This window comes from Cyclopterus lumpus, chromosome 8, assembly GCF_009769545.1.
Source record: "Cyclopterus lumpus isolate fCycLum1 chromosome 8, fCycLum1.pri, whole genome shotgun sequence".
Lineage (NCBI taxonomy): Eukaryota > Metazoa > Chordata > Actinopteri > Perciformes > Cyclopteridae > Cyclopterus > Cyclopterus lumpus.
The window spans coordinates 16,604,892-16,666,149 of record NC_046973.1 but is presented as its reverse complement, the minus strand read 5'-3'; the positions used below and the strand labels follow the sequence as shown (position 1 = coordinate 16,666,149).

Sequence of the window (61,258 nt, the reverse complement as noted above, 5' to 3'; positions counted from 1 at the left end):
TATTAGTGTGTGAATGAATGAATATATATATTATAATAATGCATTAGTTTTTGCAATCACTGCATGTATGAAGTATGAAACACATGGTGTGGTTTGTACAGCCATACGATTTGGGGATATGACAACAAGTATGTGTGGTTCTGGAGGAGCATCATCAAGGTCACCTCTAGTTTGGGCTTACAAACTATACATTGTGAAGAACAGTCTGCGTTTCATCGTTGGGTTGTGAAGTTTAGAAGACGTCGACGTTTACCAGCTATTGAGTGGCAATAAGGAAAATATGGGATTGATCATTTTTGGAGGTTAATCCAATCTAGGGACTAAAAGTCAGGATAACTTTGCTTTAGTGCAAAACTGAATCCCTTTATTATCTTTGGTTGTACCAGGCCGTCGTTGCATATGATAGTCGTTTAATCAACAACAAATAAACTGTTTTGATAATCAATAAATCCATGTAGTTAACGTTTCAAGCAAAAATGGCAACCTAATTCATTGTCATAAGAGGAAGATAGAATATCGTTGGTATCTTTTGATCAAAGGAGGTGTTTCTCATCTCCATTTTTACGAGACGTTTTATAGGCAAAATGATTAAAAGAATAACAGGCAGGTTTTGTTTATAATAAAACTAATCATGAGTTCATCTATATAATTTACAGGATTTTTGGATCAGTGTAATGAAGTTGATTTTTCAGGCGTGTGATGCCTTCAATTAAAAACATCCGTACCTGGTTATTGTATCTAGAAAGAGTTTCTCAATTGTATTTCCACTAAATCCAAACATATATATTTAATATGATTACTCACTATATAAATGCCCGATACAGCGACAGAAGACTTTCCCTTATCACCCACCACTGGGACAACCGAGAACGTCTAATAATAATAATAATAATAATAATAATAATAATAATAATGCATTGAATTTATATAGCGCTTTTCATGATACTCAAAGACACTTCACATAATTATAACATCCTAAAAGCTAAAAATAAATAAATAAGAATAACTAAAATACAGGTACAACAAATGAAGAAAAAGCAGCATGCCAGTTAACACCCTCTTGCACTGACTGCTTACGAGCGGGAGCATCGTGACATTTGGCGTCTTTTCTGCAGGTTATGAGTTGAGGATTGTTTAGTCTTCACTTTCTATTGCTTCATTGTGTTCTGGCCGCCTCACCAGGATTCACTCGATTTTGTTATCTTCTTCCCTCCTTTTCCTCCTTCCTTACCCCCTCCTTCTCCGTCTCTCACATTCCAGTGCAATCCCGGCTGTTCGTAAACCCAGAGAGGCTGATTGGAGCGAGACCCAGGGCAGCGTTCAGCCTTCTGCAAACAGCCTTATCACCGGGGGCCTCTTTGCAAAAAAAATGTAAACACGGTGAGAACGCGACGCAAAAATGTGCACATTTGATATCGGGATGTGAGAAAGACAAAATAAGATGCCGGATTTGATCATCTGAGTGCAGATCGGTTGAACAGCGGCCCCGGCTTAACCCCCGTGGGACCTGCCGCACACAGTGACAGGGGTTCCCTCCTGCCTCTTTAGCCTATTTACTGGGGGACAAGTGTGTGACGAAGGGGGCCCCTCACCTCTGAACCTTGACCCTGATCCAAACCCGGTCTCGCTGCCTTCAGGCTGACCCTGCAGACAGACACAGACGGAGACAAGTCTGCATTCAGAACAAGACCTGGCCTGTTCTTCATACCTCTGATGTAATGAGCATCACCTCAACATGAAGCCCCTCATGTACACTGCTGTATCTTATTGTTCTGCACAGGAACACACTGAGACACACACAACACACACACACAAACACACACACAAACACACAGGGTCCCTGCAGGCGCGCATACAAAGAGGCACTGACGCAGGCCAGACCATAACAGGCTGAAATTAGGCTGTTTCTGAGAGAGGCTTTGTTTCCCAACAAACCTCCCAGTGCCTGTGAGTCCGACGCCACATGAAATATATCCAGCTGGGACGCAAGAAAGAAGACGTGTGCTGCCTGTTCGGGGAGAAGATGATTGGACAGGTAAACTTTGTGTACAGAATGCTGAACTCGAGGGAAAACAGAGAAATAAGAGCAAATACGAGTATAAAAGGGAGCCCCTTAGGATGCAAGTCAAGTAAGGGAACACCAATCTCCGGCCCGAACTTACTTTCCTTAAAATGCTCCCAATTAGTCCTATGAGCTGAAATAGAAAACAGTGGTATCAGGTGAGTATGTGAGTGAGGTTGGATCGCTGCGGTTTACATCAGAGAAATCAATCCTCGTGAACTCCTCTGAGATGATAACATTGGAAAACACAATATACTTCTGAACTCAGCCGGCATCATTTCTTCTTTAATCAACCACATGTTTGAGCCCTTCCAGAGCACGACGCATCTGATTACGTGCACATTCCCAGTAACCCAAACAAAAACGAATTAACCTCTTCAACCGGCCAAACCCACCACCGGGTCAGTCATGCTGTGTAGCCAAGCTTTGATCAAGCTCCAGTGGGGAGCCCAACGCTTCAAAAGATACCAAATAAACCGGACTGAATCTGAAAAAAGGAGTTAAAATGATCTAGACTTTTTTTTCTCTTTCTATTTGATGAAATGGTGCAGCCCTAAAAAACAAACATTGAGTCTCCAATTAGGAGTTGAAAACAAGCAGATACACAATATATTCAATATTGCAGGTCAATGTGGAATACAATGATTTGAAGGTGTGGTAATTACTGAACTTTTAAATAAGTGAGTAATAATAATACACACAATCATGTTAATTATTACACTCACAGACATGTCTAATCATTTGATTCGCACAGAGACCACCTGACTGATGGCAGGGGGATCAATAAAGATCCATTAGCAACAGAAACACGCCTGCTTTGCAGAGCTGCACTACAGCAGCCGCTCCCCTCTCACCACAGTAAACAAGGTCAATGGTGCCCGATGTCCTTCGCCCACCTATACACTCACACACGATGTTTGTACAGCATCAAGGACTTCCTCATGCAAACATCAGGGGAAAAGGGCAAATCAGACGCTCCAAGGAATCAGATCTTCAAAACAGAAAGCATACAATGTGTGTGTTTGCGTGTGTGTGTGTGTGTGTGTGTTACATGCACCTGCGCACAAATTATGATTTGATTGTGTTTAACTCTGACCGTTAAAGTGTGATGTAAACATGCTGGAGAGTCTATATTTGTGATTAACACACACACACTCTCCAGGTTAATGATTGTGGGTGGGAGGTGTGAGCGGCGGTGCAGCTGTTGTCTCGAGGCCCGCAGTTGCGGAATGCAGCGGGGGTGACGGTGTCGAGGTGTAAAGGTGCGAGAGATGTTTTAATGGCGTGAACGGCCTGCTGCAGGGCCCTCTGTAGCACTTCACTGCCATGCTCTCTGCGTGCCCACTGTGGATGACATACCTGTCGTGCTTCGGGAATGTCGCATGTTCCGCTTAGATAAATGAAAGAATTGCATGTTGAATTGTTGTCACATGACCTCTTCATCCCTTTCTGTCTGGACAAAAAGGAAATAATACAGTATTGTATTATACACTAACAAAGTATGAGGAAATGTAAAATGTGTATTGTGTATTTACATTATTAGTGTACTTCAAGAGAGACTTTTTCCTTCTCAGACGGGTGTTCTGCTTTTTCTGTCCTGCAAATCGCATCACAACTACTCACATTCATCTTGCGACCCCCTCAGGTGGTGGCCCCAGGTTAGAAACCACCATTATACAGCATTGAACTAGCATACTCTGTACAAAGAATCTCATAAATGCACAGCATTGCAGTATTGTCTTTGCTATGTGCTTACGACGAGATGAAACCATCTGCAAATGATCACAGAAATGCTTTCATCTGCAGCATCATACAGCTGCTTTCAGTTAACATTGCCTTAGACCAGGAGCCGATCCTGGACCTGCTGACTGGAGGGGCCTCTGTGGTCTGAGGTCTTGTGATCAGCTGGTGCTCACTAAAAGACTAAAAGACTGCCTGTGGATGAGCCAAAGCCTCTGTCTGAATCCTGGGCATGACTGTTGGGAAGCTGTTATGTAAAGACAGTTCTCAGATCAGGGGAGAAAGAGCAACGATCACGGGTCAGCAAAAAAGATAAAAATCAAATGATAGCACGCAAGTCATGTCTGGACACACTCGGGAGACTGCAGGATCATGCTGCGTTAAGTCTGCGGCGTACCATGAGGAAAACTGGAAAACACGTGCCGCCGGGACAAAAGTGGGGCTTTAACATCGACCGGCTCAACATTTTCATAAAAGCACTCTCGTGTTTCCCATTATCAATACACTCAAGCATCACGTGGCACAATGCAGCATTAGACATCATGCTCGTCCCGCCCTCTGCCCCGCCCTGTTGTCTAGTGCCTCTATTGATCTCGCCACACACCCTGCACTGCTACATGAGAGCAGGCCTGCTAACAGCATTGAACCCATTGGACGTCATCATCACTGCTCAACACGCCCCGCGGCTTCCTCTCTCCTCGCTCGGATGCTGAACCAACTCGCAAAGCCTCATTTAGTCAAATGAATCATTTAAAAACAGATTACAGTGTAATTGTACATCTCCGTGTTGGTCGCCTCGTACTGCATGGATCAGCATTCAATCACAAGCCAACGCTGTTTACTTTGAGGTATTCAGTTTCACATCAAGAAGACAATTAGTGCTTCTGTACAATAAAACCGCCATCGTGAAGATAAACTCCTCTCGCCAGAGAAGTGAGATAACATGCAGAGAGAGAAAGAGAGAGGCCTGGCTGAATGAGAGCTGGGTGTTGGCTGAGACATGCAGGGTCAAAGGTCAGGTATGAAAGAGGTCGGGGACTGAGATTAGAGGAGTTGAGGATCGGCATTGGAGCTTATGTAAAAACAGTTCAGAGAGAGACATGCTGTGGGACATCACTTTGAATGTAGTTTTGTTACTTTATTGAGGCGACAGTTTTGTGGGCACACCTGTAGTTATACTACAAAGTGTTTTACTATAAAACTATACGAAACAAGCATTTGAAAATGAAACATGAAAAAGATAAATCAATGTGTTTGAAGGACCACTCGCAGCTCTGTTATATCCACATACAACCAGGGAGGTTCAATTAAAGCATGACCACAGGTGGGGAAACGTTATGCCTTTGCTAGAGGGGATAAACTCAACCACAACAGAAAACAAGGGAGTGAAGGTAGGTGGAAAGTGAATGGGGGGGGGGGGGAGAGAAACCACAATTTTCTGAGACTGGGCACACAGAGTGACAGCAAAGGATGATGAGGAGCGATAATGCAACACACAGGAGAGACTCAGGTAAATATAATCTCATAACACACACACACACACACACAGACACACACACACACACACACACACACACACACACACACACACACACACACACAGCACACGCACACACACACACACACACACACACACAGACACAAGCGTTACACTAGATTCAGCAGCAGACCAAGCAACTCCCCGAGACAACCACATCACACATGCCTCTTGGGTTAAATCAAAGCAGATACACACACACACACACACACACTACCAGAGTATACCAAAGCGTATGCCTCCTTTCGAGAAGCAGACCACCGCCCAGGATGACATGTCATACCTCATGACTTCACTATGACACATCAGTGCTCCAAAACACATTCCTGAAATCAGAGCAGGACTAATTTCATATACTTTAACAAAGTCACAAGAAGTCGGTTTATCTCGCTGCTCTGCAGAATATAAACAGTGGGATGGGATGTATCCTTCTAAAAACCCAATAGGCATCCAACTATGGTTGTATGACACGGTTATGACAGTTTCTTCCTACTGGTGGCTGTGAAGTCTTGCGATGCTCACACGTTTCCCACCTTTCCATTTACTGTTATTTCCCCACTTAAGAAACTTCCACCGTAGTGTGTGTGTGGCACTATTTGATGGCCTGCTTGTGTGGGTAAAAAACAGCAACAGGGATGGAAGTCCAGTCTATATAAAAAAAACAAATTCCTTGATTAATTTGCCTAATTAATAGCAGAAGAAAAAAAATCAACAGAAGAAGGAGAAGAAGTAACTCTCCAAACACCCATCTCTGTGTGGGACGTCCCGTCTTCCAACTGACAGCCTGCCCGCCTCCTGGTGCGGCGAGAGGCGGACAAAAGACTGGAGCGACCCGGGCGGTTGAAGGGGACCGCGGATCACTTCGGTGCAGCGGCCCACACGTTCACTCGGCTGCGCACCGTTTGCCGTCAACAACAGAGAACAAAAGCTGCAGGACAACACTGATCAAACATTTGCTTTCTGTACAGTATGTCGCCGAGTGTGCGTGCGTGCGCGTGTGTGTGTGTACACACACAGTGGCTATGCAAACTAGTGTTAATCCTCTTAGGAAATCACGCTCTCTGACCAGGAGCAGCAAACACAATAACCAACGTCCAGGTACCAGTGTATTGTAGATGAATACGCAGCGTCCGCGTACTTACGTGGTTCTCCGAGTAGGGGGGTATTCCAACAAGGCAAAAAGCAACTCCATTCATTGGACAGCAGAAACTGTTGGGCTCCAACAAGGAGAGGCAGATTTGTTGCTGCACAAGCGGCAACAAGGAGAGGCAGCTCTGAGAGGAACAATGCTCCGGTCAGACACAAACTTATATGTTCAACACTTATCCAGCTTCCTTCCTCCCGGGGGGAAAAAAAGCCCCTTCTCTGTTCCCGTTGTTTCGGGCCGTTCAATGCGCTCACCCCCTCCTCATCCTCTTCTTCTTCTTCTTCTTCTTCTTCTTCTTCCGCCCGACCGCAGTCAGTTGTACATAACTAAATCCCTCTGTGCTCAGCCCTGCCTGGAAACTCTCTGCAGCGCCGAGAAAACACACGGAGGGACACCGGAAGTCAGGGGACTCTGCCTTCAAAGTAAAGTCCTGAGAGGGCACGTGTCCACATTTCAACTAAAGTGGTGGAACGTAACACGTAACGTTTACTCAAGTACTTTACAAGTAGGCCTATTTAAGGAGAACAATGTTGAGGTACATTTCGATGTTATGCTACTACTCCATGACATTTCGGAAGCCAATATTGTACTTTTTACGCCACTAATTACATTAGTTAGCCTCCTTGTAACGTTGCAGATTAAAAATATAAACACAAAATAGGAATCAACAAATAAATTGTGATTTATTAATAGGCTGGAGAATAAGCTACCCAGCAGTATATTTACTAGTCAAAATTAGCCCCATCTTTACCAAGTAGTGTATGTATTAATGCATAATACATCACACATTAATAAAATAATATATTTGAAATGGATAAGAGCGTTTCATTATTGTGCAATAATTATATTGTATAGGCTTTTTTGTGATTTTACCTGTGTAAGTGTAATACAGGAAATGTTTACTTTTAGTTACTTAAGTAAATTATCTGAGTACTTCTTTCATCCCTGTTGAATACTCATGGGAGTCATGAATGTGGATTAAGCCTTATTTAGTGATTAATTGACTAAAAGTTCATTCCTGATCTTCGTACAGGAAGTCTACGCTTTTATGGTTGATATTTTTACCGGAAATACTACAATTGTATTGTGTTTAACTTGACACTGTGGGAAGAGAAGGCAGTCAAATTAGAGGAGGTGCGTTGGGTAATTCTGTGCGCTCCGCCCTGCAAACCCACAGCGTGCGGGCTCCCTCTGGCTGTGCCCAACACATGTGTGTGCAGGACGGGAGGGGTCAGTGATGCCAACGAGTCAGAGCACGGATCAGAAACACAACACATTTAGAAAGCGTATGCACATTCTGAAAATAACTATACAGGTTTAGTTATTAACAATATAGTAATGTAGGACAGATTAATCAAGTTTAAATGAACACGCAAATCAGCCGAACGATGATCTGTTAGTCGGTCATTGCTGCAGTGTGACAATACTAAGTCAAAGTTCTGCATTCAAAATGTATTATCTGTAGGCCTAATGCTTTAAGTATCAGTTTACTTTGCTCATTATAGGTTTGTTTAATGTGAAAAGTAACTGTAGCTATAAAACAGATGTAGTGATGTAAACAAGACAATCTTTTTTATTTGAAATGAAGTATAAAAATGCATAAAATGGAAAGACTCATTCAAAGTTTGTTGAATCTCACGCTGTAAAAAAAGAAAGTTAATTGATTAATTGTTTGGTCTATAAATCAAACATCCTGACTGACATGGAGGAACAAATATTCCCATTTGAGAATGTCTTGCCTCTTTTCTTAAAAAAATGACTTGATTAACTGGCAGCTCTTATATGGTGACACGGAGAAGCTTCCTCATACCACAAACCTATGAAATGGTTTGCTTTAGATGTGAAACATCTCACAGCCTTACCTCATTGAGAGATGTCAGAAACCCAGACAGACTGGACCACACATTCTCGGAAAACTTGTATTTTTAGCCCCCCTTTTGTCTGCGGATACGCTGCCCATGTGAATCAATAGAGGGCCCGTACAGGCAGGGGAAGGTTACTCATCAAGAGCAGGAACTTCAGTCTGCTCCCAAGAAGTCACACTACTTCACACTATACTGTATACATGCTCTATGATAACTGAGGCATTGATTATATGTCGGAGGTGTAAATATTAGTTGAAGTCCAGATGAAGGAAAACGGTTAAAGAAGATGATGAAATGTGGTGCTGGCTGACAAGTGGAGGCCCATGTGGCTGCTATTACTCTTAGGGGTGCAAGTATCAGGGAGCCTCGTCAAAAGCCTGCCTGCCTATAGGGAAACAGACTGGAGTCATATAGGAGGGGGCTTCTGGGAGGCTTCCCACGTCAAGAGCTGCAGCTGCCAACTCAGCCTCCATCTCAACATGTCTCCTCTGCTCGCTCTCTCTCTGCATCTGGCCCGCTCTGAGACACACAATACCCCAGCCAGAGGCTTAAAGAGGACACTCTACCAAAGTCCTAGCCATGACCTTCACTCATCTCCCATTTGAGACAGATAATTACCACATGTGATCCAAACTCTCCCCTCCAGGTTACTCGCATGAGGCCAAAAGTAGTTTTTTAGAGCACACGGCCGGTTGGAAATCCACCGTGGCAGAGTGAGAGCCCAGAGAAGCTTAGCAGCAGTATGCTGGTCTTAAGGTGTGAGAGCAGGGCAGATGGCCTCTGAGAAATATTGAGGGTCGTGGTGCTTGCTTGTGTGTGTGTGTGTGGGGGGGGGGGTGGTGGGTCAAGACCTATCACAGCTGGACCTTTTTCCACATCTTCTCTGACCTTGGATCTGGATCTATCTCGGCAGCCTCTGTCCGACGCCCATGTGTTATCTATTATACTATAAATCAGTCTGTGCCCCAACACTTTTCTGTGGGAAGAATGATCCGATGATAGTCAACCCCTCCTGTGCTGAGGTTTGTCCACATCTTGTCCCAGATGGCATGCATATAAATGCTCACGCTACACATCAATTTGCCTGTCAGGCCGAGAAAAGAGCTTTCTATTATAGATGTTCTGAGACTGAGAGGTTCAGCGAGAAGGAAGGAGGGAGATTTGGGTGTATGAGGGGTTGTGTGTCATATCTGAGCAGGTGGGTAAGCATATTTCAAAATGCTGAGTATGAAATGCGGGGGAAGAGCTGTAATTCTATCCACTTCTAGCCAAAAGACGTGGCTTTTATCTGCATTTATGTCACTCCTGTCCTTGTGCTGTGTCTCTGGGTCAGCCTTAGTCACTGACACAGAGCCCCAGGCCTCGGGTATGGCCCCCCCCCCCCCCCCCCCCCCCCCTCCCCGTGATCGACTGGGTAAGCCTCGGTCTAACGGTGATGTGGTTCGACTCGCCACGATCCCTTTCCCTTCAGGGCCGGCTCGAGACGAGCAGGGAGCACCCAGTCTCCCCTCGACCATTACATAATCACACACACACACACACACACGCACACACACTCGGCCTTGCGCCTTGTCGGACAAACCCATAAACAACCATCATCCTATTTACTCGCTTGACCGCGCCCTCCTTCGCCCGACTCCCACCTCCCATCTCCCACCTCCCCATCCGCAGGCTTGTCCTCCATTCCCCCGCTCACTCGGCTGCTGAGACCGTGGGATGCAAGGAGTGGTGGGTGGGCATCCCCCGCCATGCTCCATCCACCATTCTAGGCCACTTCACAGAGTGTCTGCACTGGTATGCTACAATCAATTGTGGTCACTCCATTTATTCCAACTTTACCCCCCTCTGCGCCTCTTTCTGCACCCCCCCCCCACCATTCTTTGATATCTCCTCAGTTTCAGTCTGTCCTTCCAGTCAGCGTCCGTCACCCCGCTCTGCACACACACACACTTTCAGGCTGAGGAGTGTCTGTCGCCAGATCTTTTCAACATCATTTACTTTTAGCCTTTCTGGAGTGTATAACACATGGCCACACTATCCCTTTACCGGATACAGTTGCGTTTAATGAAGAGTGCTTAGGGTTTCCTGCTGCTGAGAGCCAAAATTACACAATGTGCAAGTCCTTTCTCTTTATCTTTCTATCTCTTTGGCTCAGCTGATTTAATAAAGAGTAACATTTTATCTGTCCATGTCTCAAATGCAATAAGAAGATTATCGCTGTCTGGGCTTTAAATGTGTCCGGTGAGTGCTCGGTCAGAGTCGGGAGTCAGAGAAATGTGGACTATGAGCTTGCATGGGCTCAAGCTTAACATGTAATGTTCAGCTGCTTATTGCCAAGCATGTATGATATGACAGACATGACTGTAGGCGTGTGATTGAAACCTGGATGTGCGATGGCGAGTGAGGTAGAGCTGTAAATGTGATCTAGACATGTGAGTGAATCTGCTGTGAGTCTCACACTCCGTCTCTGGCTGCCTGTTGACACAGAGGCTCCTGTGGCACTCCTTTGAAGGGGTTTTGGGAAGGTTGAGTGTGTGTGTGTGTGTGTGTGTGTAGGGTTAGAGCCGTAAATTCCCCCTTTCTCCGCGACCGGAGGAGTCCTCTTTGTCTGGCCGGACAACTGGCACGAGGGGAGGAAACAGCTGACCGGGCAGCACAGACAGGCTTTGTCACTCTACTGCACAGGCATTTTGATACCGGATCGAAATGTTTAGATGTTCACGTAAATGAGTGAAGAGTCCAAAGTGCAACAGTTACACATAAACCCATTATAATTGCTCCCTTGTCTTGTTTGAACCAATAATAGAAAAGAGTTTGGTGTTTTTAACACTTTCAATTCTATTTATTTGTCAGGTGTGGGAAAAGCATGTGCACTTCTTATTTCATGTGACCATGTTCCAATGTGTGCTGTAATTCAATTCAATTCAGTTTATTTTGTATAGCCCAATATCACTAATTACAAATTTGCCTCATAGGGCTTTACAATCTGTACACATACGACATCCCTGTCCCAAGACCTCACATCGGATCAGGAAAAACTCCCCAAAAATAACCTTTCACAGGAAAAAAAGGGAAGAAACCTTCAGGAGAGCAACAGAGGAGGATCCCTCTCCCCGGATGGACAGATGCAATAGATGTCATGTATACAGTTTAGATTTTGGAGGTTTCATTTCCTGCCCTTGTGGGTCGCCATTGGTTGCTGTTTATTTTCCTGCGATATGAAAAGTAATCTGGAAGTTGTGTAATCCATCACATTCTGCGTTGGTTGTCATTAATGCTGAGCAGCTTAAATAAAAACAAAGCGTCTGCACGGCATAGCACTAATGTAACATTGACGAAAACTGCAATAAGTTACTCGACTCCAGCAGGCTTTAAGGTTCATAAAGAAACCAGTTGAGGTCTGAAACACAGACGCATAGGTTGAAAAATGACACGCTAAAATGTAATGTATATAGGATATACATATATATATATATATATATATATATATATATATATATATATATATATATATAGTCAAAAACAATCAAAGATCCACCGTCTGATCGGTGCAAGAAATTAAAGACAATAAAAACTTCAACTTCAACCTATTTATTTAAACCATGGTCATGAAGGAACCTTCATCGTATTGTCTAAAGAGGACAGTTTTAGATTTTCAGTAAACGGTCAACATCTCCGTCTTATCCCTGTCTTGTGTGTTCCTCTGCTGACCCGCTGACCCGTCTTCTCTCACCCGCCTCGCCCCACGCTACATTTGGTTTTAATCCCCCTTCCTTCTCTCTTGCAGCTGCCTCGCTCATTCTTCTGCAGGCCGCAGTAATTCAGACAGAATACAACATTGAGCCTGTGGACACGACAGCTTGTATACGGTAGCAGAGAGACAGGTCTAAGCTGGGGCCTCGGCTATCGGAAAGGACGTTCTGCTGGGTAGGATGCTGGAGAGAATGACTCATTGAGGCTGGGAACGCAGAAACACACACATGTACTGTACATGCAAGCCAAGGACCACCGCCAGCCATTGCTGCTGTCTGGACATGCACCAGAGCTTTCTCAACCTTCATTTGAGCCCTTTTTACACTGGTTTCCCCCCACTGACACACGCATTAGTATCAACACATACTCACTGTTAACATTTCACTGGGTTTTATGTATGTAAGCTTATCGGCAAAAAAGGTTCCAAGGCAGTTTAAGTCCTATCTTCCAGCACAAGCTGATACACCCCGCACCGAACATGAAAAGCTGAGCTTCCACTTTTTTTGGGGGGGGGCCTGAACATGGCGAGAGCTTATTAGAACAGCCACGTGGGAGCGTTTGAGATAGAGGAACAAAGAGAAGGAAATACGGTGAGTCTGAGGAGGAGAGTAGTGGAAGTTCAGGTGTCACCGTTTGCACAAATGACCTCCGGTTCAACTCTCCCAAGTCGCCCGTCCGTCTCGCTCGATTGCTCAAAGTTCCAGACAACAAAAAGTGAATCACACAGGGTATTCCAGTGTTTCTATAAACGTTAGCTGTTACTATAAATGCTTGGCACGCATTCATCTCAGGACATCCCTGTAGTAGCCCCTCCCCCCGATACCCCACACACCTTTTCTTCTCCCCTCAACCTCTTCTGAGAGACAGAGAGGGAAAATAAACAGGAGTTCCAGTAGCAGCACTGCAAGCTTCCTTCCTGCTGCCCGTCACTTCATAGAGGCCGAATGTGTTTGCGGCCTCTTTACCTTTCACAGCTCCACTTCCTGCCTCTAGCATCACTTCCTGCGACACAGTGGGAGTGACAATGGAAAAGAGCTCTAAGGATAAAACATGTCTCCATCAAGTCACATTCGGGAACCAGTGAATCTGATACGATCAAAACTGTTTACATCAGATTTGACTGCTGGTCACTGATGAGTCAGGGACGTCCGAAAATAAATTGCGTAAAATTAGAATGATATATTATGAGAGTAGGCGGCATTTTCCCTGAATACACATCGGACAATGGACAACTGAATGATTTGTGAATTGGAAAAACCCTGTGACTTGATAACGAATCCTAAAAATGTTTCCAGGAGGTTATTTTGCCTAAATTCCGTTCAATTGGGAATTTTGAATGCATTTTGCTTTCATTCTGGCAGTTACCTGAAGCTTTTCGGCAGTCGTGTTTACCATGACAAGCAGCAGAATTGAGACTTAAACTAATCTCCTGCCCTTAAGAAAGCATTGTTGATAGAATGTGTATTTATATTTTGTATTGAATATGATTCATGGTGCCTTCTTGGCCAAGTCTCTGTAAAATAATGAGAGAGATTTTAATCTAAATAAGACTTTTACCTTTTTGAATAAAAACTTAATTAAACTAATTACGCCCATCCAAAAAAGCACAAAAAAGCAGTTACAGCTGATCATTTTCATAATGGAGCACACCTTTCTACTCTACACCTCATTTGAATACTCATGCATCGTCACATAAAAAGATTGCAGATTGATATAAAATACTCGACGGCCAACGACAGATCTTGAGAGCATTTGTAGTACAACAAAAACTTCAAGCAAAAACCTCTTACAGAAATACAGTAAACAGTATAATCCTGTATTATTGTGGGGGATCATATCCTAATCCCAGCGTTTCCACGCCTTACAACTCAGAGATAAGTTTGTCTAGACATGGCCTTAAAGCTCCTTTTAGAGGACAGAATACTTTGACGGATTATTTACCTTCAGAAAGGTCCCTGTGTTCATCCAACCATCAGTGCAGACACATTTGTTTCCCACATCCTAAATGCTCTTGTCAGTCTCATGGAATTGTAATGCTGGTGTTAGACTTCATGCTTGAGTCTAAATCACAGAGATAAGAACATTGGCATTGCTCACCTCTAAAACATTTACAAAATAGACACCCAGAGAGATACTGAATTTAAAAGAACACTCACAGAAACATGTTTTTAACAAACATAATGCTGATAAAGACAGATTAGTATAGAACTTCAAGAATAAGTATATATATATATATATATATATATATATATATATATATATGTATCCATGAATCAATATATTGATCTTAATGAGTAGACAAACATTAATAACACAAAAATGCTGCACATTTCCTATACTGTGATCAATGCGGGTGAGAGGTCAACAAGAGGGGATGATCATATATTTCCCATGTGGAATTAACATAAATGTGCACTGTCATCATCAGCAAAACATTTTTTTTAATTCTGGGTTGAATTATGTAAAAAGACCACCATCTGTTCATTTGCCGACATTTCCCTAAATAGATAATCCTTAAACCCCTCTGCAAAGATAGAATATGAGCCGCAGTTGCGTTTGGAGGCCACAAGAGGGCTCAGTACAGTGGTTGCAGGATGAGGTGGGGTAAGGGTGGAGAATGCAAAACGAAGGCTACCTCAGATGAGGCGAGTTTTTCATTTTATCCCCATCAGTAGGATCTAACAGGATTTATGGCGATGATACTCATGCAGCCATGCTGCCTGAAATATGGCCAAAGAAATGTGCCATAGCCCAAGCAACATTTAAGGGAACAGTCTGTTCTGTTCTGAATGTGTGAGACACAAAATACAACAAGAGTGCCTGAATATGATATCTGATGCATACTCAGGGTCAGTGTGGTGAAACAGGGGAACGGGATGATGTCCGACTCAGATGTAGTTTAGATAGACAATTTAATTGTCTTATCTTCAGTCGTTTGGAAAATAGGCCAAGAGGCCGGCGGTTTATTAAGCCAGCGTTTCATTACTGATATGCAGCTGTGGTGCCCCCTAACAGTAGGGCATCTATGGGGCTTGTTTAATTATCAAAGTAGTGAAACAGCAGCCATCAGCCGCACAGCTGTTCATTCCAGACTGACATCAAGTTATGGATGTAAAAGATGGAGGATACCAAGAGATCGAAAAAACAGACTGCCAAACAGACCCATCAGCTTAAACTGGACCAAGTCAGTAGCAAACAGACTCATAATTGGAAGCTACTGATAAAACTAATCTCTCTGTTTTGTTCCATTTACCCCTGCTCATCCTGTGCCACCAGCCCGCAGATCCCCGACATGGGCTGGACTGATGCAAAGTGCTGCTGACAGGAAGGGCTTTAACCACACAGGTTAACCTTTGACCCCTGCTGGCGAACCCCCATCGCCCCTGCCATCTGCAGTCATTCATTAGTCGCCACTCGAGTGCATTGAGGTTGAGGTCCAAAGTAGTCGTCCTGAGCTGAACAGGAGCTGTTTACCTCCTAGAGATGGGTGTCCTAGTTTTCTTTCACAGGACCATTTGCCCATTGTCTGCCTGCAGGCATCTACCATTTGGTTATCCCCCGCCTGGGAAATCCAATAGAGCCTGAATTAAGAACATGAACCCTGTACTCACATCCTTCAAATGCAAAAGCATCCTCATCTTACACTTGACATAATTTACTAAAGCAAAAAAAAATCATAACATGTTGTCAGCTACAGTTTGAAAAATCCTAAATAGCATACCAATATATGTAAATTTGCACCAAATTAGTTTGATATACATTCAGACCGCATGCTTCATCTGCTACAGAGACTTTGTAATCGCTGCCAGGGACAATCCACAACTCCCATAGCTCCATGTCCCACACATGTCCCAGAAAATGCTCTGCATGTTTTGCTCACCACACGCAAAACCAGTATTAAAAACTCAACTCTCCTCCCATAGCGTGCGTGTTAATTTTCATTGTGATACCCCGCTTCGCTGCATGGCAAAACTGACAGAAATGCCCACGAAGTTGCCGCAGCTCTCTGCATGGGTGAGAAGATCAATATACATGCTTATATACGTGCGTTTAATTTCAATTTAGATGCAAATACGCATACAAAGTTCATTCTTTGAGAGTCTTTCAGTCTCTACCGCTCAGGACAATAGCACAAGAAATTCCTGAGAGTCCAAAGATTGAAGAGCTGTAGGCAGGGAGCTTCGGGGTGCAATGGGTGGGGCTTCAGATTAGACCACCTGTTCCACCATGAGGCTTTTCCTTTATCCTTCCCTCTCCCACACTTGTTGTCTTTCACGTTCCCTCTCACTATCTCGTTTGTAACGTAATAAGACCCTTTCTTCTCTCTCACACACACATACACGCGCACACACTTTCACTCTCATAAAATATCTCCCTCCACGGCTGCTTCGCTCTGAGTTCATTTTGACGGCAATCCACTTCAGTCACATCTATGGGAAACAGACAAAACAATTGCAAGATAACTCTGGCTGGGAACCACAGGACTCACACACACACTCGCACACACACACACACACACACACACACACACACACACACACACACACACACACACACCACACACATCGTACAGTCAGACATATCGTCGTGTCACCCCCGTCCACACCACTGAGGCTCATCCAGAAGGATCAGGCATCCCCTACATTGTGAAACACTCGTCAACGTGCAGCAGTCAGGAGTTTGTTCAATAAGTTTGTAACATTATCACTAAAAGTTGCTCTTTGCTATAGCTCTGTCTGTCATCTCACACTAACTTTTCTCCTTGGCTTGCAGGCTGTTCCAGCAAAGAGAAGCACTTGTTTCTGTGTGATGCATGAGGTCAGGGTACCTCAAACCCAGAAGGCAGCAGCAGTCACCACAGCCCTGCTCAGGTCCATTAACGACTATTGATCGGAAAGCACTAATGACCCAAACTGATTTACAACGGGCCTGGCATTTTATTCGTCCTTGCGCAAGTGTTTTTTTGTTTTTTGTTGTTGTTGCAATGAGAAACGTCCCCCGGTGTCAGTCTGTGTGTTTTACAGACGTATACAAGTAGACACCTCCACCGAGGATGAGTTACATCAAGTGCAGAGCGTGGACAGCGGCATCACTCTGAGAGAAAGAGGTGTCCCACCGCTGCCCTTAAATCCCTCTCACAGACACTTTATGTAACCGGCCTTTTTTTTTCTTGTTCCTCCCTGAGCCACTGACCTCCTTATCGCCGTGCTTCTGAACATGTGTGTGTCTGTCCTTGCGCAGAACGGAAAAAAACGAGGACAAAAGAGAAACTGTCGTGTGAAACTTGCAGCCTCTCCACGACTATAGTAAGAGTATATGCCCTTTGTTTACTTTCGCACAGCATGTTTACGCTGCTACATGTAAGGAGGTCGCTGGGCGCTTCTCAGGCATGTACAGTGTATCCAGAATCATCTTGAAACAGCAGGCTGGCAGAGGCACGCAGCAGGAAACACAAGCCGAGATAAAGCTTCACAAAACGACAATGAGACACAATCACGTGATGAGCAGGAAGTGCTATAATCAAATTTGGCCATGACATCACAATATGGTCCATCTATTCGAATGACACAGACCCAGCCTTAGCGCTGCACCAAGGACACGCTGTGTCAGCATTTCTCTGCACTGCACAGTCTTATAAATAGTTTTTGTTTCCTGTGAGGTAAATTGTGCTGTAAGCGACACCGTTCTTGTTTTTTTTCTTTTTTTTGGGTGCAGAAATCTCAACTGATACTGAAAGTGTGTGTGTGTGTTTTGTGTGTGCGTGTGTGTGTGCGTGCGTGCGTGTGTATATAACACTGAGGCCATGACCCATGGACTCAGACATACTGTGTTATGGCCTGAGGCTTCCAATTTGGGGAAATAAGGTTAAGAAACGAAAACACATAAACGTGAATAAAGTGAAAAAACACACACACACACACACACACACACACACACACACACACACACAGTCTGGCCAGCAGCAGTGATGAGATCATCCCTGCTATTACTGGGGGACTAACGTCACCCCGACCTGAGTGAGCGGACACAGACAGGAGATGTTCCCCTTATGGACCACATGCATTATTCAGCCACACGAAGGGTTGGGCCTGGGTGTCTCACCCATGCACCCCTGCTTCTCTCTCTCCCTCTTCCTCATCCTCCTCCTCCTCCTCCTTAATAGCAAACCTGATGCTCACAACATTTCCACCTCAGGAGGAAAGGAAGCAAAGGAAAAGCAAAGGAAAGAGGGAGGGAAGGGGGGGATGAGGTAATCAGTAACTAGGACTTACACTGGCAGTGCGTTCAGTGCAACGTAGGGGAGATATGAGGAGGGCGTGTGCGCTCTCTCCTCCTCTACAACCATTAGTCACACGCTCAACTACAAGCAGCTGGTTGCCTGGCTCCAACCTGGATACAGCACCTGCTAACAGCAGCAGCAATCCGCCCTCACACAGAGGCTGTAAAACTCTCCAAATATTAACAAAAAAGTGTCTCTGAAGATGTTGAGGGTGAAAGTGGCAAAATTCACAAGCGTCAGCAGCTCTCGCAGTAAACAAGCTGAAGGGCGGTCAAGGCGAGTGATACAAGCACAGCTCATGGACGCTCATCTGAGCCTCTTTTGAATGAATGAACGTGGATGCAGACGGCTCTGGATGGGAACCCTGTTGCATGCCATCCCGTCTCCCGCCTCCATCCTGACTCCAGGCAAGGGTGCCAATTTCTGCATGACATGTTAAGACCAAACTGAGCCACACCCCTCTTTTTATGTTTCTCTCTCTGTCCACTCCCAGAGTGTCGATCTTATGCCCAGTTTTCAGAGCTAAAAGATGGTGATGTGTTCAGCTGTGTCATCTCTCCAGAGGCCTGGCACTTGCCGGTGGCAGCACCTCTGCTGGCCCCCTCCCCCAGAATGAAACCTAGCTCGTCTGGGGAGGGAGCTGCAAACACATCGCAGGGTAAGCAGCGTGCTGCGCTGTTTGTTTTTGCCTTGAGGGGATGGAAAAGGGGGATGATGGATGTTATGAATGCTGCCGCTGCTCTGTTTGTTTTGTGTCAGCAAGGTGTGAATGTGAAGAACACTAAAGCTGGCGGTCCCCTTCACTTCCCCTTCAGTCCCTCCCTTCCTCTCCTCCTCTCCATCCTCACCTGGTCCATGATTTCAGCGAGCCTCCTCCTTCCTCCTGTTAACTGTCATGGCACGAGATAGCCGGCTGTCTGCCTTGTTTCTTCTTCTTGTTCTTGTTCTTGCTCTTCTTTTCCTTGCTCAGTATTCCCAACAGCAATCCAATCCTGCTCACACAGGCGAGGCAGCCTGGCCACCGATGGCTGCGCCTCCCCACAGAGGCATGATTCTGACTGTCCTTGTGTCTCTGAGTGTGTCAAAGCAAACACTCCTGACTTTTCTCCGTCTCCTCTTCTTCTGCTGCTGCTCAGGGTGGAGGTTGGAGGGCAAACCGGCTGTGTGCGGGATCCTCACCTCTCTCCTTGATAGCCACACAGAGGGAAGAGTCCCGCTCTCCGTTTTTTCGTTCTGAAGCTCCTTCACTCGTTCCCTGTGTGAGCTGGCCCCTCGCCTCGTCTCCCCTCCCTCCCTCCCTCTCTGTATCCACTTCCCTCCTCTCTTTCCATCTCCCCTCCCCCTCCTGCTGCACCCAAAGAGAGCCAGAGTGAGCAAATGAGAGAGAAGGAGTGAGGGAGAGAGGAGGGCGGAGGGCTGAGATTGGTTACCGGGGGATCATGTGACTCCCGGTAGAGGACTGAGGGACTCTACCAGCTGTCCAGCTCATGCTTCCCTGAAAACCTCTGTTGCCATTGACAACAGCTGCCGTGCAACGCACCAACCACAGAACCACAGACACAAAGCCATTGGCCATTGGATTCATAGCCCCCGCCCTCTTCTGGGGGGAGCATGTTGGGACGTGTAGTCCAATCTGTAGTGGCGGTGCACGCTGTGTTTAAGAGCACACATCCCTGTGCCTCTGGGAGGAATGTTTTCCCCCCCTGTGCTCGCCTCTTAGCCGAAATGTTAATGCATCAGGGCAACATTGGCCGCCCTCCAGAGTGAAATAAAAGGAAAAGCAGGTCATAACATTAGCATTAAAAACTCTGTCAACTTGTATAAAACCCACATGAGAAGAGGAAAGACCTCGAGGCCCGGGCATTCTTGGTCAGCCAGGAAAAAGACATCCTCTGTCGTTTTCCTCTCGGCCAGTGCGGAGGGAAACTCCCTCCCCACAACAACAGGAACTCCACCACTGAAGGCCATTGCTAAGCACATACCCCCCTCCCTCCCTCCCTCCCTCCCTCCCGTGCTCATTTCTTTCACTGCCTCTTATTTCTTTATTTGCTCTTTCTCTATCCTCTACAGCCCCCCCCCACCCCTCCCTCTCCATCTATTGTATTATTACATTCAATTCTACTCTGCTCTATCCTCCCACAACTCCATCTCATTGGCATCCAGACGAAGGTTGCAAGAGGTTGCAGGTGACACAGAGAGGAGATGTCTTTACAAACTAGCATCATGCATCAAGAGATATAGTGGCAACAAATCCAAAGGGAAACATTCTCAAGGTATTAAATGTCATTGATTTGTGAGCATTTCAGGAGTTATTATGTGATGAAGTGTTGTGATTGCTTTATGCAGCTGTTGGATATACAAATGGATGCAGATAAAAATAGTCACACCCTGTGTTTAAAAGACTGCAGTGCAGTTTTATCTTTTATAACAGGTCACTCGCTATATTAGTGTTGAATGTGTGGGGGAGCTATATTAGTGTTGAATGTGTGGGGGAAGAATAAAAAATCTCAAAAATAAATGACTTTTAAGGACGGGCACAACCCCGATATGTATTGTTTATGTATTAGATATGACATAACAGACTGCTCAGAAATGCATGACACTCTGCCAGCAGCTGCAGCAGTTCCACAGGGCCAGGGTGGAATTTACCTTATAAAGTAATCATAAACACTTAAAAAATCTCCCGTATTATCGCATCTACCCAGAAATACTGCTCTTGGGGGAAACCCAAGGCCCCCGCAGCTGGAAAACAAAAGAGCACCTGTTCTGGCTTATTTTGATTTAATGGACGCATAGCATAGCTGTGACATGATCTGATATGGTATTTAGGCGCAGTATGACAGGCCAGTGAAGGAAGGGGAGGAATGAGGGTCAGGAATGCAGAACAACAAGGTCATGCAACATGCGGAGCTGCAGACAACCAAACAAACCCTGGCCTACTTTCTACAGTCCAGCTTTAATGCATCCTTCTCTTTCCTTAAACACCCTCTACTGTAGACTGCTGCAGTGTCATTTGATCTGGTCGAGCCAAAGAGACTGTTTGAAGTGAGATGATTGCGTGTGTGTGTGTGTGTGTGTGTGTGTGTGTGTGTTCTCAGACTGAACAGCGGGTGTATTGTAAGGCTGTGAGTGGTAGATTATACTATCAGTAGAGGAATTCCGATTATTTCCCAGAGTGGGTCTGTCTGCACACATGTGGGAGAAACTTTAGTTAAGTGTTCAGAGGAGGATTGCAACACTATGAGACACACGCACATACTAAAGGAATATGGAAATATGCACATGTGCTTTCTTGCTGAGAGTCGATGAGGAGGTTGCTATCACTCCCATGTTTGTATGCTGAAGATAAAGCTAAAGCCAGCAGCTGGTTAGCTTAGCTTAGCATAGAGACTAGAAACAGGGGAAAACAGCTAGCTTGGCTTTGTCCAAAAGTGACAAAATCCAAAGACCAGCACTTTTTAACCTCACACATTGACATGCTACATTTTGTTTGTTTAATTTGTACACAATGTAAAGGACTATTCCTGTGAGACAGTGAGAGACTGCTAGCTGCATCCCCCTGTTTGCAGTTTTTGCATTAAATTAAGCTAAACTAAGATAAGCTACCTGTAGCAGACAATAAAGTGGTATCAATCTTCTCATCTAAATCTCAGCAAGAGAGCAAATAAGTGTAGGCCTACTTACCGACATGTGGAACAATTTCCTCAAGGGGAAAATGTAGTGGTTTTTTTAGAGTATGCTCAGGGAAAGCATTTTTAAAAAGGTTAAGGAGATTAAGATTATCTAAAGGAATGCATACAATTATTTTATTATGCAACTAAATAAGCTGAGCTGTCAGCTTGGAGAGTCATTGTAAAGCAAGATGGGGAAGACACGTAATCCTTCATCTATTGACGAAATCACAAGAAATTAATGTTGTTTTCAAGCCACAATAAACTGAGTCCCTGTCAATACAATACCAGTTCTCCATGACAAGAACAACAGAGAAAACGTCCCAAAGAGATAGATTTCACAATGATTGACTTGTCTGACATGTTTCCCTCAAATAAGTTTTATGTTACGTTTTTCAAAATATAATAATATATTTAAGTAGTCTGTGAAACAAGAAGAAATATGTTAGTTATATAAAAAAACATCAATGACACATTTATATTTCTTAAACTAAGGGATAACATTTGCTGAATTAGTGCATTTGAAGACATCCAAACTTAATGAATCTGCTGATTTTCATCAACTGTGACTGTTACATTTAAATCCCACACTCCTCCTGTCTCACGTCACCTGTTCTAACTGAGCCAAGTATGTTTACTTATTGCTCCACTGCCATCAGCCGATTCATCCACAGCCTACTGTAGGTAAACAGCACCATCTGCAGGACAGCATGTAGCATACAGATGATGGCCGCTCACACCACCACACCGACATGCTCTAACTGAAAGGAAATATTGAGCAGGGGGCTTCAATGGCATTGTGAGTCACAAAGACTTTTAATGAGATTATGTCCCAGTTAGGAATCTATTTGTTGTGATGATTATTGAGGCCCCTACATGACAATTGGGGGGGCAGGGATGGGAGAAACGTATTGTCCTTATTGCTTTGCAAAGCCGTTTCTCCCTCAAGGTCAAGGACTCTAATTTAGATACCACCGGAGAACAGCGTCACACAGCCCTTACTAATAACTACTGCTCCATAATACACTTCAGCATGGAGGCGCTGGAGCATATAGGCCTCAGAAATCTAATAATCAGTGAGTGCAAAGTATAATGGACATTACTTAAATAGTCTTATGAGCTGTCAACACCAAATATAAGGTTTATTTCAAAAGCAATATTTGTGTAATGTACCTGGTTTGGGCCAGCCAGGGATTGTTGATGAAAGTCATACCCTTCTGTCTCCGAGTATCATATACCTTATGTCACTTTCCAATATTGCAAATAAATATATATATATATATATATATATATATATATATATATATATATATACTAAGAAATGGATCCCACAGGCTTTATGAATGATTAGAGCATGTTTTGTGCAGCCGAAATTAATTATTACGGATCTCAGCAAAAATAAAAATAATATTGTGTTGAAATGAAGACAAAGCAACTGGGTTTACTGAAATCATCTTTATTAGACAAGTCATGTGAAATATCGTCATTAAACTCAAAAAATCATCAGTGCATCAGTAAACGTAATATCAGTAACATAACACATCATATATATATATAAATATGAGGTTTGGAGCTAAAACTGAGAAGAGCCTATATGGTTGATGTATTTCTGAAATGACATCATTGCTCCCCGTGGATGTCATTTGCAGCCAAACGTGATGAACAAAAACAGACAAACACATAATGTACAGAACACTGAGTCATATAACTGAACATATTCCCCTTGGCTTTAACCTGACAGAGAATCTTGATAGTAGTGAGGAAAAGGAACATATTGGCAACACGTGAATAAAGTAATATAATAACACTGATGTGAAGGCTGACTCAACCAAGGCAGAACATGAGCACACACGGGTTGGCCACAAAGGATGATACGGTCAAACGGAACATAACACATTACAGTTGGAGCCAACAATGAGCTCACAGTGTTGTTAGAAAGGCAAACTCTACACCTGTATTACGCTCAACACTACAAAACCGTCCTGCATCCATGGATGTAGAGGACTTGTGCAGAGGTGACACGTCTCCTCTTAAAGAGAGACATGCACAACCTTGGGTAGCATAGATAATGCATTGGTCAGACTGATTGCAAATAAGTGGGAGGTCTTGGGAGTAGTGACGTTTTGTAGGAGGATCCTGACCTAATAAAAAAGGAGGAGAAACGAGGGCTTCCACTTCTTGTCCATTTGTTTATCTCATTGCTGTGCCCCTCCTACAGGAGAGCTCCACTGGGGAAACCACCGTGGCCGGACCCGGCTCTTCTCCCTGAAACAGATGGCAGCTGGTGTCAAACATGTACAGTTTATCACCGATAAATAATCGTATTAGCTTAGTCAAGTGAAATAGTGTGATCTTTTTCCCACATATATTAGAGCCTGTAGCCGACATAAAGCTACACAGACATGTCCGTGTAAAATCCTCCCTGCAGTGTTCTAATGCTGGAGCAAAATATCACATTTATAACAACAGCAAGGAATTCTATGAATTAAACGCTCCCTTACCATTTGCCCATGATGGAAACCAGGGATGCATGATAGGAAAGACACACATCCTCTGAATGACTGTGCTGCAACCGTTTGTGTGGCCGAGCAGGACGCTTCATCATCATCACAGCAAGTAGATGATGTAGGAGAGGAAAACGAGGCCAATGATGGCGAAAAACATCAACATCAAAATGTCCACCATGATGGAAATAGTGTCAGAGACGGGCGGTGTGGACGCGAGAAGGACACGCAGCTAAAACGCAGCACTACCGCCGGTGCAGGAGATCGGCTGAGATCGGAACCATTCGGAGGGAGCGAGAATCATCTCGACCCTTCGGGCTCGTGGATGTATAAATTAAACCCCGCCCCCTGCCGAAACTAAGAAGGCGGCCGTGGGTTTTCTTTACCACGTGTTTGGAATTTCAGGCAGATTTTTGGACGACGAGCCGCAAACTCTAATCCCTAATAAACCCCCAACAGTATTGAAACGTTTTGTTTGGGAACAGAAATGTGTCATTGTTATAAATCCCCAACAGTATTGAAACGTTTTGTTTGGGAACAGAAATGTGTCATTGTTAAGGGCGATACTCAAACAGGAAGTATGACGTGACATGCGAACTTCCGGGTAGAAATGTCCCACCAGCTGTAAGGGGATTTTCCTCCATTGTCAACAATGACAATGGAGGAAACGCTCTACTTATTGCGACTGTTAATCCATTGGTCCGTAGCGACATCAAACTACATCAATATTGTTCTTTGAGTGATGCACATCTTGAATGACCACATTGAGAGAATAGATAGAATACTGGTATTAGGGGTTCAAACTGCAAATCAGTCGGCTAAATTACAGCACACAAAAAAAGACAAGAAAATACAATAACTACTGTGGTTCTGCATTGTGGCCTCATCTTGTAGAGATTCCCTTTTATTGTAGTTTATATTGTGTTCCCATGGTGCATATTCCTTAAAGGAGCGGTGCGTAGGATTTAGTGGGATATATCTGTGAGGCTGCAGATTGCATCCAACTCAACACCCCTTCCTTTCCACGAGTGACAGACCTATGGTGGTCCTCAGGTGGCAAGAACATGTTAAAGGCTCTCCCTAGAGCCAGTGTTTGGTTTGTCCGTTCTGGGCTCCTGTAGAAACACAGCAGCAACATGGCGGACTCTGTGAAGAGGTCTTTGTCTTTAATCAAATTACTGAGAACAAACTAAAAGCTTTTTGAAATATAGTATTAGTTCAGCACAAGTGAAGGTGAAAGGGCACATGATAAATGAGCCCATAAGCCCCCCTCCCCACAACAAATTGTCTGAAGGACTTTTACATTATCTGCTGCACAACGGAAGACGGCACAAACAACAATCTGAGAAAAAAAAAGACATTTTATTGAATCTTCAGAATCATAAGTACAATTTGAAGTGTTGTAACAGGGCAGGAGATGATATCAGGTCCTTAATTCTGAGTATGTATTCAGAACGCATTTTGAATACACATGTATGTCAGTGTGCATATGGTATGTTTATTTGTTTATTATTTTTAAAAACAACAAAATTATACAAAAAAAAAAACACCAAACAATTTGAGGTGGAATGCACAAAACCGGTCTGAATGCTAAACCTGATTGTGGATTACATGATTTCAGTCTGCAAAGTCTACAGTATATAACCAGTATCATAGAAGCAGGGAATGATTCATCAGAAGTGCAGGAGCCTATAATGAAGTCTGAAGATGGAAAGAGGGATCTCAGCAGGTGGGTGGACAGGATACTAGACAGAAACTGAATGGTTATGATATGGAGTTACGGTTCAGTCGATGAGTGATACCAGAGCAAAAGAACGGTAATTGGCGCAAAGAGGTTAACTCCTGACTAATATCCAGGTCAGACAAACAACCTACCCTGCCTCACAGCCTGGGAGATTGAGGGCATCAGATCACTGCCCCCCCCCTCCTCCTCTCCCCTCCACCTCTACCAGCCTCACACACTTACATCACCACATGCTCAAATTTGACTTTGCCTTAAGAAATCCCCCTCCTGAGTCACACTTACAAACACTGCCCACTTAAAAAAAAAAAAAAAAAATGTTAATCCAGAATACCAACGGTCAAAATCAACACCATAAAGAAAAGAAAAAAAAGTTTGAATTGGATGTATACCAGTGCGAGTAGCTTTGTCATCAAATCAAATTTTTGGCAAATTTCACCATAAACAACAATCATTTCACTTCAGGTCAAACCACCAACTCTTCAGTTTGACCAAGGGAAACATGGCCGTGAGCTCAAATAACGGCTTTCCCATCAAGCATCCGTTTAGCAAATAAACTTGTCCCGTTGTCAAGTTGAGGTTAATGCAAAATACAGGCATACACAAAGTATGTTTTTTTGTTTTTTTTGTTTGGCAACCTATACACCTGTGGTTTTCTGATTCAGTCATCAACAATGTCATTTATTTATAAATGTTGCAAAATGTTATGCTTGTTCAACACCAACCCACACCAAACTGGATCTTTTTCCACGAGTCAACTTTTAAAATCACACTACATCCCCTCAGCCACATTCACAAAAATAATATGAACTACTTTAATCTGAAGGCAAGCCACATCCCAGAGCACCATGACCTGTAAAAACAGTTCCCTAATTTACCTTTATGATACATATACAATTGTACAATGTCATCTAGCTACATGAGAGCCTTGTTTCTCTTAATAAAGCTGAACATTTGCCCTCCACACCTTAAAAAAGGCACCGCCCTGATCGCTCACGTCTGTGACAGTCACAGTGCATCACAGGAAAATGAATCGGCAAGAAAAAAAAAAGATGGGGGGGGGGGGGGGTTGTATTGTACAGCGGTTTGTATTGTCAGGAGCCAGTGAGATTATTTACACCACTGAGAAATGGTAAATTATATTAAAAAAAAAAAAAAAAAAAAAATCATACAGAAATACAGTCTCTAGACCGAAGGAATGATACAGTATTTCTGTGAAATAGCAAGCAACTTAAATGCTTGATTATGCGTTTATGAACCAACCGTCATCTCAGTGACCACCACCAACCAAACGCTAGTAAATTTAGATGGATTTACTGGTCAAACCTAAAAGATAGTTTGGGATTCACCTGCCAAAAAAAGACAAAAACAAAAAAACAATGCTTCCTTCCATTCGTGGTCTGCCGCGACAGGCCTGGCTTTATTATAAAGACCAGAGCAGCGATTCATTAAGTTGTGTATTTTAAATGCCATTCTGGAACATGAACTTTCTTAGAAGCTCCAGAATATTTAACAGCTTTAGAGGGATCCGCTGGATCAGAAACAGGCTTGAACGGACGAGCGTTCGGCCGCTTTCTCAAATCAAGCTGCCAGCGCGGTTCTGACCTGAAAAGGTTGTTTAATCCCACAACTGATCAAAAACTGCGACTGTCCAGACAAAACACTTCGGCCTTGGTTCATAAACTGAGTTGCTAGTTTTATTTATTGAATACACTGAATTTTTATTAATAATAAGCATCAAAAACAGTAACAAGAAAGGCAAAAGGAAGAACAGCATGAGAATGACATTTACCACAACCATGGATTGAACAATTTATCTCACATCAAATGGAAAATAAAGATGGGAATGTTCACTCACAAAAACAGTGGAATGAATTTAAAATAAGAGAAGAAAAAAAAAAAAAAGATTCACAATATATAATTGTGCTTGGCCTTCTCTTCTATGAATGTTTTTTTACTGGTGATTTTGTAGCAAAAAAAGGGGGAAGGACTTGACCTTTTCCCATAACGGTTTAACCTCGATCACCATAACTTTGTGATTCTCTCGGAACTGAAGGCATTCAGGCCGCAAGAAACAGGAATAAAAAGGTGTACACACCAACTGAGGTGATGTATTCAGTGTGGCTGCAAGAGATGGACTGATAATGTCCCCTAACTTCTCCCTGATCCCTCCTGGATCGCCCGAGAAAGGCCACGGCAGAAGGTGCTCTTCAGTTAGGCTACGATTCCAGTTTCACAGCGATACACACGATGCAGGGCCGAACACGAGGGTGCCTACTTCAGCACGCAATGGCGCGATGCGTGTCAATCTATAAATATATTAAAAACCTCTCTGTTAAGACTGATAACTGGCTGATTGGTGCAACAGCAACAAGGTTAGAGGTTAAAGGAATGTACACAAGTCAAAAATATTCAAGCTTAGTTCTGATAGACTGAGATTCTACACTGTGTTTCCAGTCTGGCCAAGATCACGCTGCAAAATGTAAAAGAAGAAGAAAAAAAGACCAAGCCTATACAAAATGCCACACCCTCCCGCACTAAAACTTATTTAACTCCACAGAACAATGTCTGTGGTGACTGACCTGTGGGGGAAAAGGGCTTTTTACATTTTTAAATTTTTTTTTCTTTCCTTCCTATATTTTTGCATGATGTTGTGCTAGGACTGTTAAGCGCTATAGCAAGGATGGAGCTGTGGACACGGCATGACCCCCGACATACTGCGATGAACTGAGAGTTTATCTTTTAAGACTTTCATTTTTCCACTTGTGACAGCACTTGAAAGTGGAGCCAGGTTTGGGAAAACAAAGAGGATGACGAACATCCAAACAGAGACAGACATCAGCACAGGCAGACAGAGAAAGAGGCAGGCAGACAGACAGAGAAGGACAGACAGACAGGTCAAGGGTGTCTGTGGTGGAGCAGTGAAAGCAGCACAGGGACGCAGAAGGGGATGGGGGTGTGATTCAGAGTCTCACAGGACAGATTAAGGAACAAGAGTAAAATCAAGAGAAAGCGGCATTAAGATGAGATGGCACTGGACTTTTTCTTTTCCTTCTTTCCCTCCCTGTCTCTACCTCCACATTCTTATCTCCCTCTTTTTCTTTCCCCTCCCCCCCCCCTCACTCAGATGGACTCCACGTAATTGGAAGGCAGCATGCCCTGCTGACCGGTGCGCTCCACGCGGCCGTACATCCAGCCCTCGTCGATCTGCTGCACGTCTATGATCACATCTCCGTCCACGAAGGACACCTCGTCCTCATCAGCAGCAGCGTAGTCGTACACTGCCCTGTACCGCTTCTGTGGACAACCACAAGGAGTTCAGTCAGTTTCTGAAAACGGCTGCCACGGTTATGGTCGGCTAGAAAGGACCAGCAGATGGATTATATGTTATTTGATGTAGAGGATAGGTGGAGGACCTACCCCTGCACTGGGAGGCGGGGCGGCGGCGGCGGCCTGCACTGGTACAGGAGTGGGCTCATGGTTGAAGTTCTGAGAGGCTCCAGGCGGCTGGAAAGCTGCTGGTGAAACTGACGGAAAAGTGGAGGGAAGATGAATGAGCTTTTAAAAAAAAAAATAATAATAATTTAAATGCATCTTAATGCCAGGTCTATTAGAGACTGGCAGTATGTCTGCATTGAATTTTGGATGGCAAGACAAGACGTGCATCCAGTGGCTCCTGATTTCCTCGTTACACAACCTACAGAACAAATCTGTTTGGTGTTAAAGTGTAAACACCAACAGCAGGATCGTTCATATACTTAACTTTTCCACTGACCACCTTCAATTAACTTTCTGACATAATATTGTTCATATTCATGACTTGAAAGTTGCCAATTTGGAGCTCCGGCAAACATTCTATATTGGCTTGAGTCATGTTTATTGATTTAAACATTTATTATTATCAGATTATACATTAGTAGAATTACTTTCATTATATATTTAATACAGAAATGTTTATAGCTAAATGGATTGAATGCAGAGGAGGCGGGCAGTGAACAAGTTACAACCAAGACACCCGAGCGGTGCCACCCAGCCTGTTGAGCTCATACAGGGATGATGCTTTATGAAACTAGGGTCTTCTCCTACCTACACATTTTAAAAACTATTTTTACTACTATTGCTCCTTCAACTGCTTCTACAACTGTAGACCGAGTGATCAGTAAAATTGTAATAACTTATACGTTGCTACGGTTGGGTGTGTGTCAGAAGGAATACCTTGGCTGGTGTTGCACGGTATGTTATGTGGCTTTCCTCCCATCATCTTCTTGTCATACTCCTCATGGTACTTTATCTGGAAGAGACAAACACAGACAGTGTAATATCACATTAGAAGATAATGAGTGCATGCATCTTCACGCAAGCGCTTCAAATCCACAGGTGTGGTTATCTAGCCAGGAAGTCGTCCCAGGGTGTAGTTATTTTTCTATCCACTAGAGGTCCACTGCTTGCTCTCCAGCACCAGTGTGTTTGTGGCGATAGGTGGCAGGGCGCCCTACTTGCAAGCAAAGCCTCTGGAAGCAGCTTGATCCAGAGAGGAAATGACATCTCATCGGCCGGAAGTAGTGCGAGCGCATAGCTGCTCAACAACGCTCACTGACACATCAGGAAGGACAGGTGAGGCGAGAAAAAGTGAACCCACTAGAAGCTCGAACGCTTGTGGCGAGAGTGAGGCAACCCTCACTGACGCATCAGAAAGAGCAGGTGAGGTGAGAAAAAGTGAACCAACTAGAACAGGAGTATTTAATTAAAATTGAGCGATGTCCATTTAGATAAAACGTCCTCATGCAAAAGGTATGTGATGTCCCAACAATGTGTCACCTGTGCCATATGCGTTTAAGTGGCATTGCAGTTGTATTAATGTCTGTATGTAGTCAACAACTGTCAAATTAAATAAATATAAATATAATAATAATTAATAAAATAATAATAACTTATTATTTATTGTCAGATTTACAATTCAACTTGATGAAATGTAAACAATACATACTCTAATAATAAATAAATGTCCTCTCATTTAAAGTAAAATAAGGGATGCATAAAAACAAATTAAACACATAACCAGAAAGCTTTTGTAAAACTAAAAGTACCTAATTTTAGAAGAAAAATAATTGAAGCGAATTGTCCAGCAGCTTTTAATAAAGTTTATTCAGGTGTGACTTGATGTCAATCAAAAATGTTGTTCTAAAAAAAGAGAAAACGGTGTGCAGGGACTTTCTGTGGTTACTGAAACCACTCGTTTCAGCTTTTTGTTATCATTGTTGGGAAGTGAAATCACACATTAGGATTCGGATTATTCGAATTTGAGTGGGTATGTTTGCTCAAAAGATCTGTGCTGTGTGTCTCGTAGTGGCGCTTCACATCGCCGCTTTTAATAATAATAATAATAATAATAATAATAATAATACTCCATTTAATTTATATAGTGCTTTTCAAGATACTCAAAGACACTTTACATTATACACCGTAGACACAGCTACGGGGAGCAATGCAGGGCTAAGTGTCTTGCTCAAGGACATATCGACTAGGGCGGGGATTGAACTGCCAACCCCTTGATTGAAAGACGGGCATGCTAACCACTGACCCATAGTCGCCCCGATAATATCTGTAAAAGGCAAGAAAAGCTGCGTCGGTTAAAATAGAAGCGCTATAGGTCTGGCGTCTGGGTCCGGACAGCAGTCCCTCTATTGGTGACCCTTGAACTAGAAGCTTGAACGCTTGGGGCGTTCATACGAGTAAATGCATGTATATTACAACTCTCATATGCAACGGAACATTTTCCCCAGAGATCTTTTCTTAGTAATTAACAAAAAGCAGCAACTGCGCTACAATTTCAGCAAAGAGTTCCCGATTAAACCTCCAACCTCTCCAGCCAGTGTGACAAAGGCAGCAGAGAGCGTTGAAACAGAGTCACGACGATGAAACTGAAACCGAGTGAGTGCTCTACGACTATATCACCCGTCCCCCCCTTATTACCAGGCCGATAACAGACTGACTCAGTGTCTGTCAAGATTTACAAGCCCGATTCTGTCCTCGCTCAATAAGCCCACTGTGCTGCTGGCGGTAGCGAGAAGTGTGTTCACGGACGGGACGGGATGACGCCGTGTTTGTGCAAGGACAGTGAAGCCGGCGACTGAGAACACAGGGACTGTTCTCAAGTGCAATATGCTAAGCGAGAGTGTGTGAGGGAGATCATTTTAGTTTGTTTTGAAGGAGTAGGTCGAACAGATGGTGTGTGTGTGTGTGTGTATATTTTACAGGAAGTGCCCCGGCTGCTGCTGCTGAACTAAACTACTGCACTTCTCAATCCTCGCTGCTCGACAAGAGGAAGGTGACGGGAAATGAGAGAAGAGTCATGACAAAGCAAAAAGATAAACAAGAAAAGTTAAAGGATTGAAAGAGTAGCCTGGGTTTGTTCCTTAGTGTCCAGGGAAGAGAGCCAAAAAGGAGAAGAAAGACGTAGCTTTCAGCTTGAGCAGTTCCCGACGTTTGGCTCTGAGTGACGCACTAATTGCAAGCAGATGTTTTGTTTATTTTGTTTATCATTTTTGACTAAAAACACAAAATTCTTCCCGCCATAAACCCACATTATACATGTGCATCTTTCTTGGTCTTGGAAATGTCCTTGATCTTATACATACAAGATCTTTAACCACATGAAAGCAGTAATTACCCATCACCCTCCATGCTAATTAAGCAATTAGCAAGGCCAGTGCAGCGCTGGTTATGGGTAATGAAGGCTGCTTTGCATACCAGTGTGTTTCACTTGGAAGAATGTCTTTACAGCTGGCTCGCACAGTCTGAAGTAACGAGGTAAATACGCCACACCTTTCTCCAGCGCTGTTTTGTATTTACAGAGAAATGGCATATCATTAACTGGAGCCGAGGGAGAGAGTGGAGAAGAATCATCCATGTGGAGAGAGCGATTTGAGGAGAATTACTACAAATGAGGAGCTCCGTGAGAAGCGGAAGCCTGACATTTACTGGTGTCAGTGACCAAGACGCTTAACAATATGCTAAATATTATACAACTGGAGCTCTTGATCTGGTGAAGCTCTCTGAGGACGGGGATGAAGAAGGTGCAGCCGATCTCAGGCAGTGAAATAAAGAAAACGATCAATGTGCTGGTGGTTTCCACTGATGATGTTTGTGGAGTCTTCATAACGGAGCCGACCCGACATAAGTATTATGCAAACTCTTAAACTATGCACATATGCCTGACCCAAATAAAGTCAGCGTGAAGCTGTGAGCAATTCTCAAGGAAAGAAAGGACCCGTTTTAGTGTACTTCACACAGAGCAATTATCCTCCTCAGAAAGAAATAGTCAATTCAATACTGGCAAAGAGATAGTGATATAAAAGAAAACTAAGGATCTAAGGGCAGGCACCACACTAGAAGAGCTCTAAATTATTAGTCTGTCAAAACACTGAAAGAAATGAGGCGCTCTTCTGTTACTATTTGGAGCGATACATACAGGTGGAGGGGCAGCAGATTGTCTTGGTGGCTGTGTTGCTGTGTTGCTGACACTTACATTGCTGATTTGATCCTGCGTTTTCTTAATTCTCTGCATCTCTGGCGTGTCTGCGACCACGCTGAACCCCTTTCCTTTACTCTTCTCAAAATCCTCCTTGTAGAGAACCTGCAGAACAAACAATTCATGTCAGAAACAAAATGAGGTCCTGAAAACATGCAAAGGCAAACAATATGGGCCACCAGTTGACATGAAAATGCGTTGGTGAGTCAAGAAGGAAAATCCAACAAATGCCGCACAAATGATTATTTATAGATGCTCCGACCTGGATTCTTTCAAAAAAAATACACAGAAGAAAGATAAAACAGTGCGTTTTGATATTTTTGCGCTCGTTTTAAATGAATGTGTCATTATTAAAAACATGTAAAGATCTTCACCAATATTATCTATGGCAGACAACTTCCCACGGATACATTTTCAGCCCATATTTTTATGAATATGTAAATTAAGGTGCTAGTGAAAAAAAGAACAATCCCCATGTCATATTTATTTAGTCAAATTTATTAAGTTGTATTTCACATAAACGATGACTGAAGCATTAGCAGTGTGTGTGTGAGTGTGTGAGTGAGTGTGTGTGCGCGAGTGCAAACAAAGGAAGGTTGGCCCAGCATCTATATTGCATCGTCTTCTGTGTGTTGACGTTCACTTCCTGTTTGTTGCGCAGTGAAGGCCGTACATTCAGGATGTGGTAGTAACCATGTATGGTCATAATGAGAGGTAGCATGTGACAAAGAGTGAGTGTGTGAGTGTGTGAGTGTGTGTGCGTGCTTCCAAACCCCCCACCCTATCCTGACCCAAAGGGCAGAGGAGGAAACGTCCAGCCCATGCAGCGTCTGATGAGTATCAGAAATTACGATGCGTGGAGCTTTCCTTCACTGCTGCCCTGTGGCTGATCTCTGGCATTCACACACACACAAACACCCCACCCACACAGAAAGTGTGCGGTACATCTTCTATTTTTACAGCTTCACCTTCTGGCTCTTTTCCATCTGATCTCCCTGGCACATGCCAAGACATTTCAACGATGACAAATCAGTTGATTCCACCTCCCGACACCAACCGAACCTTTACTCCTGCCTCCATGGTGACTGGGCACATTTTCTGCACTCCTCCAAGAATGGAAACAAAGCACCCCCGCCCCGCCGTTATGTCTGACACTGCTGAACAGAGTGCTGACCAGTCCTCGTCTCATCTTCCAACACCTTGTGATGCCATGACATGGCAGTGAGTCACAGGGGTGTGTGTGTGTGGTTCATATGTGCCGCTGAGAAATCTGGTGAAAACTATGGCTGATCCTCATTCCACGGGACATTATACTCGGTTCTCAAGCCTGCGCACAAAAGATAAGTCATGAAGAAGATTAATGTGGCCTTGACTCATCATTGTCCTTCATTCTCACTCTGCTCCTATCGGTCAAAGTAGGATCCTCCCCCTATTGCTGTTTCTCAGTCCATCTCCTTTGTCTTTTTGGAGGTCTATGCAACAGCTTTCTTCTCCTCCAATCATGCCTCTGCTTTCTTTCCCCACCCACACTGCCTTCTCTCGCTGCTCCTTTTTCATTCATTCATATTTTACTGCCTCAACAGCAACAGACGGAGTCGTACCATAGAGCTGGAGCCCTTCCTCATTATATATATCTCTCTGCTTCCATTTGCATTCCTCAAGCTTTCCTTCCTCTGGGGATTTTCTTTTATCTCTTCCTCCTTCACCCTGCACTCCTCCCTCTCTTCCTCCCTCCGTCCGTCCGTGTGTTGGTGCCTTCCTGTCTCTTCCTTGTTCCCCCTCGCTCATGTGCGCCTCAATGCTCTCCCTCTCCTCATCCCCAATTCGTTCTCTCCAGTTTCTTTATCCCTCATTCTCCCTCCGTCACATTTCTTTCTGTTTTCGCTCGCAAAGTCTTGTAACGAGGTGTAACAAACCTCTACCCTGCTACCATAGCAATAGGGTTCCCGTAGCAACGCAGGCGGCGGTGTTGGATGGCCACAGTTCTCCACAGACAGCTTAAACTTCCTCACGCTGACTCAACGTACTCTCAAAGAGTACAGAACAATACTGGAGCACACAAGCATCACAGTGCAAGAGGGCATTGAATATCTACATTAACCATGTGTGTGTGTGTGTGTGTGTGTGTGTGTGTGGTGACATTCAGATTTTAGATTTTTTTTTAAACTGGAATTTAATTTAAAACTGAAGCCAAGCGATATGGAAAAATGTAATTACTTTTTGAAAAAACACTTGAATATTCTGTGGTTTAATAGGAAGTTCTTCAATGACCTTTTCTTTAAAATGGGAGTCTGGCTGATTTATATCACAATCGGCTACTTTTTACATTTCTGCTTTCCTTGCCAGGAGATTACTGTTTACTTTAAGCGGCGTCATTTTTTTTTTTTTTTTTAAATCATAAATCATGTTAGAGCAATCTACTTCTGTTAAAAGCTTGAGATTTTCCTCTGTGTGAAATCATAGCTTCCTGTCCACAATGAGCACTGTGGTCACACAACTGCTGCGGAGAAGAGAAAGAAAGCTCATCTTTATTCATGACATCATTTGTGTATTAATAATCTCATTCTTAGGCTGGTGACTACAATAAACTGTTAGCTCAATGTGTTTGGGTGTATGGCTGTGTGTTTGTGGGGAGGCTGTTGCGATATACAATCCATGTAGACAAACACCATCTGTCCCTCAATCCCTTAGTTATCCCCCTCCCCACATGACCACTGACCCCACCCGAATACTCTACAAACCCCCCCCCCAGTCTCATCTGCAGTGTTTGACACAGACACCCGGATAAGACAAGGGATGTGCTTTCTTTAATAAGCCTTGTCTCCTCTCTGGACAACTCTCCTCTGCCACATAATAAGAAAACAAGCTTCTCCTTCACCTTCTGATGAATACCTCAGTCCCTTTTGTCTGCCATCAAATAGAACATACATTTTATAGCCAGTGACTTGTTACGCCGACTTCCACTACAGACAGCGAACATATACGAAAACCTTGTTTAAAGTCTATTGGTACGTACACATCTCTCTCACTCTATTATAGCCATCTTTATCAAGGCAATAACACATGACCCAGTTCAGATGGATATTTTAGTCTGATGTTTTTTTTGTTTTTTTATATCTTAGAATATATTTTGGTCTTTTAGCCTCTGGAGAAAGAGCCGTAGTAGTGTTTTCTGTGGTTACAAAATCGAGGGCTAAGAAGAAGGGGGTATTTGAATAAAATTAGGTGCAGAGATAATGTGGGTGTATCTATGATCAGTACACTTGAATGGCCGTGGAAAGAAATGCACGGCAACAAAGATGCAGTAAAAAGAACAGTGGTACTGGGCCACAGCGAACATGGTGCTCTATAAACAGCACACAATTTATTAGTCTATAATTCAGTTTGCAACCATCATCGAAAGCATACTAATGACAGCCAGACACATTAAGTGTGAAACAAGACGGCTGTAAGAGTACTGGTTAAACCAGGATTACCACAGAGTATTTGGCTTCTGAGAGTGTGACTGTATTCGAGTGTGTAAAAGCAAAGCCAACCTTACATTTAACCAATCACAGACATGTCCTGGAGGACCAAGACCACATTCTGTGGACACATCGAGCTCCTTCTGATGAAAACGCCTTGGTCTTCACAGATTACACAATGGCATGGATGTAAATCTGTGATTTTTCAGGCAATTCGGTTTCCACAAATGGGTTCAAATGTGGTCACGCTTAGTAGCTAAATGAAAACGCACTATTTCTTCAGACTAACCCGGTACTTAGACTTCATTTCAGACCTCAAGCTCAAGTTGTTTAAACAAAAAACAAACAAAAAAGGTAAAAGGGCTTAAAACTAGAGTAATGGACATTTCTGCTGCAATGCTTTCTTGCATAACAAGGATTTAAAACATTGTTTTCTTTTTACAGGCAATAATAGGAAATGGAAAGTGTTGCAAAACAGATTTAAGCAAGATCCCATTTGATATTTCTAAACTACATAACCTTTTCATATAATTTAACAGGTGCTAGTATTCTCGTGTACTTCTGTCAGATGTGACATTAAAAAGACAGAACTGGTAAGAGAGGAAACTGCATATTCTTGCCAAAGTAACTGAACCGACAGTCTTGTAGTAAGTTTGCTGATCTGAGGCTGTGAAATGTTAAAATGTACCAGGCCAGCAAAGTTTTTTTTCTTGAACATAGCTTTTCCCTTTAAAAAAAAAAAAAATCTCTATAACATCCTATGTATCACACTATTGGATGATCATGGACCACGCCCTTTCTTCCAAGTCTCTTACTTGTCCATTGTGAATTATTTTCATGCTTGACATCTTCGGTCAGTTGTCAAGCTATGAGCACACAGTTATCTTTAATATACACAACTTCAATTAGATGATTTCAACTTACTCCCAGGTCCATTTTTAGAAACAAACTGTGTGCGTTTCAAAGCTAGGCCATGAATCCTATAAGTAGCTGCTAACAGTGAGGGAGAGAGTTACCTGGCTCTGCATCTTGCTCTGCTCTTTGAGGCGGCGATTCTCTGGAGTGTCAGCCACACAGGTGAAGTTTGTCTTGGGGTAGTGTCTGAAAAATAAATTAAAAAAACCCCACACAAAACAAGGAAGAATGTCAGCACAGTAAACACACACTTTTACTCAGGCTCTCACTGTGACGCTCAAGTCTAGACTCTAAGAGAACAAGAAGCATAACTCAAGCAGTGTGCAGTCTGTAGCCCCACAGTGGGGACATTTGTTATTCAAGGTGGTCCTGAGGTAGAGTAAGGAGCCCCTGTAGACAAAAAGCATGTCAGTATTACACACAATGCTCTGTCAGTGGGAGCCAAGGTAGTCTGAGAAAGAGGAAGTGCAGGCCGGGGCTGTGTGGGGGGGGATGAGAGCCCAAAGGTTTCAGAGTTTTGGAGGTGAGCCATAGCCGGTGTGGAAAAAGCCTTCCATGCTTACAAAACACAGACATACACACACACACACGGGGGATAACAGGAAGAGAAACCGTATGCAACAGACACAGCGACAGGGTCAAAGAGAAGGTGGGTGAGTGAATGACGTCATGGGCAGCGCCTTTCAGCAGAGCGTGAAGGCAAGTCGGTTTTCTGAATGGATTCTTGAAATGTTCTTGACATTCAGAGACCCATAACCACCCAGCCTCCTGCTCGGGAGAAAAAGCTCCGCCTGGTACAAATATAACAAAAGATAAATATACACAAGTAAGCAGAAAACATGCAGACATGCATGCTGCACACCAAAAAAACCTTCATCATTGCATGCTTAGAGTATTGATTGCAAAACCGCCGTTAATGGTTTGTGCGTGCAGGGCATGAGTCACTGTTTTTAAATACACTGGAGGCTTCTGTGCACAAGTAACCTTCAGGTCCACAAATAACGGTGCCTGCCAGTTCAGTGCGATCTTTAAGGCAGCAAAAACACATGGCTTAAATCCAGTGAGAGGGGAAGAGCTCATCTAACAGCTCATATGGACTGCAGTTCCCAGCCTGCCTCAGGCTGCTGGGCGACATCAAAAATCACCAAAATCAGTGCCTCTGGCTAACCCATTTAGGAAATATGTTTACCGTTTCCCTGACAACATGGAAAACAAACTGAATTAGCCTTTGTCCTGTTGAGATTATGAAAAGTAAAATACTTTTAACAAAAGGATTGTGTTTGGTGTATTTTACATAAAGTTTTGAAATAGGAGCCACTTGAAAGAAACCCAAAAATAATTTCAAGGAGGAGGAAGCGTGTACATTAATGTAGTATAATGTAGAAATTGATTGAAGTTTCAAGCTGCGTGTGATACAACAACCCCGAGCACTTGATCCCTGCCTTCATCCATACAGGCGCATGCCGGTTTGTGCACACTCACGCTCGGCTTTTACAACCGCTAGCACTCATTTTCCTGACAAGGAAGCCTTCGGCAGCATTCAGATCTGGTGGTTTTCTACGTTAGCAGCCGAGGCCAGGCAGGCTGCGAACAATTATATCAAACCATGCAAATGAAGCTACTGTTATTGGTGTTGAATATCTAATTACAGCAATAACATTTTTTTTTAATAGGTGTTTCCTACGCAGACTTACTACTTTTGTGCAAACCTCCAAACTATCCGGTACATTTTAAATGAAGAGTCAAAGTGAGGCCGAAACAAGACGATATGGCTAATCAATTTCCATTCGTCAATAGGGTCATTTGAGACTGAAGAAGCCATCCTTCATCGCTGCAAGGAGAATCGAAGTTGAATGGCAGTTTTTGAAGAATTAAGTTGCACGTGACAAATGCATAACTCTAGGGATTTAAATGGGTTCAGATTTAGCAAAATTAACTAACTGACTGCCAAACATGTTGCCCTTTTAGTCCATTTTTTCCAGCAATCTACTTTGTTTGGGCGGCTGTCCCATTTACATGTAAATCTTTTCTCTTTGGAGCTGGGCGTGTCTGGTTTGTGGTGGAACACACTTCCTCTAACAGAGCATCCATTGTGTCTAAAAAAACCCCTACTTGCCTGAAGAAGATGGGTATGTGTTGAAGCCACAAGTCTTAACAGTGTTCCTCTCATCTTCAATGAGTCTTTAGAAACTGTCCTTGAACTTAGGGGGTCAGTAAATTGCGACAAAAAATACACAACAGGGTTGAAGATAAAAGCTTAGTGACTCTATGGGATCTAGTAATGCGTGTGTCTGTGTGTGCAACCACGCTCACATTTCCGTGCCCGTTTAGGGCTACAAGTGAGTCACAAGAACACTCATCTCTCTGTCAGGTTGTATAACAAGGTAACAAGTCACAGACGGGAGAGGGTGACACATGCACAAACTCAGTTAGCCCTGTGAACGCTAAAGAGGGAGTGATCAAAATGGAGGGCAGGAGGTACTGCTGTGTGTCACGCACACGCACACGCACACGCACACGCACACGCACACGCACACGCACGAGGCCTGTTTGCATAGTGGAACCAGGAGATGTTGAGTCCGGGCTTGACCCTGTGTGACCTGGAAAGGTTGTAGTAATGCATCATTCAGAGGAAACATTTCATCTCATTCGAAACACACGCGTAACAGTAAAAGAATTGTTGTTCGAAATAGAAAGCGACAGGCAGAGATCTCTCCAGTTCGTAGCCATGACCGATTTATGGTAGTGTTTAGTGGACAAAAACTGGCAGGCATGAGTGATAACGCTAAATAAAAACATTTGTGACAAGTATTAATAACACCACATTTATGTTCAAATTCATTTCAGATTATCAGTCGTTAAAGCCGCGTCCCAACAACGCTCTGCCCTACAGTCCCCTGGGGAAATGAAGATGCTTCATGTCAACTTATCTGCCCTCCCAAATCTCCCACAATCCCCCCCCACCCCTGCCGTGACTCTCCAGCATCTAATCAGGGATGAGACTCTCAGGGATGCGGTGGGTGGGAATAAAGAGAAAACAAACAACGCCTATATCAATTACCGAGCACAAATATAGGAGTAATGATAAAGTAGTTATCCCACAGAATAATGACAGAGAACAGAGCCTGGAGTCCTTTCCTGAAGCGGGAGGCTCTTCCCCTGATGATGTTTACTTGATAAGGCTCGTTTTAAACAAACGGAAAGAGGCATAATAAACAGGCTCTGAAGGGCCTTGCTCCTGCTAGCGCAGGGAGCTGAGGGCACATCGGAGGCAGGAAAAGGGAAATGAAGACGCCAAATGTGACAGTAGAACGACACCTGCTGAGGGGCTTAACACCTGAAACTAAGTGGGAACGATTGGAAGCAGGGACAGGGTCAGTGAGATTTTAGGACAAGAAATGTTTACTAATATTTAAAATGACTGTTATTATATAGTAATATATGATACCATGTTATTTTAGCATATAATTAGACCTAGATAAGGGTGTTTTTGCACTTGTGGCTCCTCGAGTTGGCGTTGTGAGACTTTGCTGTGTCTCATTCACAGGAGACAATTTGGAAGGAAAAAAAAGCACAGCTGTAAATAATTAAAGTAATAAGGGGCTCAATTTCATTTAGCTGCTTCAGTTTCAGGGTTTTATTAATGCTGCCTCACTTTCGCAGCTTACTAGGGCACTTGAGTAAAACAGAGCCCTCCTTAGAAATGCATAACTGTGGGGAAAACTACAAATATGATAATATAACATAAAGCCTATTGCATAGTTTTTAAAGCTTAGATGGGACGACACATGCACACATTCACCTGGGAGCTGGGTGTCCTCCAGAAACATATTAGCACATTTGGTTAACCTAGAAATGAGTTGTATTTATGTCAAGTTTGTTGGCCCATCAGATCTAGTAGTCTTTTATTCTCATATCAGGTTGGAACACGTTTTTCTACGGAGTTGGAAACATATACAACTTGAGTGAAAAATGAGAGCTGTGTGATTCCATGTCATGCATATAGTGGGCCAGGGAAAACTGAGTGATTAAAGGAAAATTAGGGAAACTGCTGGAGTTCAAATTAGTCACACCTCGCTTATTGTTAGTTAGCTGCAAACACCTGTACTCTCCGATTAGGGACATTTTAATGGCTGTTGGTGGCTAATAAACGCAGACAACCAAAACACTTTGGCAGCCAAATGTGGATGAATACAGCAAGACATGTTTTGCATTCAATATGAACGTATCTTTTCAGGGCATATTTATTTAAAAATAAATAAAAATGGCAGTTCACAAAAAATGTAAGCAAAGTAGCATGTCAGAACACGAAGCAACACATTCTACACACACACACACACACTGGCAGAGTGTGTGTGTGTCAATGGATTCCTGATGATGAGCCTCTAGTGTGCGAGTATGTTCTGGGGCGTGAGTGGACATGCTAGTTTTCAGTGTGTCCGCCTGTGTCACTGTAAAGGAACTTTAGGAATTTCTTTTGTTGATACACCACCACCCTCCCAGCCCCCCTTAGAGGAAGAGGAGGTTGGGAAGCACTTTCCCACACCACACATAGGCGGTTTCTGAGAGTGGTGCTAGAATAGTCACTGACAAACAGCAGAGGAGGGAAAGAGGGGCCTTAGTTGGGTTACAACATAATTTCACACACACTTGGAGAGTCCTATTTCTGTCTGTGGACAGATGAAACACTGCCGTCATTGTCTTTGTGATGCAGGCTGAACCAATCGAGAAAAAAAACAAAAAAACAAAACATACTCACTGACATACACAAAATGATGACTTAGGAACAACTTACGCATTGCAGTATGGTTTCTTCCCGAAGCCTTTGTAATTCTTCATGTTTAGAGTCATTTTGCAGACCTCGCAGCTGAAGCATCCTTTATGCCAGTACTGTCAGAAACAGAAGACACAAAACGTTGGAAAAAAAAAGGGAGATGAGACATTTGTTTTATCTTACTTGCAAACCTAAAAAAAAAAAAGGACCACACACAAAAACAGCCAAACAACAACAAGCACAGGAAAGCTAATTGAATGAGTCTAAGGCCAGAACTACTTTATATTCCCTTGATGTTTCACAGGGACAGGAGACAGAAGGAATGGTGGCTGTGAAAGAAAGTGAAGCAATGTGGAAACACAGTAGTTTGTGTGCTGGCATTGAACAGTTAAAGAAACCAACGTCCCCATTTGGTCCCAAATTTTATGCTTAATATTCATGAGAAGATTGGGCTAGTTGCGCGGTTGTGAGCAGAAATGAAGGAAATGTAAAGTGTTTGATTGACAAGCATGTATCTGCGTTTTCGCCATCTAATCTGTTGCCATCCATTTTCACACCTTTAGTGCTCTTAGCTCAGATGTATGTGTGCAAAAATGATCAGTTTATGTTTTCTACATACAACAGAGGCTGTTTGTGATTAGTCTGTCTGTCCATCTCTGCATGTTTCTGTACCTCCACTATCCATCTTCATCAGAGGCCATGCCTCTACCTCGCCATGCCTCTACCTCACCATGCCTCTACCTCCCTTACTCCCACCTCCTTTTCTTTCCTCTCCTGACACTGGGCTGATCTGCGGCCTGAGGGTTCAAAGAGGGATTGAGGGAAGGAGGATTGGAGACAGAAAAGAAGTGGAAGCAAAGAGGAAACGTGAATGGGAGGAGCTGCAGAGAGCAAGAGGAAGGGAGGGTTGGGCAAGAGAGAGAAAACACCAAAAAGTGAAGCAATGATCTGGCTGCTTCTGCTGCTATCGTCAAGGGAAGGGAGAAAGGAGTGCGAAGACACGGCGGGAGAGAGAGAGAGAAAGAATGGATGGGCGGGGAAGAAAGAGGGAGTCCTTATTAACATGGCGTCAGGGTGCTGCGTCATCCCTCTCATTCTTTCTGACACTAAGTGTCTAAACAAACACAGAAGATAAAACTGCAAAGTAAAGTAAAACATCACTTTTTGATTCACTCAAACATATACACGATTCAAATTAGAGATTCCACACACAACTCCAGAAAAGACAATATAGGCAGTGATACAGTTACAGATAATATAGCGTGTGTTACAGCACTGATAAACAGCTGGAAATAAATTAACAGGGTGTTGATGTTTACCGAATTGTGAAAGCTGCAAATGGACAGAAGGTACAATCATCACAGTGCTTATGTATAGGAACATGACCAAACACACATCACAATGGCCATTTCACTTCCTTCCATTATCGAACAAGAATATGGCTTCAGGTGGGTTTTATGAACAGTCTTGTCTGTCCCATCTGGATGAAGTGGACCACCCAGGGTGGTAAGCGAAGACAAGAGGCAAGTAAGTGTGTGTGTGTGTGTCTGTAGCTGTGAGCCAGCAATATTGTACTACAGCATACTAAAGAGGAGGCTCGCTGGAGAGGCTGAGCCTGGGCTCTGTTCAGTGGAGCTGTGATCCACAGCCAAACACAGCCTTCCAATGCAGACTCCTTATCCCACGAAAACCCAATCATGGCCTGAGGGAGTTGCAGATGGACACATCGTGTTACTCTTTCCACTGCACTTCGTCTCTATTGTTCTGGCTAGTGCTGCAATGGCAAATCCCTTTACAAACAACAGCATAATGCAGGCAGATTCCATTTCCTCTAGCTTCAGCTGAGTTGCAGCTGTGGTGGCTGGCTTCTTTGCATGCATACTGTCTGGTTCATCTACTTTTAGTGCAGCATGATCTGCTCCACGAACTACTGCTATCCCCTTCTCCTAATGGAAAAGTGTGAATGCAATGACTCTCTGCAGAAGCCGAGCATGGACTTCGACACTCCTGTTGTTTCCCTGAATAAATATTGACCGTGGGTCTATTCCAGCAAACAAGCCTGCTGAACTCAACCTTGGATGCAGTCTCGTAAACTACAAACACAACACGGCCACTTCACTACACAACCTGCCCCACCCCACCCCTAAGCCCAGCCCGCTAACACATATTCTACTTTTTCTTTTTTTAAACTTTATTACGTTCGTCATATTACATACATACATGACATTTGGTCTCTGCATTCAACCCATCCTTAGGAGCAGTGAGCTGCTGTGAAGCGCCCAGTGAGCAACTGGGGGTTCAGTGTCTTGCTCCAGGACACTTGGACATGCAAACTATGTGGAGAACGGGGGTCGAACCGGCTACCTTGTGGTCTCAGGACGACCACTCTCCCAATGAGCCTCAACTTTAGTAACCTCTCAGGTGAACAGAGATCGGGTTCACACTAAACTGCCTCTTGGATGAAGCAATAACTATCAGACATCTCTTAACACAGGTGCTAAAATGAAATCAGGCCACATGTTGCAGTGGTGGTCAAGCCAGTTTATGTCCACATTTACAGCATAGTGGGAATATCAAAAATGTAAATGCACTGACATTACAAAAGAACCACCTGGTGAACTTGAAATAATATACCGTATGCATTAAACAGGCATCTTCTCTAGCTGTGTAGCTGAACACACTGGTTTCTCTTCTATACTCAGCAGTGGTTGTAGTTTCTCAGAGAAAATCAAATCTGGAAGGAGGTGAAATATAAAATCACCGGAGAGGCATTCGAGACCCATCCCATCTGAACCTAGACACAATCTAAATATATGTTAGGAATATATAAATTAGTTCTGGGATTACAACAAACAGATTCCAAAGGGAAAGATGGGACAAACAGCGATGTTAGGGCTAGAAACATCCCAAATGTGTGTTGAAGAGGCCATTCAGCACTTAGCCTTGTCCAGCTCCAGGAAAAACCTGTCTATTAGGTGCCAAGGCAGGATCTGGCAGTCAGCTGGAAAATGAGGACACTGCAGAGATGGAGGCCTCAAAATAAAACAATCGAAAACCGCACTGTCTTGCTGCATCAGTGCAGCTCAAGGGCACATGTGCACGCGGGTGTCTTTACGTGTATGTGAGCAATAATCGTGTGTAGTACAGTCTGTATGTAGGTTATATGTCTCTCGGTACATGATGCATGTGTGTCAATGGGGGAGACTCCATCTAACAGCAAAAATGCTCATTCAGCCTTGCAGCTCCTTCTCTGTGAGAACCAAATACAAGTTGACCAGATCAAAAACCCTGCAGCTATCTGGGAGGCCAACACATCTTCAGACAACACGCATGCAAACACATCTTACACACACACTGTTAGTGAGAGTCTGACCAGAAGCATACCCTCACATACCAACTATAGACCAATAGGAAATGTATGTGACTTTCATCAAACACTTTCTGTTGCGTGTCTGTATGTAGCACGGCATCATGAGGAAACCAATGTTAGGTCACACGGGAAAAGGGTTTTAACGGGGCTTGTGAAACTAGCATTTTGAAGTACTTTGACCACAATTTTAATGCTCGAATTTAAATACATAAGGAATACCCAGAAGGCATGCTCCGGGTCTGAAAAAGTGAAGCCAATGCGGAAGTGCTTTGAATTTGCTTTCCCTCTACTCTGACCAGCAAGGGATGAGACCTCTGGTTGCAAAAAATAAGTAGAATTGTATGGAATTCTACTTCTTACTTGTTGTTTACTGACAATGTAAACAACAACAATGCTGTAATGGTCTAAATCGCTAGTTTAAAGTCTTCGTCATTACAGCATGATGTTCAATTAGTAAATGATGGTCCCATATAAAGTCAAAAAGACCCTAAAGCACAGTATTTAGGGTCTGCTTTTGCTTCAGGCTACCTTGTGATTGAAAGGTTGCTATTGCTACCAGAGTCATATGCGGCGTTTCTACGCCACTCCCCCGCAGTCCTAAAATGGTCACTTTCGTTCACTGGTTGCAAAAAGCCAAGATGGCGACGGTCTCAATCCAAGATGGCGGCGATCAAAACTCCAAACTGGAGGCTTCAAAACGGCTGTCCACAAACCAATGGGTGACATCACGGCGACTACATCCACTCCATATTTCAAATCTATGGAAACACCACGTAGAATTTTACCAGGACATGGTTGGTGTTATTTTCTATACTGATTTCTTGACAATATTGTGTCATTTTAAATAAACTTTAAAAACGTCAATCTACAGGCTGCGTTAATTGGATTTTCAAGATCCAGTCTTCTGGCAGTCACCAAATTAAGCACCTTATAATACTGAAGGACATCCCTAGGGACCCTGATAAAATGTTTCAGAACTCTTGGTCAAATCAGCAGCCATTCAAGTCTAAACCACTTTGTTTCAGGCTTTTAGCAGCTGATTAGGCCTCTAAAGGATGCTGTGATGGCTCTTTGACTAAGATGTTTATTTTCAAGCAAAAGTGGCTAAATGTATTAAAAGCATCACCATACCATGGTGGGACATTACAGCAGCTTATGTGTGAAAGACTATTATTGCTTAAGCGCTATCTGCCTGCAGACAAAGTGCCCACATCTGGCTGGTGCTAAAGCAAACTAACTCATTAAAGCATGCTAGTTAATTATTACCCAACCTGATGCCATTAATTTTTACCCAAGCCAAGGGGCGTTGTTGCTGGCCAGCAAGCAGAGGGAGTGAGTGATTTGAACAGACATGCTATGCTAAAGAATGCATTTAACACACTTTCGAAACCACTCCAGACTGGGATGTGCACTTAGTAACATACACACCCTGCCCCAGCAACAACAACAACAACAACAAGAAAATACCAGCTGAAAAGATGAGATGAGCATGGTAAAGGTGAAATGTCAAAGCACTTCTTCCATGTCATAAATCATGATAAAATCACCTTACAAAACGTAATTTGCCGTGTTGAATGGCTTCTATCAGATAAAACTGTCTCTTTGCCGTTTCTTTCTATGCTTTTTATATTAAACCAGAGCACAGATGGAAAATTGTATTGTGCTGATAGAAATAAAGCTGATATATTGTAAGAGAAACAGAACATGTGCACTAGTTCCTTTTTCTGATTAAACGCATAAAAGGAGAAGTACCTTGCTGCTAACTGTGGAGTCAACAACTCGGGTAATTTTAACTGTAATGTGTGTTTGTGCATGCGAGTCATTAAAGGGAGGTGTCTCGTGGTGGCTGGACAGATTTCTCACCTCTAGTGGCATTTGGACAACATGAATCAGCGCTCAGTATATTGTGTCTAAATATAGACAAAGCGGTAGATAAATTCCTCTAAAGCCAGAGGAATTGTGTTCACACTAGACAATCCAAGAGCAAAACCTCCCTGTTAATAATGAGGACATATAATATGTCTTGTGATTAACATGATTTAAGATGTAATATTAAATCAAAATAACATATCTAAATGATAGAACATTGTGATATGTAGAATAACTTATTTACTGTTTATAAGAGAATAAAAGCATTAATGATATCTAAGTACAATTTTTATATTTGATTTTACATGACAACACATGATGTAAGCACCTTCATGCCACAAAGACTCTACTGAGCTGTACAACATAAATACTGTACTGACCTTCAACCCCGTTCTCTAGCAATTTCATGGGATTGAGGGGCACCAGTACATTTGAGTCTCACATATTGAACAAAATCCCCACACTGAAGCCAAATAAGACAGCAGCCAATGTTAGTTAAATAATCATAAAAATGCACAGAAGTCTTAACTGTGAAATCTAGAGCACAAAACTTCAGTATGTGTCAAATATATCAGATTACCACACACACACACACACGTTTGATAATGCCAACTGTGTCTAAACATTTGAGATTATGTGAACCAAGAAATGCAGACACCGAAACACTACTAAAAACACATATTTTAAAGTTTATATAAAATTCTCCACGACTACATCAAATGATTTGCTGCAATTGCTTGTTCTGCGAGCATAACATCAAGGGGGTAAAAGCAGGACAGCCGTCTGCATTTAAAAGCCTTCAACCACATGCCAATGCAAAGAAAATAACCTCCTACCTATCCTTACTATGTCCTTGCATATTTTACTTTCTTCTCCACTCATGAGCTGTTTTGATATCGGTGAGGCTGCGTCTTATCTGTGATACTCGTTACCATGTGGGAGATCATTTGTCTGTATCTGAAACAAGCAAACAGGTCTTGCCTCTGAAGCAATCTTAACAATATTCTGTATAAACATTTTTCGGGATGTTTTGACAATGCGAACATATTCACGAGCCAAAACACATATTCAAGAGCCAGTAGCAATGTTTGTGCTTCATACTTACTTATTAAAAAGGATGCTGTCTAAACACGTCAGTTTCTCACATTATTTATAGACTATGAAATACTGTGTTCACTGAAATAGTAGCTGGTTTACTACTCAGGACCCAGTAACACCGCTTCATAATCTATGGTATAACAGCACGTTTAAATATGAATACATCTCGTCATCACCTGCAGGTAGGAACAGGCCCTCTCTGATTAGGACATGCAGACAGCTCGTAGAGATATTAAGTGCACAGACACTCCAGCAGAGAGGAGTGTTTTAGGAAAACAATGTGCTTTAAGCATCAACCACTCAACACCAATCTCTCAATTTATCTTCAAAATACACACTTTCTGAATGCTGGAAATAGCTATAAATCTAACAGTGATACAAATAATTGTACTTCTTCAGGCATTGCCCATTAACCTAAACATAACAAATTTTACTGGTACGGTTTATTTATTTTTGTGTGTGTATATATATATATATATATATATATATATATATATATATATATATATATCAGTAAAACTAGTAAGATTTGTCATTCAACTACTATCCCTTCCCTGTTACAAGTTTTACCGGCTGACATTCAACAGCTACAAAAAGCTAATCTGAAAGATATGAGCCTGAGCCTTGAGCCAAATAAGCAGCTCAAGTATTTTAAGGACTGAAAGTAAGCCAAATAACAAGGCAAACCGTCACGAAGAAAGGGCCTCAACCCAAATTCACTTCCTGTCTTTACATGTGCTGGGCTGCCCGCTCTTTTGCTGGGCCCAGCAACCTACTATACTGGAATGCAGCTGACAAACAAACAAGCCTCTGTGGCTCAGCCACTGCACACCACAGAGGGATATTATAGAAGAAGCCTGTCAGGTAAAAGGTATTTGACGGTAGCGGAGAATAGTAATGGAAGAAGTGGCCAAACCCTTGATTTCCCCTGACTTCACCTGAGCTAGCCTTGCACACCGAACAATCCCCAGCTGGGGATCGGCTGCTTTAAAACAGACGAGGGGAGCGTTTTTTGTGTGTGCCATGGAGAAGGGAAAGGGGAGGTTGTTTTGCTGTGTCTGAAGGGGTGAGCGCTGATGCGGAATGGCAGCAAAGACAGACAGCAGGCTACTCTCCTGTGCTTGGTTCAGAGCAGGGAGACGGCACAGCAGGCATCTGACAGAGCACGTTTTATGGAAGTATCTGTCCGCTGGAATGCACTCAGCTTTAGGCCAGATAACAAAGCACATTGAGACTGTACTTGTGGCAATACCAGCCTTCGAACATGCCAATATGACTCATGTTTGTTTCAGGGCTGTGCATGACGAAGGGTTTGGAGATAAATCAATTACAGTCCGAAGCACTTTGGGAAAACATTAGTCATGGTGCATTCAAGAACACGTCTTAAGAACACATCCGTGCAGAGAGCAATAATGCATCCAATCAAGAGCTGGTGTTACTTTAGATAATGTGCTCTTTCCCTACATTCCTTGTCAGTCAACCCTAACGGATGAAGAAGGCTGAACAGGGATTGATTTTCAATAGTCATTCTGACGTCCATTAGACAAATTATCTACTTGCTCAAAGCCCTCCATTGGTAAAACATAAATACATAAACTTTGCTATTGATATGCCAAACATTGCAGACCCCACCCACCTAGTAAATTAAGTGTGTTGCATGCATCTGGTTGAAAAGTTCAGTGTAACTGAGTGCAGGAACATTCAATACATGCAATAATTAAACCATGACGACCTTTGCCTCCTTGCAGCTAAAGGGATGACAGGAGATGTGCTGAGCCACTGTTAGCTCAAATGGTTGCTCACATGTGAATTAGTGACCTGGACAGAGTCACTATGGGTGAAATTGATGAGATTAGCACCTTGGCTGAGATTAGGCTATTGCTTTGGACTGAAACCTAATCTAGGAGGCTTCACTAATGATCCCTGACTGGGATTAACTGGTGAATTGGACACAGATATGTCTGCATCAGCCCACGCTGCCCACGAGAAGCGTGGTTATTATGAGACTATATATTAAAATCAGAAAAACCCTGGATCATTTAATATTTGGTCAGGTAACTCGTTTAAGTACATAACTCGAGTTTCTAGGTAAGGTTAGAGGCGTTAGCTGACGTTGTTCATCCAGCCAGCCAGCCAGGCCCAGACCAGGATGTCGGAAGCACTGCGAGGCGCTGGTTTCAGGGTGAATCCATTTCGCTGCCTCGGGTCGCTGTGTGGTGAAAATAATAATATGAATTCGGCTTTCTTAAAAAAAAAAGTAGGCCGTTGTCCACACGACGAGGTGTCTTTTCGTGTCCGCTGCGCGCCCCCCCACCCCCCGAGCCTTCGCCTTACAGACGCCGAGCTAGCCGTTAGCTCCACTCGCTAGCGAAATACCTGTCCTGCTGGGGTGCTCGATTCATTCACAAAAAAACATGTGAAATGTGTCATTTTGGGAGAGCGGAAATACGTGCGGTCAGTGTACGAAGGGAGGGCGGTGCACTTAGAGTATTTTATACAAGGAGAACACAAAGTAAGACGACGTTCTCGTGTTCTTACCTTGTCCAGACAATTCACTTTTTCCGTGGGGTAAACGACTCGTCCACATCTGTCACACAACGGATTCATGTTGGAGGAATGCTCTTCTAGCTAGTTAGCACGGACACCGCCGATGATACCGTTTGTAGCTTTGTGCCGTCGAGTACTCGCTTCAAACACGAGCTACGGTGTACGATTATGATCAGTAGCAGACCGACACTAATCTAGTTGTATGTAGCAAATCCAGGAGGTTGTTGTTGTCGTTGTAGCCGCACAGCTGGCTGTCAGTCCACTAACCAGACACGGAAAGCGCGCTCCTGCTTCCTCTCTCGCTCTCTCTCTCTCTCCCTCCCTATCTCGACTGCGCGTGTCCGATCAGAAATGGAAGCGGCAGTGTGGGAGGTTAAATGTGTTTTTGCTTGGAAGAAAAAGAGTTGATCATTATTTCAGAGGAACTATAGGCCATCTTATACGTTGTACATATTTAACTGAGCCCAAAGTAGTGTGTATCGCAACACAATCCCACTTGTGTGTAATCGTAAAGAAAATGACCCTTGTGCATGTCTAACATTGTCTGTCCTCGTCCCATCTGTGCTCGCATAGCAAACTCATGCAATCATCTTTATCGTGGCAGGTTTTTGGGACTTTACCAATCCAGTGATCTCAATTCAAATGTGAACAAATCTGCCACGTTCACTGCATGTCCTACTTGATGTCCATGTGATACATTTGGTTAGGCTGACACCTGTTGACAAAAGAGCTGTACTGTCTGCATCCCCACACATACCAGTTTCCTTTGGGAGTGTCACCCCTTTCATGTAATGTACATCGTCAAGTACTGCTGAATCTGACATAAAAACACCAACACCTTTCAGGCTTAAAAGTACTTCAGGAACTGTGGAGTATGTTCTTTCAAAACAAAAGGTATATAGAACTATAAAGAATCAAAAAATGTGCCATCAAACGTAACATGAATTTAAACTGAAGCACATCCAAATGTTTATTTGTTTGATATAAAACCGCATGGTTTATGTGTTTTATCTAAGGTTGCCAACTTTGTGCCATGCATTGCCCAATTCATTGCAGTCAAATTAGATAATGTTTAAAAATGAAGGTGAAATGAAACCCATTATTACAGCAGAGATATACAATTCCAATGAAACCATTCAATATCATATAACATTCAGCTTTTATCTACGCAAACTGTTGCATCTTTTTGCAACGGAAACATGGACAAATAGCTTTGGACAAATGCATATATTTGAAATCAGTTCAATGCAAACATGTATCCAGGTGTACATCCATCATTTCAACATGGCCCAGCTTCGACAATGTTGTCTTTTTCATGACCTTCTCCTTCCACTTCTGTGTAACCCGGGTGTTGCTTCTGAAACTTCAAAGACGGCCAGTAGTTCTTGCGTCGCTAAAAATAAAATAAAAATCAAGCACAGAAATATTGTGTGGACATGTGTAATGAAAGCATCCGTGGCTCTTGTCGGGGAAGCTGTAGGCCACATTCAGTGCTCACCTGGATGAGGTAAAGTGGTGATGCAGCAGTAGGATGGTAGTTGATGTAAAGTGCTACCAGTATCAGAGCCAAAAGTAACACCAGCGCAGCTGCTATACCGGCTATCACTCCTGTGTTGGCCAACCCCTCACTCTTGGTTGAAGAATCTGTCCTCACGTCTGTATTGAAGATAAAGCCCCCCAAAATGATCTCCCTTCATAAGGCTTAATTATAATGGCACTTACAAGTATTAACTCACCATTGCCAGTGTTAAATATATGGCCTTTGGTCTCATTTGAGAAAAGACAGAAATCAGTCATTTCCATACTTATTTCCTGTCAGAATCTGTTTTTATTGAGCGAAAAGATGTGGTGAAATACTGCAGACAATACTGTATTGTATATCATTCTGCCAAAAAATAGCTCAGCCTCACCGTCACAACCATTTTGTAGAGTCCATGAGGACACGTCCTCCATTTCTGGTGTGGTAGAGGAACCAGTGGAGCTGTCACCTCTGGAGTAATCCTCACAGGTTGCATTTTTGCTCTGCCAACATAATAGATGCATGAGTCTCAAAAATGGTAAATAATCAGATAAATCTATTCCTGACGTCCGGCAATACCTCTTCTGAGCAGGCGTAGTCCAACCATTCTTGCCTGTGTCGATCCATGCCATCTGAACACCTAAAACACACAAGATGTATATTTATAAGGGCTAAAACTGCGCTACATGGACATTTGAGGGACCGTAATGTCCCACCCACCTCTGGAGTACGTTGCACCAGCTACAACCGGAGGTTTGGTTGGATGAGAGGCAGAGCTCGCAGCTGTCATGCTGCAGGCAGGCTGAACAGAGAGAAAGAGACAAGCACAACAACAGAAGATGTATGTTTGAGTGTTGATACAATCTAACATAATGGATACTTGAAACTAATCCTTTGAAGATGAGGCATAAGGATCACTTACTAGGCAGTGGAGTGAACTCAACAGCAGAGAAGCTGGTTATCTTTGTCGAGTCTGTCTCAACCCGATGGTACTCATAAATCGTCCGCTGTTGGGCATCTGAATCAGAATCAGATTTATCGTGAGCAGATTTTCACAAGGAAAAGGAACATACAAGGAATCTGCTTTATTGTTTGGTGCATAACAATAACCATAGTACAGAAAGGAACAAGAAAAAGAAAAAAAGTACTCTCTATACACAAGTGGACAGGCATTAACATTACTGCTGACCTGGCGACTGAGGAGAAGGTTGCGTGACCATGAAGGCATCAGACAAACCGGCCTTCACTGGATGCTCAGCTGAACCAATCCCATCTAATGACAGAGGGATCTGATAAACAGACAAAAAGAGGAATCGCTTATGCATTCAGCGCAAGGGAAGAGAACAAGTTTAGAAGGCCACTAAGAGCTCAGAGGTGTGTCTCACATCTCGATAGCTGAACGTAATGGCTCCTGTTTTGTAAAGTGCAGCCTGAAACGTAAAGGCCCCTTCTGACTCCTTTCCAGGGAGCCTGACCCGCTCCCACTGGACCACAAACACCTCACCTGAAAAGAGTGCCGGTCAAACAGGAGTCCGACAATTAGCGAGATAATCGTGTTCAAATATGAGCTGGTATCTTACCATTATCCAGGTATTGCACAGTGGATTCTTTAGAGTAGCTGGGGTCAAAATTAGCCATTAGAGGGGCGATGTACTGCGTTGCAGTCAGCATGCGGTGAGTAATATCTCCTGTGAAGATAAACCCTGAAAATGGCCAGATGGAAGAACATGTAAGGCTTGAGTATGACTTGTTACCTTGCAAAAACACGGAACATATGCAGGAAAGGTCACTTGAACATCTGCTATAACATCTAAAAGCACCTCCAGTTGCTATGGTGATCTGCCTCAGGTAATGTCCGTAAAAAGGAAAGTCAAACGACAGGGCAACCCTCTGCAAGGAGAGTAGATAGAAACAGACAGACACAAATAATAAGATATTGAGGTAATATTGTGCTCCTCTATGGCACTAAGCATCCTCACCAGCTCTTAAAGAAGGGGGAATGGGGAGAATAAATGCATAATGTCTACTAATCTGGAACAAAATATAAATATTCTCTAAGTGAAAGGTCATTTATACATATTTAAATGCTTTACGACTGAGCTTAACCCTTATGTCCACATTGTGCATAGGTCGCTCAGTGCATGCTATGTCTCAGCTTTTATAAGTGGCACGTCTGTGATACTGCATACTGATGTAACTATTGTGCAATGATCTGGTTAAAACATAGACACACAACTTGGCCGCATATGGAGCAGGTCGTTGAGGTTACCTGGCAGGAATTTTTCAAAACAGATATTCTGCTAAATAGCCGAGATTTATTACACTATGATTCAGTCTCAAAATATTTTTTTCAACAACAATAGAGCAAATGGGAATATAATATATTATATTACCCAAACTGTTTTTTCACTTTAGCCTCAACAATTTGTAATCTGATGTAAAAACTGTTCCTTCTCCAACTACATAACCTGGATTGGATGTTTCTATAAAGCCAAAGTCCTGTTTTCCGCTTGGAGAATGCCTTCCCATATTAAAGTTAGCTGCATGTATTACACAGGTGCCAAGTGTCGGACAACAGAGGTCAAAACTGGGCAGCCTCTGGCAGGCCTGTAGCTCTTGGCTTCTACCAACATTTCCCAGTCCCTTCGCTCCTCCAGCAGTGTTACCTTGTGTTTCAGACTGAACTCTATCCTGGCTTGCTGTCACATCAAATGTGAAAGCAGAATTTCTGGATTAGCTGTTTGTGTACAGTACTTGTACTTGCTGCAGTGTTGGCCTTTTGCGCACTCCATTTCACCAAGGGCGTAGCAGAGTACTTGGCATGTTTTCACACTGGTGCGTCTGAACAATGAGAACTCCTCGCTTAAACTGATTAGTTTTGATAGAAATTTAAAGGCCTGGTTGGTCTCCATATCTCAGGAATGACTTGAGAAAGTACACATAACCATTTCAATTTTAAACGAACAAAAAACAAAATCCAAATATTGAAAAACATGCCGTCACAAGCAAAGTGCACGTGGATTAAAACCACAGATCTCTTGATCTGCAAAATGCACTCAGCTATATCCCGAATAACATCTACCGTACATTACTTCTTGTTGATGGCCTAGTATAAGAACATTTTAATGATGATTTTAACTGAGGGCCACTGCAGTCAAATGCTCTACCACTGAGCTATACCCACCATAACATCTACTCTGAATTGCTATTTTGTAGGCTGGTAGGTGACTATATGAATAAACCGCTAATAAAAACAACTCTAACATAGTGCATCCTAATTGTACATTTACTCTGGTTGGTTCTAATTCGCATGAAGGCAAATAATCAGGATTCTCTTTTTGGTTTCCAAAAAGTCATAAACCTTCACTGTTATTATAAGATGTACGGTGTTAGTATAACTAACACATAAAATAAGAAGGCTTGTTTCTGTTTACTCTGGTGGGTTCTCATTACAATGAAATATGAAGGTAAAAGTTTAGTAATAAACAGCCATTATCTTTGTCTCAACAATATCAATACCGTGTATTTCTTTTGTCACTGATTCATGGTATAATTAGGGGGCAGCCAGAGTTGAACTGCAGGACCTCATGATCTGCATGCAAATGCTTTACCACTGAGCTGGACCCTCCAATGAAGACTCTGTCAGCCAGTACAATCACCATCGATAAAAGAAATTATGAATAACTAAGACATTAAATGAGAGAGTACACCCCCGATGGAGAATACATCACATGTGCATATTGACAGCTTTAAATAACCTTATGGATTAAATGTTAACTCATGTTGCAGATTGCGTACTTAAAATGACTGCAGTGTTATTAAGCACTCAAGCACTCACCAGGGAGATGGGAATCATACATTTAGCTATCAGCGTGTATGTTCACTTCAAAGATACGCCGAAAGCGCCCCGAAAATGATTTCATAACTGGTGGGCACCGAGATTCGATGTGTAGTCAAATGCGCCACCATTGAGCTCCACCCTCTGGATGAACTGTCACCCATTTCTTATGGTGGTCTGGTAAAGTATTTCCTTCTCTTTTTCTTTTTTTTTTTTTTTTTAATAATAACCGACAAAGTGTGTGTGTGTGTGTGTGTGAGACTCACCACAGCCTGTTTGTATGAGTTTGACAGAAGGCCATGGACTCTCACTTGGCCATGCCGGACATCACTCATGTCTACCCATAGTTCCTCTGTGCGCTGGTCTTCTGGGCCAAAGCTACGCCATGTGTAATACTTCCCAGAATCCCCCTTGTAGACAAGAAAAACACAGAGGATCAGAGGGTGTTAAGGGCGTTGTGGGAGTGTGTCATGCAGGCATCAAAGAGTCCACTGCATTAAATCATATGCTGTCACGAATGGAAACAAGTAAACTCTATTTCCAAAAGAAAGCAGTGTTTACCTCCAACTAAAACAAATAGAGCATGTCAAAAGCCAAAAGCATAATACATGTCACCAACCATTATAGTCAGACAAAATACTGTGGTGCAGCTCTCACCACTACGCGTGTCAAGTTGTCTGGCAGGGTGTTGATGGTTAATCCTCCACCCAGGACCGCCCTGCTTATCCTAGCGGGGCCTGAAGATGACCGCTGCACTCTGTAAGGATGACTGTCACCTCCAGTTGACTCTCCATGCTCCTGTGACATCACACTGGACCCATTGTCTGTCCAAAAAAATGTATATCAGGTTAGTGTGTTCTGGTCATTATGGGATGGCATGATATAAGCACTCGTAACTTTCTTCTACGTCAACTGATGCATTTCAAATTCTAAATCTGCAGATTAAAAGACTACGTTTTATTTTTTAGGAGGAGAAAGCACACCAAAGCTCTTTTTTTTAAAAAACACATTGTCGGGAAACATTTAAGATGCTAGTTTTATTCAGACTCTTAACAATAGTGTTTACAGTTGTGCCTCAGTAATCAGCCACTCAGGCAAATGAGAAATTACAATTAGCCTTTGATATCATCAGCCTATGCCTTGTCAGTTAAAGACATTGTTGATTGAAGACAGAAAGAATACATATAACATTTTGTGACGCTCAGAAGGAGCTGTCAAATCCTACAAGCAATGTGAACCATATTTAGTAAGCAGACAGAATAGGTAGGCTTTGTTTTAAACTTCTGGGTGTTTTAATTGATGGCTAGTCTTTCTTCAAAGCCACACATTGAACGACCATTCCTCGTTGATGTTAGGAGTTTATTTTAGCATCACGCTGTGATTTTGAAAATGTATGTCTGCACCGAGTATTGGATGTAGATCTAAACATCTTGGTTATTGCATAACCTCGGTCACATGACAGAGCTGTACATTTGGAGCTAAAAGGTCTTGACTGAGCACCCAAGAGTAATTAATGTTTCTGGTAGAGCAGAGACAATGCAGCTTAAAACGCTATCTTCAGAAACATAAGCGGTCACTAAGTCAGTAAAAGCGGTTTGATGGATAATTAATCTATTATATTTTTTATTATTGAATGGTTCTATGTTGTTTTAAGAGAAAAAAGTATATGTTTTTATATCCTTAGCACTTTTAAAAAACAAACTTGCAGTGTTGTCTTGTGTAAAACGTAATGATCAAAGAATGAATTCTTAATAAATTATTCAGAAAGTATGCCATTCAAGCGAGGTTATAATATATATTTGGCTTTCGCAAAAAAATAATCTTCTCCTTTGTGCTACAAAAAAAAAGTTTTTTAAAACAGTTTTGTTTGTGAAGGATTTCCATATTTTCATGATTTAATTGATGACTTCACGATGAGAGACATGAAGTATTGTTTACATTTATGTTTTGTTTTTTATTCAGGTGACCTTATTTTCGAGATATTTAAAATGATAAAACCAATATTGAACAAACATCTTAAACACAAGTCCTATATTTCTGGCAGCTTTTTCAATACACATTGAAAGCCACATATATATATATATATATATATATATATATATATATATATATATATATATATATATATATATATATAGTTTAGGATAAATCATCAGCTATTATTTGATTTATATCTTTGTCTTATTAGGAATTTGTAGTATCAAATAAAGTACAGTATCTGAATTTTGCCAGATATAACAACATTGGATCTGTCTTTTTTAGGGGCAATACGTTACACGGTGGTGACGTCACATCACAGCCTATATAAACCTCGAGACGTCGCTACTTCCGCCTACGGAGTGTCTCATCTAACCCTAAATCCGGTCGACCTCCTGTACTTAACGTTTGCTGTTTTTTTTCTGTTTCTGGCTTTTCAGTGAACTACAGGAGGGGTTTGGAGTGAAGCGAGGAACCACAACAAAAAAAAGCCAAGATATTCACTCTGTCGTGTTCAGTGTCCCTTCAGAAACACTGCGAATTTCCTGCCGTGGTCAGCTCGGCTGCCGCGAAGAGTTCGTCTCTGCTGCTCCGGTGTTTTCATGTCGGGACTCGGTAACTTGAGCAGAGTAAAACTGAGCAGGGCGACTCTAACGGATCTGATAGTGGTCCGGCTAGGAAGCCCGAGCTCAAACACGCGTAACGCCTCGATTTAACCTGCTATTTTCACCGCTACTTGTGTGTGTTTGCGCCCAATATCATGCTAACTGCTAGCTAACAGGAGCGGTCCTCCCCCTCCCCCATACCAACACACACACACACCCACACCCTCGTGAGCTTTCTAAGTGACAAACAAAATATATTGTACTGGAGTTGTGGAGTTGTCATGTTAACGTTGATTGACTTCGAAGCCTGTAAACTTGGAAGCGTTTGACTTTAACATACTTGTTCATGCTCAGTGCCATCTTCCTTTTAAACGAAAGCCAACTCGTGTGACGCACCAGATTCAAATATATCTTAATGACACCCTCACTCCCATGCAGCGCATTAACGATGTGGGTCTTGAAACACGTCAGGTGGTGTTAAAACAAATGTACTGAGCTGAAATTCAAACTCGGCAGCTTTTTGTGTGTTAAATGCAAGATGTAAAATAATTACACACTATAGCGCGAGGGTTTAGTCATTTTAAGTGTGTAAGTGCACATTCAATAAGTCAGCAAACCTCAAGACTTAAGACTTAACTCACTGAGGGTTGAGGGCGTCGCTCACATGGGTGTGAATAACTTGTGAATTCCAACATGGTCCATTTTATAATTGGTCTGGGCTGCTGTGCTGTTCAAAATGCACAGTCGAGAACATAATACTTCCTCTTTTCTTTCTTTTTTTACACAAAAAGCAGCAGGGCCTCTGCTCTACCAAGGGCCTTTGTCCGAACAAAAACAAACTGCATAATCGGCAGGAAAACACATTTAGTCATTTGAAATCTGACATTTGGCTACTAAACGACTCTATGGGTGCCAGCACCCGATGCAGCTTGTCTCAAAGCCAGTGAAATCTTAGCTGACGTTGGTTTGATGCTGGTATTTCTTCCTGACTGGGAGGGGAACGCATGCATGCTGGCCCCTCAACTACACGTCCTGTTCCAAACCCCCAGAGTTCAGACGGCTGGTGACGCCTGCTTTAAACATCACTTGCATCAATGTGTCCGTGACAGCTCTTATTAAACCTAGATGTGCGATTGTTGAGCGCTAGATCCGCCCTGTTATGGCATCTATGAGGTAAGAGGAGAAATGGTGTGCGCACAGTTGTCGAGGTCTGCAGTGCAGCAGATAAACACTCTGGTCTTATAAAAGCTGGGAGGGATGCGGGTGCCGAATATGAAGCTGTGACTTATAATATCTCCTCAGGTCACCAGCCAGTGGTATTAAAATCACGGGCAGGTAGCCAAAACTATCAGGGAGACAGTCATATTGTTTCTGCTGTGCAGGAGAAACTGATCAAAACTCCATCTGCACTCATCTATTTCCAATACTCTGAGCTTTGCTCATATCCTGTT

At 43.0% G+C, this 61,258-nt stretch overlaps 2 protein-coding genes and 1 long non-coding RNA gene across 6 annotated transcripts; all 3 read right to left on the bottom strand.

Annotated features, from left to right (window-relative positions):
• Positions 1 to 23,491: 23,491 nt before the first annotated feature.
• Positions 23,492 to 25,073, bottom strand: LOC117734989. Its single transcript, XR_004609852.1, has 2 exons — positions 24,557 to 25,073; positions 23,492 to 24,320 (listed from the first exon to the last, which is right to left on the bottom strand). It is a non-coding gene; the product is annotated as an uncharacterized LOC117734989 (long non-coding RNA).
• A 2,898-nt stretch (positions 25,074 to 27,971) lies between these two features.
• Positions 27,972 to 52,215, bottom strand: lasp1 (LIM and SH3 protein 1). Of its 3 annotated transcripts, XM_034540169.1 has the most exons (7): positions 51,860 to 52,215; positions 43,006 to 43,100; positions 38,312 to 38,396; positions 33,829 to 33,936; positions 30,516 to 30,591; positions 29,721 to 29,827; positions 27,972 to 29,597 (listed from the first exon to the last, which is right to left on the bottom strand). In XM_034540169.1, the coding sequence occupies exons 1-7, from the start codon at positions 51,926 to 51,928 to the stop codon at positions 29,424 to 29,426; spliced, it is 714 nt and encodes a 237-aa protein (XP_034396060.1). In that variant the 5' UTR covers positions 51,929 to 52,215; the 3' UTR covers positions 27,972 to 29,423. The 3 variants fall into 3 exon arrangements, with proteins under 3 accessions (XP_034396060.1, XP_034396061.1, XP_034396062.1); XM_034540170.1 differs by lacking the exons at positions 43,006 to 43,100; positions 51,860 to 52,215 and adding an exon at positions 38,633 to 38,801; XM_034540171.1 differs by lacking the exons at positions 43,006 to 43,100; positions 51,860 to 52,215 and adding an exon at positions 38,523 to 38,634.
• Positions 52,216 to 52,872: 657 nt separating this feature from the next.
• On the bottom strand, positions 52,873 to 60,607 carry LOC117735658 (plexin domain-containing protein 1-like). Of its 2 annotated transcripts, XM_034540453.1 has the most exons (14): positions 60,449 to 60,607; positions 57,883 to 58,049; positions 57,492 to 57,635; positions 55,208 to 55,277; positions 54,968 to 55,090; positions 54,773 to 54,891; positions 54,577 to 54,676; positions 54,310 to 54,405; positions 54,108 to 54,189; positions 53,967 to 54,027; positions 53,773 to 53,890; positions 53,605 to 53,640; positions 53,367 to 53,524; positions 52,873 to 53,261 (listed from the first exon to the last, which is right to left on the bottom strand). In XM_034540453.1, the coding sequence occupies exons 2-14, from the start codon at positions 58,030 to 58,032 to the stop codon at positions 53,148 to 53,150; spliced, it is 1,371 nt and encodes a 456-aa protein (XP_034396344.1). In that variant the 5' UTR covers positions 58,033 to 58,049; positions 60,449 to 60,607; the 3' UTR covers positions 52,873 to 53,147. The 2 variants fall into 2 exon arrangements, with proteins under 2 accessions (XP_034396344.1, XP_034396343.1); XM_034540452.1 differs by lacking the exon at positions 53,605 to 53,640 and having other exon boundaries at positions 53,779 to 53,890.
• Positions 60,608 to 61,258: the final 651 nt, after the last annotated feature.

Excerpts from the sequence above, each read along its gene's own strand:
- lasp1 (XM_034540169.1), bottom strand. The coding sequence starts at position 51,928 with ATGAATCCGTTGTGTGACAGATGTGGACGAGTCGTTTACCCCACGGAA. Across the intron at positions 33,937-38,311 it reads AGAGCAAGATGCAGAGCCAG|GTTCTCTACAAGGAGGATTT; the intron begins GTAACTCTCTCC and ends TTTGTTCTGCAG. Across the intron at positions 29,828-30,515 it reads ACCGTGCAACACCAGCCAAG|TTTCACCAGCAGCTTTCCAG; the intron begins GTATTCCTTCTG and ends CTTTTCCGTCAG.
- LOC117735658 (XM_034540453.1), bottom strand. The coding sequence starts at position 58,032 with ATGTCACAGGAGCATGGAGAGTCAACTGGAGGTGACAGTCATCCTTAC. Across the intron at positions 55,278-57,491 it reads ACTCATACAAACAGGCTGTG|AGGGTTGCCCTGTCGTTTGA; the intron begins GTGAGTCTCACA and ends CTCTCCTTGCAG. Across the intron at positions 54,677-54,772 it reads TTACGTTCAGCTATCGAGAT|ATCCCTCTGTCATTAGATGG; the intron begins GTGAGACACACC and ends TCTGTTTATCAG.